A 54,406-nucleotide genomic window follows, 5' to 3' on the forward strand; every position below is an offset into this window, starting at 1 on the left:
CCATCCTCAGACCAGACTGCACAGGGCAGGATGACTCTACTGTACTAGTCTCTCAAAATATGGTGTAGACCAGGACATTTCCTTAAAAGATTTGCATTAAAGAAATATCAGAGTGAGATAGATAAATCCACAAGTCCTATTCATGGCAATTTATTCAACATCAACATTATAATCATAAAGTTTTCTTAACACAGCAATTTTACAGAAAGAATACCAAGGACAATATACTAACATAGCTACGTAAGAAAATATTTCCTAGCTGCACATGGTGGCCCAAGCCTGTAGTTTCAGATATGTAGGAAGCTGAGGCAGGAAAACTGCTTGAGCCCAGAAGTGCAAGGCCAGTCTGGGCAACATACCTAAAACCTATTTCAAATAAATAAATAAATATTTCCTGGTCAGAATTTTTGTAAAGTACTACTCACTCAACAATGGACATTTAAAAACAACAATGAAATATCAAATCAAAAGCTTCATGCCAGAAAGAACCTTTCAGATGACAGATGAGATCATCCTTCTCTAGGAGTTACAGTAACAAAAGTAAGATGATTGCACTGTTGTTCCATCAAGAGTAGTAGGACCTATGTGGATATGAAATTGCCTAAAGTAATCTTTGATCATTCACCAAAGAAATTCCCAGAAGTCAATTCTCAATGGGTGGTTCCAACTCTGTAGGAAAGAGCAGGCTGAGAGATTCCCCAGCTGATACTAACAGACATATTCCCCAATGATAATTGAAGACAGACTGACATAATATTGACAAGACAGATACAAATCTTAAAAATCAAAGTGATTCAAAACATCAAACCTGATAAATAGCCAGGCACAGTGGCTCAGGAGGCTGACGCAGGAGGATTTAGAGTTCAAAGCCTGCCTCAGCAACTTAGCAAGGCCCTAAGCAACTCAGTGAGACCTGTCTCTAAATAAAATATTTTAAAAGGGCTGAGGATGTGGCTCAGTGGTTAAGCACCCTTGGGTTCAATCCCTGGTACCAAAAAATAGAAAACGAATACACTCTAACAAGCACAAAAGAATAATTAAAAACAAGGAAACAATGTGGTATCAGACTATACAATACACAAAGACTGAGCAAGATTTGCCACAAGGAATCAAGCATGGCTGAACATTAGAGAATATATTAACAGACACAATTAAGAAAATCAATTATTCCACTTAATTCTGATTCTTAGTTAAAAATTAAAATACTCAAGGAAGAACAAGTGGCCCCTAATGAACTGGCTGGCTTTGGATAAGCCAAAGTCCTAGAACTTCATGGGCTTCTTCACTGAGGCCACTGAGACCCACACCCATCTAAAGGTAAACAGGGCAAAACAGCTTTGTGAGGGTCACTCTACTCCAAATGTCCCTCCTCCGGGCAAGTAGCCATCAGCATTCTTGAGAATCTGCCAAGGGTAATACGAGCTCTACCTACCATTCTCAGTCACAGCCAGGGTTTGAGCATCCCCACTCCCACATGCAACATCAATGACCTTCAGTCCTTTAAGTCCAGCTACCAGCATTGGAATGGCCTCGTCTTCACTGGAACCTTCAAACAGATGTAAATGTGTTACTTATGTCGTCTCAGATGAGGCAACCTTCTACCACTTGCTCATGTTCTCACAAAGGAAACATACCATGGCCCAGCCGGCCGTAGTTCCCACGACCCCAGGTGTACAACTCCCCCTCAGCAGTGATGGCCGCACTGTAAGTACTTCCACAAGCGATATGCACCACATGTTTCCCAGCCTGCTTTCCAGAGAAAGCAGAGATCACCTTAGGCTCCTCCAGAGGCCTGTGGGGAGGAACAGAACAAATATGAATTCCCTTCTAAGCACTTTTTAGTGTTAGCAAAGGAAGTTCACTATCAAGAACAGACTAGGGGCCAGGTTTGTGGCTCAGTGGTAGAGCGCTCGCCTAGCATGCGTGAGGCACTGGGTTCGATCCCTGGCACAACATAAAAATAAAAACAAATAAAATAAAGGTTTAAAAAAATAAAAAAAAAGAATAGACTATTGGCCAAAATGTTGAAGTATAAGTGTTCAGAAATTCTGCTGACCCCATGCAGAAGACAATGACTCAATAATAAATCTACTACTCCTGGACAAATAAGTGAATATATATATATATATATTTTTTTTTTAAAGAGAGAGGGAGAGGGAGAGAGAGACAGAGAGAGAATTTTAATATTTTATTTTTTAGTTATCGGCAGACACAACATCTTTGTTTGTATGTGGTGCTGAGGATCGAACCCGGGCCGCACGCATGCCAGGCGAGCGCGCTACCGCTGAGCCACATCTCCAGCCCAAATATATTTAATTTTAAAATAAACTTAAATTTTTTATATTTCTAAGAAAAGAATAGACTATCAGGTGGGTTTGCAGCTCAGGGGTAGAGCACTTGCCTAGCATGTCTGAGGCACTGAGTTCAATTCTCAACACCACACATTAATAAATACAATAAAGGTCCATCGCCAGCTAAAAATACTAAAAAAAAAAGAAGAAAGAAAAAAAAAATAGAACAGATTATCAAGCTAGGAACAGTAGCGCACATTTATGAGCCCATAATCCCAGTAGCTCAAGTGACTGAGGCAGAAGGATCTTGAGTTTAAAGCCAGCCTCAGCAAAAGTAAGGTGCTAAGCAACTCAGCGAGAACCTGTCTCTAAATAAAATACAAAATAAGACTGGGAATGTGGCTCAGTGGTCAAGAGCTTGAGTTCAATCCCTGGTATGCCATGCCCCGCAAAAAAAAAAAAAAAAAAAAAGACTATCTCAAAAATTTAAAAATTTTAAACTTTTTTTAAAAAAAGAATAGACTATCACAGATCTTACAAATAACTAAGTAGAGAGAATTCAAACATTACATTGCCAACACTCTTACTAAACTGGAACACAACACAAACTAAGGTATCCAGTAGAATATCAAAAACAGTGTCTATTAGTCTTTTACAGCTAGGTGCAGTGGGACACTTATAATCCCAGCTACTCAGGAGGCGGAGGCAGCAGGATCACAAGTTTGAAGACAGCCTCAGCAACTGAGCAAGACTCCGTCTCAAAATAAAATAAAAAGGGCTGAGGATGTACCTCAGTGGTAGAACACTTGCCTAGCATGTATGAAGTGCTAAATTCAATCCCCAGTACCACAGAATAAATAAATAGATAAGGCTTGTACAATAAAATCCATGGAAGCTTTATTTACAACGTCTCAAACCATTGCTGTTGTTCATCAGCAACAGATCAAAATCAAAACAATACACCCAAGAACATGGCTGGATTTTAAAACGTTGTGCTAAACTGGGCATGGTGGTGCACACCTCTAATCCCAGTAGCTTGGGAGGTTGAGGCAAGAGTTCAAAGTCAGGCTCAGCAAAAGTGAGGCGCTAATCAACTCAGTGAGACCCTGTCTCTAAATAAAATACAAAATAGGTCTCAGAATATGGCTCAATGGTCGAATGTCCCTGAGTTCAATCCCTAGTATCCCCCCTCCTGCCCCTCAAAAATAAAAACACTATGCTAACTTAAAGAAGCCAAAATCAGGGGCTGGGATGTAGCTCAGTTGGTAGAGTGCTTGCCTCATACGCACAAGGCCCTGGGTTCACTCCTCAGCACCACTAAAAAAAGCAGCAGCCAAAATCAAAATCTTACATACTGTTAATACTTGAAGAAACAAAATAATAATAACAAAGGGAAAATCAGAGGTTGCCAGGAGCTGGAGATGAGGAGCAAGGATCTGCAAAGAGTACAAAGAAAGCCTCAGAACCAACAAAAACACACTGTATTTTGACTCTGGTGGTTCCCCAACTGCTTGCATTGGACAACCCATTCAATCATATCTTTCAAACTGATTCATCTGATTGTATGTAAACCTCAAAAAGGTGGCTGAGATTTATATATATTTGTTAAATACATGTAGACAGAATGAAGCCAGCAGGGTTCACTCCACACTACAATCTATATCAGAAAGTACAAAAAAGTAAGAATCAGCAAAGAAAAGTCTTACTAATTAAAGAAATCTTGACACTTTCAAAATGTCCTATGCTTACAATCCAGAATATTTCCTATTTTATTGAAAATCTATACCAACCCACTTTAGCCTCTCAAAAGACATGGTTTACTTGCTTTATGACCCAATAGAGACACTGGGTCAGAGAGGGACAGCCATGACTCTGCTGGATATAACCTCTCCCTTCTTGTTTAGCTTAGTTTAACTCCTCCCAAAAATTTCTAACTCCTGCAATCTGTACTGATCTTTTTCCTTCCCTAAACTCCTAGAACAAGAGACAAGTTACTCATTCTAGCACTTAATATCAGTTAAGAATGATTTTCTTAAGAAATATTTTGTACTTAGTAAACTGTAAGAGTACCATAAAGTAAAACAATGAACAAATCACCCATACTTCCCATCCTCTACCTCAGAGCCTCTTTAGTCTCATGTGCCCATGCCAATCCCACCTTCTCCAGTCTGACAATAAGAATTCTGTTACTTTGGTTTTCATTATAGTTTTGCCACATTTGTTTGAGTCCTTTACAGTACTATCACATTTGGGATATTTTTTAACTCTGCATGAATAATGTACTACATGTATCCTACTTTTCTTAAGGATTGAGATTCTTCCCAGAAGACTTTATGAGCAATGGTCCCACATCCCCACCCTGCAATGTGAACAGGTTATATGCCCTCTGGTCTCTTCAGTCAGGATTACATTGTTCCCAATGGTGCACTTGCCCACTTCCTACTCATGGCTCTAACCACATGAAGTGTGCTTGATCACATCAACACACTTATGTAGCTTCAATTTCGCCTAATGCCAAAGTCTTTCCTGCCAGGATCCACTTACAACAGCAAAGTATGAGTGTCTATCACTCCATGGAAACTGGCAGGCCTCTCCATTTTTATAAATAGACATTTATAACAAGGACTCTGTTTTATTTCTATTCTCTCACAGTAATCAAAAGCTTCCATCAAAAAGGTAATAACAAGAAACTGTTGATATTTGTATCTATGAAAACAATGCTATGGTTCAAGGGAAAGGGAGGGCCTTACTGGCTGGTGACAGATAAAATATTTTTGAATGAAGGGACAACACATGAGATTTGCTTCAGAAAATAAGGTACGGGTGCAACTGCTGGCCATTACTTCATCTGGGAGAGCAAGCAAAAGGGCTGATTCCATCATCCTCCACTCCTGGGCAAAGCTCCTAAAGGAGTCATTAAAGGAAGACATATCACAGCACTCTATCTGAGCCCTACATGTTGGGGCAGCTGGAACACACCCAGTCATATTCCATTTTTCCATCCTGTTTTGGATATAGCCACACAAGAGAACAGGTCAGTTTCAGGAATAAGCTGTACATACACAGTGTCCCCGTGGCCTAGCCGTCCACCATCCCCACAGCCCCAGGAGTACACCTCTCCAGTGGCAGCCAAAGCCAGGTAGTGGTGACCATCAGAATGAGCAGCAATTTTTACAATGTTTCTGGAAGCGAGACCCTGGACCAATTGTGGGGCCTAAAATGGTAAAAATAAGAATATTAGTATTAAGTTGAAAGATAATGAAAACAGAACGACTATCCCCAATCAAGTGTCTGCTGAACTAACGGGTTCTAATTGAAAGACTGTAAGACTCCAGAGATTGCAGTCTGGTTCTCAAGTCCCACCCAACCCACCATGAACCAAAAGAAGGCAGACAACTTCCAAGTGGTCCTTGGCATGACTAGTACTAGTGCCAGGTAGTACAGGTTGTCCCTGTGCAACAGGAACACACAGTTCAAGAGGGGAAGTACCTTCCTTTAAGGAGAATGCACATGTCCCCAAGATGCCACCATTCCCATAAAGCCCAAACTCCCTCTTCTGTTAACTTCCTGGCCTCAGAGTCAAATGGGCTTACATATAAAAATTTGGTTTATAAATAGGTATCTAACAGTGGGTTTCTCTGTAAGGAGTTCCTGATCTTAACAACTCAAATCCTTGACAATAAGGATTAATTCTGAGATTATTAAATATGATTAATAACATACAGAACAGATGCTTATCAATGATGTGGAAGAAAGCTAGAGCAGGTAGTGTCTGTAGCAGAGATCACGCCCACCTAGGAAAGCTTGCAACCACAGCATCCACAACACCCACCAGTGTGTCACTGTTGTAGGCTTGCGTGTAGACACGGCCATTGCGCGACAGGATCAGGAAGCGCTTCTCTGCACAAGCAATCTGCGTGACCCCCAAGTTGGCAAGACCTTCACACTGTATTGGACCAATCACATTGGCATAGTATTTCCATCCTATTAAACCCCAGCCTATGACCTCCTGTAATGATCCCTGTAAGATAAAAGAGTAAATAAACATTTCCTTTATAGCAAAAAAAAAAAAAAAAAAAAAAATTGTCAAGGAATAACACTGATATTTTACAAGCTAAAAACAAAGCAAGTGAAAGAAAGAAAGGAAGCTGATTCAAAACATCAAAATAACTCAGAATATTCCACATTACCTAAATTAACTGGTAAGATAAAACAAATAAACAGGTTATTTTTCCCATAATGTTTCATTTTAACAAAGCCCATTAAAAAGTAGTATCAGCTGGGTTGAGGCTGTAGCTCAGTGGCAGAATGCTTGCCTAGCATGTGTGAGGCACTGGGTTCGATCTTAGCACCGCATAAAAGTAAAATAAAGGTATGCTGCCATACACAACTACCAAAAAAATATTTTAAAAATAAAAAGTAGTATTAGCAGCCCTTCAAAGTAGTTTAAAATGCTCAAACCACATTAGATTACCATTTTGCGCAATAACAGGAAAAAACTCAAAAGCCCAAACACAAGGCTGGGAGGTAACCAACCTTATAGGTGAGGCTGAAAGAGACCAAACTGTATGGGAGCAATCTAGAGATGCCGAGCACACAACAAGTCATCCCACTGGCAGACATGGACGGGTGCACACGTGTGCACAGATGGAGAAACACATGTACTAGGCAGGTTACTGCAACAGTATTTGGGTAGCAAAATTTTAGCAATAACCCAAGAATACACCAACAGGAGATTACATTAAAAAGGAAGAGAGATGGATACATCCATACATGACATACTAAGCTAGTTTTAAAAAATTAAAAAAGAAGCTCTTTTTATTAATACAGAACACTCTCTAACATATATATTTAGTGAGAAAAATAGACACAGAATAACTATAGCATGCTACCATTAATAGGGTCATTCCAGAGAACAACAAAAGGCTACAGAGGAAATTAGAAAAGTGAAAACAACCAGGAGGGACACTGGGTAAACAGAGGGCAATAAAGTAAGTAACAGTATATATCTCTTTGCATATAATTTTGACTTTTGGACCATGTGATTACTTATTTTTTAAATATAACTGTAAAATAAAATAACTCTTATTCATATTAAAAATAAAAGTCTAGAGAAATCTGGATTCAAAAATAAGATCACTATGTGACCCTGACAATATTCATTTCCATTCCAAACATTGGTTTTCTAATGGATACCATGGGGGAAGACTGTTTCAATCTTTTATGATTGTATGTGTGAGGTCCCTGGTGGGCTGGCATTCCCCAGGTACTCTCCACACAGGCAGATCACTACTACCACTATCACTATTACATATATCATATATAAAATATAACTACATCATCACATCATCATTGTACAATAACCATCACTGCATACTAAGATAAAAGCCCATGTTCAGAGTATACAAAAAAGGCTCTAAGCTAGAAATATAGCCCAGTGGTAGAATGCATACTTAGCATACGCAATGTCCTATGTTCAATTCTCACCACCACAAAAAAAGACTAACTTTCGGCAGAAATTCCTTCACCAAGCAGGAAGGCCTGTGGCCATGTGGATAAAAGGTGAGCTCTTGGGACCCTCGTTTGGGTTCAGAAGCCTCGTGCACCTCAGTTTGTGCATCAATCACTATGGTATCAGTGACAATACTTGAACTGTAAAAACATTTAAAAACTATAAGCCAGCTCTTATTGCCAATACCAGAAAAAGTAAGCCTTACACATGCAAAGAATGAGAATATGAGAGTGCTACTAATATTGCTCCAGAGGGTGAGGGTATAGCTCTGTGGCAGAATGTCTGCCTAGCATATTCAAGGCCCTGGGTTCAATCCCCAACATTGTAAAAAATAAGTAAATATTGCTCCAGCACATACCTTATGAGATGTAGGAGAGCTGCACAGAGGAGGCATACAGGGTGTAGCCAGGCGGTCTAAATGAGCCATGACAACAACTGCTGTTTGTCGTAAATCAATAGCAAGCTCATTATCTTGAGGAAGAGTGAGATACCTCAGGAAACTTTCATTGGGGCTCAGAGGGCCAGATAAAAGCTAGATAACAAAAAGTAAACAAACATTCAGAAATGGTGGAAAAAAGTAAAGTAACACAATTAGCCTCCAGTCACTGTTTTTATGTTGGTGCTTACAATTATGCATTATCTATAAAATCTGCTCATTTTAGCCATTAAATGATGATGATAGTTATACTATATATCTATTCATTTATTGCTATATAAATGCACACAACACTGACTATGCATCTATATATTTATTGCATCAAATGTAGTTGAAGCCTATGTGCAGACTCCACATGGATAACTATGGCCAAACTATCCTACAGGCATGCTTGCCCCCAGGGTCCCTGGAACAACACAGAACAAGTTCCATGGGAATAACACAGTACTTCAACCAGGTGTTGAAAATTAAAAACAAAATCCCTTATTAAACCAAATGAAAATTTAAAACCCCTTAATCTAAATGTTGCCCACTCTGAGGAAAAACCTAATTTTATTTCCAAATTAAGTCATAGTTCTAATTCTTCCAAAAGCAGAAAAGCTGTAGTATCATGTAAGAGTGCTAAATGATAGATAAAGCAAGCCAAAACATAAAAATGGAATAGTCAACTCTTTCCAAAAAAGAAGCAAAATCCAGCATAGACTTGTAAAGAACAGCAGTTCTAGGGTTCCAGAACAGACCCAGCACCTACTCCCCCACTATCTCAGCCTCTTTACTGGTGAAGTGTAGAGATGGGACTAAACACAGGAACAACTCAGATGACGTGCCTTGCATGGTGCCTGACACACAGGAAGGGCCAACAAAATGAACCACTATTTCCACTGTACTTTTCTGATATTTATTTGCAAGTTTGTGTTTTATACTTGGTTTTGCATTGACAATGAAGTCTGTGCTTGCTGATTCAAGTCTTTTCCATAAACAGCACAATGGATGTGATAGAGGATGAAGGGTCACCTAGGTCTCCTGGGCAGGAATTAACATGGACAATTAAGATGATTGCATGTGTGGATTTCTTTGATGTGGACAAAGTGAGATTTTTCTATTTTGAACAACCTCCCTTTTTAAAAAAAAAAAAAAAAAGAAATATATATAATAATTATATATATTATATATATATTATATATATATTATATATTATATATTATATATTATATTATATTATATATTATATATTTTTACTTGTAGGTGGACACAATACCTTTATTTTGTTTTTATGTGGTGTTGTGGATCAAACCCAGTGCCTCATGCATGCTAAACAAGTACTCTACCTCTGATCCACAACCCCAACCCTAAACCACCTCCTTTTAATAGGATTTGTGGCTCCTCTCCACACTGACCTTAGCCCTGACCTTCAGCAAACCTCCCTGCATCATTGATGTAAGAGCTGATAATGACTTATTGCTCAGGCTTTGCTTTTGAAATAGTGTCAGGATTTATACCACTCCTCTTTCCTCTACTAACCCACTCCTCCTTCCTGGACGTGAACAAGTCTTCATTGCATCTTCTATCATTTCTGCTATGTTTTGGATACGGTTTGATTCAGTCTCCTAAGGGTTCATGTGTTAAAACTTAATTACCATTGTGAGACATTAAGAAGGTAGAAACAATCTGAGAACAATGTTTAGAGGTGGCATCTTTGGGAGGTGATTACTCATAACTGAGTACTTGTGGCTTTATCAGAAGAGAAAGTGCCATGTTGACTGAGCAGATTTCTCTGTGCTGAGCCAGAACCACTGAGTCCTTGGAGTATGTGAGTTAATGCCTGATTGTGCGAAGCAGCTGCTGTGCTATGCTTGACTATGAAGGAAAGTGAATTTTAAATACTGTATTAGTCTATTTTGCTGTATTGGTCTACTTCAAAAAGAAAAGAGGTTCATTTTGGCTCATGGCTCTAGAGCTATTAAGTTGAGGGCTATCTGGTGATGGTCTTCTTGCTGTTAGAATTTCCAGATGGCACAGAGCATCACATGGCAAGAGGAAGGTCTCTCTAAAAGTACATTAGATCCATGTCATGACATATTCCTCCTACGAAATACAAACAATCTAAAAATGAGAATACAGAGTCCAAGACCTGTAGCTCAGAGGTGGCTCTGGCCACTCACTGCCATATGGATGAATCCCAACAGCTTTTGTGATGTTCTACCTTGTCAAGGTAACACACACTTGGCCTCCCATGCCTGTCCCATCTGACTCACTACTGTCATTATCAAGGACACACATACCGAGAGACATTATTGCCATGGATATGCACTCTGGCCTTGCTTATAAAAGTCTACGTCTTTAATATAACTAGAATGAAGAGTACACCTAAACACAAAGTTTCCTGTGATACTTACATGTGTGTCCCCCTCTGTGTGTGGCATGTCTTTGCTGCAGATGATGCTCTGGAACCTCTGCAGCAAAGGCAGAAGTGGAGCACTGGTGCCCTGGGCAGATCGCTCATTATCAGTTTCCTGTGCCCCGCTGTCCCACAATTGAAGCAACAACAGGATGGCAGACAACATCTGGCTGAGGGAGGAAAGATATTTATTCTCAGGCAAAAACAGGTTAACTTGTTTTGTCATGACCCATTAAAAATAAAAGCCAGCAACTAAATAAATAAAGGCAAAGAAAGGCTTTAAATATTAAAGGAAATTCAAACAATGCCATGGAAACAATTCTTGGCAATAAAATCACTGAATCAATGCCAAGATTTTAATGCAAGACATCCACCTTCTGTTGATCAGAAATAAAAAACCAGTTACAACATTCACAAAGTACTTCCTACAGGAAATTTCTAGAATCTTAAGTTAATGGAATAAAAATAATTTAAGAAAAACTAAGGGGGCTGGGGATGTGGCTCAAGTGGTAGTGCGCTCGCCTAGCATGCATGAGGCACTCGGTTCGATTCTCAGCACCACATATAGAAATAAAATAAAGATATTGTGTCTACCTAAAACTAGAAAATTTAAAAAAAAGGAAAGAAAAACTAAGGAAAAATAATAATTCCTAGATGACTAAACAACTAAGTATAAAAAAAAAAAAGGAAGAAAACATATATTAGAAGAAAGGACTTAGATTTAGAAGGAAGACAGGACCCTGGGACACAAGTCTACATTTACTACAGGAACAATGCAATGAAATGCCACACAATGAAAGAAATGTGTGGAGACTCAGGCAACTCCTAAGATATCTCAGGCCTGTCACCACTCACCTCAGTGTGCCTCTCTGCACAGCCAGCTCCAGCAGGATGGCCAGGGCCAAGTGCTGATCCTGCAGGGGAACACCTCCTGGCCCTTTGGTCCCTGGAGTTCCATGAACATCTCTGAAATGACAGCAACAGTGGCAGGACAAGAAAATCAGAGAGGGCTGGGGATGTGGCTCAAGCAGTAGCGTGCTCGCCTGGCATGCCTGCGGCCCGGGTTCGATCCTCAGCACCACATACCAACAAAGATGTTGTGTCTGCCGAAAACTAAAAAATACATACTAAAATATTCTCTCTCCCTCTCGCTCTCTCTTTCTCTCCCTCTCTCTCTAAAAAAAAAAGAAAATCAGAGAAAGCAGCACAACATAAAATCATACCAACATGTTAATTAAATTCTCTCTCCAGTAGAAGATATATTTTTGATATTTAGAATCAGGATTCTGACATTTGTTACACAAATTTAATCAGAGATCTTAAAATGTATGATTAACTTGTAGAGAGAGAGAGGTAGGAAAGATGAGTGTTTGTTTTGTTTTTGCAGTGCCAGGGACAGAACCCAGGGCCTCTCACATGCTAGGAAAGTGCTCTACCACTGAGCCAAATCCCTGGCCTCTAAAGATAATATTTTATTAGAAGCATTAATACAAATTTTTTATGCTTATTTTTATATCTGATCAAAAGAAATATTTGTAATATATAACAAATTCCTAAACCCAAGAGTGGGGAAGAAGGATCTTACGATATCAACATTACAGTGGAGTTTTTGAAATTAATTCCAAGCCTATCATTAGGGCCCTCAGCCTTAAATTTCTGTGACAACACCTTCACCAGCAAGAAACAGATTCATAGCCTGAAGGCGTAGACCCCACAGAGGAGACTGCAAAGAGAACTCATTTTTCCTCTACTCATCTTTGCAACTGAATTCTGTATTGAGTATATGCATTTTCTTTCTTTCTTTCTTTCTTTCTTTCTTTCTTTCTTTCTTTCTTTCTTTCTTTTTCTTTAGTTGTAGTTGGACACAATATCTTTATTTATTTGTTTTTAAGTGGTGCCGAGGATCGAACCCAGTGGCTCATGCGTGGGAAGCAAACACTCTACCACTGAGCCACAACCCCAGCCCTGCATTTGCTTTATTTAGAAACCATTACAAAACACATAGCATCCAAGACCACAGTTCATGGTCTTCCCTACAGACAATGATTCACATTCAAACAACTCAAGAGTAGCTATGCAGTACCGTTTGGATCTGAGATGATCTCCCAAAGGCTCACTTGTGAAAGCTTGGTCTCAGGCCCAAGGCCCTACTGGAAAGTGGTGGAAACTTTAGGAGGTGGGGCTATGTGAAAGTAGGTTAGGTCATTGGGGGCACACCCTTTATGATATCAGGATCCTAGCCCCATCCCCTTTCTGCTTCCCAGCTACAATGAGGTAAACAGGTCTCTTCAACCACGGGCTCCACTGCCATATATACTGCATTGCTACACACTCAAAGCAACAGTCAACTGATGGCTGAAACCTCTTAAACAAAACCTTCCTTCCTTTTAAGTTGATTACTTCAAATATTTTGCCACAGTAACAAGTGGTGACAGAAAGTTAACATACTATAGGTTTAAACGTTTTGTTTTGTTGTTTATTTTTCTAGGTCAAACCCAGGGCCCCCCACATGCTAGACAAGTGCTCTACCACTGAGCTACATCTCTAGACCCAGTTTAAATATTTTGATCCTGAGTAGCTCTTTATTACCATGTTACCTACCAAGTACCACACAACCCTCAGAACAGTGGCTCCTTCCTATTTATGACCAAGAGACACACAAGAAGTGCTCACTTTATAAATGATGAATCAACAAATCATCAAATGCCTTAAAAATAGTAAAATACAAAAGTATCCACCCCATTCAATATGACAACTTCCTGGGTCAAACCAGAGTATCATAAATCATGCCATCTGAACATCTGAGAGCCAAGACCTGGAATCAGAGCTAAGGGTGTGCTGAAATAACAGGTAAGAAACCAACCTATAGGTTGGTTAGCTATAAAGAAACGATTATCAAGCATGCTGGAACTGTTCCCACAGGAAGGTATGAAAAGAGAGAACTTACCCCGTCACGACAGACCTGAGGAACCTGGTTGCTCTCTCTACCACCTCCAACCACACGGAGGACACTGTGCTCTCATCAAACAGTGAAGCCTCAGGAAGAGCTCTCAGGGCATCCAGGGACTCTTGCAATAGCTCACTGCAGAGGTCTGCATCTTCACCTGGGCACACATGTACACACACACACACACACACACACACACACACACACAAGTCAGAAAGGCTGACCACCACTCAGGCAACACTGACAAAGAGAGCTCCTTCACTTTCCAGCTAAGTCTCCCAACCCTCAGGTGAGAAGATGCCCACTGTCACCTACTAAGACCCTCATTTGATGGACCAAAATCTAACACAGTTGTCTCAAAATCATTTGTATATTTGGGGGCTATCAAGGAGGCAAAACAGATTGTATATCCCTTATTTGAAATTCCTGGAATCAGAAGTGTTGTACCGTTCAAATTTTTTCCAGATTTTGGAATATCTGCATACACGTAATGAGACATCTTGGAGATGGGACCCAAGTCTTAAAACAAATTTCATTTATATTTTATATATGCCTTATACATGTAACCTAAAGGCAATATGTTTAGTGCAAATGTATCTTGACTGTGACCCACCACATTCCATTTGTGGCACCATGTCAAATAGTCAAAAAGTTTCAGATTTTGGAGCGTTTCGGATTTTAGATTTTCTGATTAGGAGTATTCAACCTGTACTAAGTTCTTAGCCTTCTAGAAATAAATCAGTACTGAGGTATCCCGTGGTGATGGTTCAGTTAGGGGGCAGGGTATACATGAAAACTTTTTTTTTTTTTTTTTTTTTTTTTGGCCACTGAGGGTTGAACCCAGGGCATTCTATCACTGAGCTATATTCTCAGTTCTTTTATTTTTTATTTTGAGACTGGGTTTTGCTCAATTGCCAAAGCTGTCCTTGAACTTGAGATCCACCTTCCTCAGCCTCCTAAGTAAGTAATATTAGTGTGTGCCACAATACTCAGTCCTTTTTATTTTTTTAAGCATAGGCTTAAAATGTCAAATAGACTCAAAAGTCTCTCGTTTTAAAAGACTCTGAAGCACAGAGAACATACGAAATCAGCTCAAGGATACATGGGACAGAACTGGTCACAGAACCCAAATCTCCTCATATACCAAGAAAACAGAACATGCTGAGCACACATACCTGACCGCCAAGCCCTGCGTAAGAATGCAAAGGCAAAGGAGAGTGCTGCTCGGGATCCAACTCTGGCAAGCCCTTCCACCCCTCTGCCTGTGGGTCGAGAACTGTGGATACACACATGGAGATGTAATAACTGGTCAGGAAAAGAAATGTGAAATACTGAAACAAAGAATATGGAAAGATTTGGACCAGATGTGATCAATGATTTTCTTTAGATGGCCATATCATAGGTGACATTTAGCTTCATTTTTTAAAAAAACTCTTACCAAATGTCCTTTGTAAAGGAAATGTTTTCTCTGTTTTGGTCTGGGGATTGAACCCAGGAGCACTCAACCACTGAGCCACATTGCCAGCCTTTTAATATTTTATTTAGAGACAGGGTCTCGCTAAGATGCTTAGGGCCTTGCTAAATTGCTGAGGCTGACTTTGAACTCATGACCCTCCTGCCTCAGCCTCCCAAGCTGGGATTACAGGCGTGCACTACCATGCCAACTAAAATGTTTTCTTTTTAAGAAAACTAAAAGACATCTACCAAGTATTTTACATACTTGGGAAAATGCTCATGAAACAATCTCAGGGAGCAGTATTCTAACTGAGGGGAGGCCAATGATAAATAAATAATAAAGAGATAAATACAGCCAGCCACAGTGACGCACACTAGTAATCCCAGTGGCTCTGGAGACTGAGACGGGCAAATGGTGAGTTCAAAGCCAGCCTCAGCAATGGCAAGGCACTAGGGAACTCAGTGAGACTCTGTGTTTAAATAAAATACAAAATAGGGCTGGGGATATGGTTTAGTGGTTGAGTGCCCCTGAGTTCAATCCCCAATAACGCCCTCTCAAAAAAAGAGATAAATACATAAGTAGGAGAACAACAGATAGAGAACAACACAGGGAACACCCACAGCCTAGCCAGTCTCACTTTTGGTCATTTGTATTTTACACTTGTCCTACCCACTTCACCCCATCGTGCTGAGTTAGTTGTGCCTAATCATTCTCACATCTTTTTAAATTTTTATTACTTATAAATGTTCACTTAGGGGCTGGGACTGTGGCTCAGTGGTAGAGCACTTGCCTAGCACGTGTAAGGCCCTGGGTTTGATCCTCAGCACCACATAGAAATAAATAAATAAAATAAAGGTATTGTGCCCAACTATAACGAAAAAAATATTTTAAAATAAACAAACATGTTCACTTAGCAGGTCATAATTTCATTCTGTATATGGTAAAAAATTACATAAATGGTAGAACATAATACTCATTCTGAAAAAAAACTAGAATACAAAAATGCTTGTATAACATTAACTTAATGATGAACAGCAAATTCTATCTTTACTGTATAGTATTTCATACACAAACATAGGCTGTAGTATTCCTACTATAGACTGTATTCACAATCAGGAAAATATTCTCAAAACAAATAGTGATCTGATAAACACACAAGCGCACCTGGATAATCTCAGCATCTACTGCTCCTCACATGTGCAGAGACCTCTGATTAATGGCCATCATGGCAGGATGTCACTTTCCAATTAGGAAGGAAAGGAAGAATCACACTACTGACTGTTATCTGTCACTTGGCTTAGTTTATCTTAAGCTATACTCTAAATATGACATGCAATGTGATTTCAACTGGATTTAAAGTTTTTTTAAATCAAAGAAATATGCCTCGGTTAGCACTCTTATCTCTAGGGCAAGGTGAGCATGGGTTTTCCATGCTTCCTTCTGTCTCCTGTACTTTCCATGTGCTCTTGAGAGTAAAAGTCACTGATACAACCAAATAAAGTCGATTTCTAACCACATGAAATATAAGTCCCATCTGGCAACCTAGTCTTCTGAGAACAAGTCTGTTAAGCAACTATATTTAGGAAAAAACACAGTTTTACTAGAGCCTTATTTAAACCTCCTGGTTTAATACCTCCAAGGAAATCTGCTAATGTATTACCAGATAGCAACAAATCAAAAATCATATTCCTGAAAGCATCACTTGTAATAAGAGAATAAGAAAATCACATTAGGAAAGGGGGGAAAAATGAAGATTCTAAACTAGTTAGGCACTAACATCATGCTCTGACTATTCCCTATCTTTCTTACCAGAAGAAGGCAAAAAGACATAATTATAAAGCACCAATTTTAAAAATCTGGAGGAAAAAAAGCTAAACCAAAACTACAATATTGAGATCCCATTTTCAACCTTAGACTGGAGCTGATCTAAACTTTTATCTGGCTTCAACAATTACTGAAAGAAACAGGTCTTTGAAACAATGACACTAATATGCAAAAGGGTCTGTTAGTCCATGAGCAAATCAGCAAATCCATCTTCCAAAATATACCTAACACAGAGAAGGGAAAGCAAAGACAAAATTCCACACAGTTAGGAAAGAGACTATACCAAAACCCTAAACTAAACTTTCCTAAACAAAAGACCCTGAGTTGTATAGTGAGCAGTCACCACTTCACTTTATTATTACCTTTTTTTGTCCACAGGAGGTAAAGAAATGCTGCTGCTTTTCCACTTAACTTTGACATTCTCCTGAAAAACAGTTCTGTTCAAGGCAATGAAGTAGCGTTCCAGGATCACCAGCCTCTGCTTGAGTCTCTGGGCTGAGAGGGTGGTGGTGGCTGACTGGATAGCCAGGGCTTGCTGCTCTTTGACCAGCACAGAAAGACATTCCTTCAGTTCATTCACATCTAGAAAACATGGCAAGAAAAAACACGTCAACAACTTGTGCATCGATTGTTATTAATGCCGCAAAAATTGATTATGATGAAAAATGATACCCAAGTATACAATACATGCCAAAACAGTTTTAAACACTTTACAAGTATAAAATCTTAGCTCAAGCAATCTTCACACATAGTCTCAAGTGACCATTCCTAATCCACAAAATCCACCCATTTTGTGGATTAGGAAACTGAGACACGGAGTGGTTAAGTAACATGTGTAAGATCACACAGAAGAACACAATATATAGCACAGACCACTCTTAGCCTACATGGTATGCTGTAGCTCCATAAACATCATGTAAAAGTTACTAATACAAATCTAGAGTTAAACTCCTCAGCAGAATATTTCCTATACAGAGAAAAACTCTAGCCATCATTTTCTTGTTATGAAAGTAAATTCAAAATAAAAACAACATTTCCATAAAATTACCTATCATGCGTGACTCACAAAAGTTAATACATTTATGGAATTATTTAAGAAGAGGAAGAAATAACTAGTCAGAGTGTGTGATGAATAAGTGATATTTCATTAGACTATTCTCTGTACTTCAGTACATTTTGAAAAATCTTCATATTAAGGAGTGATTTTTAAGGAGCTAAAAAATGATCACCAGAATGAAAATAATTCAAAGGATTCTAGTCTTTCAATTAAGTCTAAGTCAAAGAATATAAATAATTATGGATGAACTGTAAATCTGGTTACTTCCCATCAACCCCCTATAGCAGCACTGCTCCCAGTGCTGGGATGAGAGTGGGGCTCTCATGTGCTTATACCTCTATGCTTATTAGGCATGAGGTCAACAATCATGGGCCTCAAAGCGTCAAAAATGACAACACCCCTACTAACTTCCCTTGGATGTAAGACATCAGTTTTCAGGTTGCTTACGGCCTGATTATGCTTTCTACATGAGAACAGAGGTTTTAGAAGGCATTAGAGATTCACATCTCACCACTCCCCAGGAATCTCAGGATGGTGCTTCATGGGGCATCAGAACAGCACCAGAGGTAGAATGCCAAGCCTAGAGCTTCTGCATCAAAAGCTCCAATAACTAAGAGCTGATACTTATGGAAAACCAAATGAAGAACACTCTAAATTTCACACTAAATTCAAGATGGACAAGCAGAAAGATGTATAAGTGAAGCAGCACCCCTGTGCTCACAGCACCCACATCAAGTCACCCTCCAGAATAGGAGCCTGATCCAGCACCAAGAGGCAGGCACCTCAGCCCTTGCTATGAACAGCACCTTCACAGAGACAGGCCTTTCAAGTACATGTCCCAAGAGGAATTCCTTCAAGAAATCATCTTCTCAATTTAGCCTTCCTGGAGCTTTAGCCTTCCTGAAGAATCACTATATTTTCCATTTTTATGAGGAGGAAGGAGCAATAGTGGGAATTTAACCCAGGGCACTTTACCACTAAGCTATATGCCTCACCCTTTCTATTTTTTATTTTGAGACAAGGTCTCACTAAGTTGCTGAAGGCCTTACATTAAATTGCCAAGGCTGGCCTCAAACTTGTGAGCCACTGGGATTACAAACATGGGCCACCACACCCAGGTAGGATTTGACTTTCTAACATGTTTCCAAGAGCACATCTCTTCTGTTCCACAGGCCCAGTCTATCGCACTGGGAGCTAGACATCAATAAAAAGTAAAAAGAAAAGAAAAGAACCTCCTCATCAGAAACCAGAACACTGGCTGGGTGTGTTGGTGCACCCTGTAACCCCAGCAACTCCAGAGGCTAAGGCAGGAAGACTCCAGGGCAAAGCCAGCCTAAACAATTTAGCAAGGCCCTAGGCAAGACCCTGTCACAAAAAAAAAGGGGGGGGGGTGGGGGCTAGGGATATGGCTCCATGGTTAAGTGCCCCTGGGTTTAATCCCTGATATTAAAAAAAAAAAAAAAGAAAGAAAAGAAAACACAACACTAAAAAAAAAAATACCAACTCAATTCAAAAAAACACAGTTAGATTTCCTCATCAATTTACTGTTCTCAGTAATTAGTTATTATTTTGGATTCTGAGGTCTTTCTGGAAAGTTTAACCCACCCCAAAACACTCCTGTCTCAGCTTCCCAAATCTGGGATTATAGGCATGCATCATAGTGCCCAGCTATTTTCCACTTTTAAGTGACTTTCAGGATTTTGTTTGTTTTGTTTCTAAGGCCATCTGTCTCCCCTCTGTTTGGCTGCCAAAATAATAATAATAATAATCCTAAAATGTATGTGCCCTATAACAAGAGTTTTAAAATACATGAAGCAAAGCCTATGAACTGAAAGAAATCCACAATTAACATTAGGAGAAAAAGAAGCTAAGAAGCTAGACTGCTATTCATTTCTTTCCCATCACAATGGAGACACACTAGAGAAAGGAGACAGGTGGCTGGGCCTAAACATAAATAAAAAGTATTTGAGAAGGGCCTCTAATCTTTGACATATTTTTAACATAACATGAGTAGTTTAGAACTACTTTTGGTAATATACCAAAAACCCACAGATTTATGGGTCATGGTTCTCTGAAATAGGTTACAGTCTATAACTCTCTGGCTACAAAATGGAAACAATGGATATCCTAAATTATCAGGGCTGTGTGAGGTGACTACTTGCCTCACTGATACCTCATCTCTCACACTGGGCCAGAGAGCAAAAGTCCAGGGCAAAACAGGACAGACCTGGAAGCTACAGATTGTCCCACATCTCTCCTGGCTCTGCCTATGTAACCTGATTATTTATATCCTTAAAACTAGCAAGTAACTAGGGACTGTGTTAAGTTATGTTAGTCTTATGTGATGACCCAATCACATGTTAGTTCAACTCCTCTCCCAGTTAGGTGAAAAACAAGTAGGCAGAAAAGTATTTCAAGCCAAGAACACTTAAACAACACTATCAACTAACTTGACCTTATTAAGATCCAGAGCAGCAAAGTACACACTGTTTTCAAGGACACAGAAAACATTAAACAGGATAGATTACATCCTGGGCTGTAATGCAATTCTCAACAAACTTAAAAGGAATGAAATCACAGAGAATATGTTTTATGACCTCAACAAATTTTTTGTAATCATTAACATGAGGTATTTGAAAATCCCCAAATAATATGTGGATCAAAGAAGAAATTATAAGTGGAGTTAGAAGAAAATGTTTTAAATAAATGTAAAATGAAAACAACTAGCTGAATCTACATTTCTATATCACCTGCTTTTGTTTCTTTAAACTATAACCACTTCTACAAGACCAGCAGAGAAGCAATCTCGCTGCTTCTCCCCAGCTTATCAAACTACATAGAACTATTTTTTCCTTTTTCCACCATTTTGCCTATTTCTTATGCAGGCAGGTGGTCAAATATGGCCAGCCACGATCCAGGCAGGCTCCCTGGTTTGGATGCTGGAAAAAATACAAGCTTCTACCTTAAGGAACTAGAGATAGAAAAGCAAACAGAATCTAAAGCAAAAAGAAATAAAGATTAAAGAATAGATTGAGAGCTGGGAATATAGTTCAGTTTGTAGAGTGCTTGCCTCCCATGTACAAGGCCATGGGTTCAATCTCCACTCCATTAAATAAATAAATTAACTAAAACATACAAAAATACTTAAAGAAGAAGAAGAACAGGAGGAGGAGGAAGAGGAGGGGGAGGAAGAGGAGGAGACTGATAGAAAACATGAGAAAAATAGAAAATTAAAAAAAAAATGAAACCAACATGCTAAGTGAAGTAAGCCAAAGACAAAGGAACAAATACTGTATATGACTCCATTTCCATTAGGTACCTAGAAAAGTCAAACGCATAGAGACAAAACTAGAATGCTTGAGGGTGAGCAGTCAGTATTAATGGAAGCTCTAGTTTTGTTAAAGAGTTCAGGGTGTGAATGGTGGTTACACTGTAGCACATCTGAATGTATTTAATGTCCCTGATGCATACTTTTAAAACACCTACTCATAGAGTAGGTAATGACTCAGTATGGTGGCACATGTCTGTAATCTCATATACTCAGCACACCGATGCAGCAGGATCACAAGTTCAAGTCTAGCCTGGGCAACTTAGTGAGACCCTGTCTCAAAACTGAAAAGTGGATGGGGATGTAGCTTAGTGGTAGAGCTCTTGCTTAGCATGCCCAGTAACAATCTCTGGTACCCCCCCCCCAAAAAAAAGGTAATAGTAAGTTTTATTTATATATATTTTTTATCACAATACAAAAAAAATTAAATCTTAGAAGATTCCATTAACAAACAAAAAGTTCATCTATGGTATTCAATAAAGGAGTATTAGATCAAGCTTTCCAAAGTACAAAACCTCAGAAGATTAGAATACCTGGTTGCTTGCCCCATACCCAGCTCTCCAGGATTGATTTGGCCCTAAATGCAGGTACAGGACATTCTTCTTCATCCTTTTTCTCTTTGTCATTCAGATCTTCTTTCTTGGTTCCACTTTGAATATCAACACCATCATCTGGAGAATTAAAATTTTTTTAATTTGTAATTATTTTTCAAAATGTTTTAGCCACTTATCAGTCTCTTTGTAATGTCCCCCCAGTAATGGAAAGTTATAACATATAACTGAATATTTGATATTAAAAAAAGAAAAATACACAAATTACAATTGTAACAGATTTAGTGTGATCTACTTAGTTATAAGTGAACATACTGGTTTCTTTACTGAGGGCCAAGATGAAGAAACCAATATATCACTCAAGTTCTGCAAAGTATGAGTCTTCCAAAATGATATTCCATCAATTTCCTACCACTTTTCACAACTAAGAACCTAGTCTTTAATATTTACTACTCGAATTTCACACTAGTTGCTTTAATCCAGGGATTCCCAACTGGCTGTGTGTGCATGGGAGAAGAGAGAATATGGAATGGGAAATTATTCAGGTTGTCCTGCCTGGACATACATACTTCTTTAACACTCTCCAAAGTCTGATTAGTACTGATTAAGTTATGTGTGTGCATTACAAGTTTTTTCCTAAAGTTTCTTTACAGTCATTGGAAGTTCACCATTTTATCTTTATAGAAAAGTGCTCTGAATATGCTATGTGATAAATACAGGTTTGTTGAACTTCACTAAAACTTTTAATTTTACTAAAAACAACTTAAAATCTTTTATGTAAAAAATTATTATAATATGATTGATGTATGTACATTCCATGTATGTATTATATATCAAAATGCATTCTACTGTCATGTATGACTAAAAAAATAAATAAAAATTTTTTTTAAAAATTATTATACAGTAAAATTTAGTCCCCATGGTTTAATAAATTTTAACATATGTATAAATCCATGTACCTCCCCCACCATAATCAGAACACAGAACAATTTTATCACCCCCAAAATCCCTTGTTATTCCTTTGTACACTCATTCCCGACTCCTAAATCCCTGGCAGCCACTGATCTACTCTTCATCAGCATAGTGTTCAGTGTACATGTTTCTTTCATTTATATAAACAGGATGTGTGGCTCTTTAGCCTGAGTCTATTCCCTCTGCCATTCAAAACTCATCTGAAATAATCTAGTCCTAGTGCATGAAGACCAGCCCTGAGGTGCCATGAGACTGAAGAGAGAAATACAGATTTAGAATTGCAACAATGAAATTTATTGGAAGACTTACTAACAGAAATGTGATCTAGAGCATCAACAGGACCAGTTGAATCCCCACAATTTGGGTTAGCAAAAGGGCCATATTAGTGAGTCAGGAAAAAAGTGACTTCAACCAGGCTGGGATGTACCTGATTTATCTTAAGATAATTAATGTCAGTCAACTGAGAAAACTGGGAGATTCTCTCCTGTCAAACTGGTAAACCAGGTTCCCAGGGCTGGGTCCAGGAGAGGACCAGGAAACACAACCCTAGGGAGAGAAGAGCAGGGTCTTATGATGCACAGATGAGCATCTATCCTGATCTGTGGAACTAAATACCAACTCAAGTTTAGGCCTCTTATTTTAACCTACCATGGAAAGTGTGAGAGCAAAGTACAATTGGGAAGTTTAATATGTGAGATACACTTAAGAGTAGGACATTAAATAGGAAGAGAGAGAGAGAGAGAGAGAAGCTAATGGAAACTGAAATAAACTAACATGTACTATGATAAGCATCTAGCCCAACCACTGTACATTTCTCATTTACATCTTTACAACTTTGTGAGGAGGCACTTTGTCATCTCCAATTTACCAACACAGAAATCAAAGCTCATAGAATAGGTAATGGCCAGGAAGAGAGCCCCCCAGGTGAGAACCCAGGGGCTGATTCTAACTGCTAGACTTTACATCACATGTGGATCCACCAACCACAGCCCAGTGGCCAAATCCAGCACACAGTAAGTATGGCTGGAAAGCAAATAAAGAACTTCATATTTTTAGTCAGGAACAGTGGTACATATCTATAATTCCAAGTACTCAGGAGGCTGAGGCAGAAGAACTGCAAGTTTGAGATCAGCTTCAGCAACTTAGTGAGACCCTGTCTCAAACTAAAAAACTCTTTTAAAAATGAAGGACTAGGGATGTAGCTCAGTGGTAAAGCACTCCTGAGATTACTTTCAAGAAGAAAGAAGAAGGAAAGAAAGGAAGGAAGGAAGGGGAAGGGAAGGAAGGAAAGAATTTTATACTTTTAAATGATGGAAAAAATCCAAAAAAGAAAAGGAAAAGTATTCCATGACATTTGAACATTATACAAACTTCACCTTCTGGTATACATAAGTAGTTTTATTGGTATGCAACCATACCAGTTATTTAATACTGTTGTAGTTGCTTTGGGACAGGGTCCCCATAGTTACTTCAGGGTCCCTTAGTTATGGCAAAGACCATATGATACACAAAACTTAAAATACAGTCATTTTAACATGATCCTAATTCCAAGATCTGCATCACCCCCATACTGTGTAGTCAGCTTTCCATCATTGTGACAAAATATCTGAGATAATCAAATATTACAAAAGGTTCTCTGTTTTAGCCTGGCATGGTGGCACACACCTGTAATGCCAGCAGTTTGGGAGGCTGAGGCAGGAGAATCGCAAGTTCAAAGCCAGCCTTAGCAATGGCGAGGTGCTAAGCAACTCAGTGAGACCCTGTCTCTAAATAAAATACAAAATAGAGCTGAGGATGTGGCTTAATGGTCAAGTGCCCCTGAGTTCAATCCCAGCGCCAAAAAAAAAAAAAAAAATAGGTTCCTCCTTTATATTTATTTTGGTTCAAGGCTTCACATTTTTCAATTCATGGTCACTTGACCCTGTTGCTTTGTGTCTATGGCAACCCAATTACCCATGGAGATATGTGGCAGAGGAGGGTTGTTCACCCAATGGCAGCGGGGAAGTAAAAAAAGAGAAAGGAGAGGGACCAGACTCAGTATCTCCTTCAAGGGCATATGCCCACATGACTTAACTTCCTTCCACTAGGCCTACTTCCTAAAGGTTCCACCATCTCCCAACAGCACCACGATAGAGAGCTAAGCCTTCAACACATGGACCTTAAGTACATCTTGACGATCCAAACTACAACAGATACCAAAACCTTAAACAACCTTAAACATCCAAATCCCTCCTATAAAATAGCATAGTATTTGTCTGTAACCTACACACATCTTCCTGGTTACTTTAAATCATCTCTAGATGTCTTATAATACCTAATAAAATGTAACTGCTATGTAAGTAGCTGTTACACTGTATTGTTCAGGGAATAGTGACAAGAAAAAAATTGGTGTATGTTCAGCATAGACACTAATTGTTTTTCAAATATTTTCAATCTGCAATTAGTTGAATCCATGAATGTAGAACTCCAGATACGAGGGCCAACTGTATTTACTATCTGGCCCTTTACAGGAAGTCTGCCACCCTGCTCTACTCCATGCTATAAATTTTACAAAAAAAAAAAAAAATATATATATATATATATATATATATATTTATTCTTAATTTTAAAATCAGTGCACTGGAACATTGGTCATATATAATCTCTTCTTCAGGATGAAAATCTTCAGCATTCACAAGGAAGCTGAAAAGAAGCATCACTAAACACATCTGAGTTTTACTCTCAGGAGCATAAATTAGAACTCTAGCATAAATTAGAACATCCAGCAAAATCTGGATGAAGTCCCTGGAGGTCATGAAAACAACAACCAGAATAATCGGCACCAGCAGCTCAAAGACAGGATACACCTTAGCTTCAGTGTCTGCCTGATCTCCTTTTCACCTCTTCAGGGCTCAAACTTCACAGACAGGAAACAGAACACAAACTGCCCAGATATATAGCAAAATTAAGAAATGCTGGAGAGGAGTTGTGAGCACTCATGAGGACCTGGATTCAACTTCCAGCAGCAACAACAGAATACTCTGGGGAGAAGGGAAAGTCAGAGGGGATGTCCCTCCTAAAGCTTTAGGTAGTATCCTGAGGAGCCATTGTGGGCTGAAGCAGGGAAGCAGATTCTAGGTACTCTGCCACCTGGTCTGAGGACAGAACTAGGACTGGATGACCTCAGGACTTTAAGACATTCCAGTCCAGTTATGGTGGGAAGTTTGTACAAACCACCTAACGTAGTTTCTGTTCAAATCACTGTTTAGAACCTAAGAGGAAGAGGAGCACCAAGAACTCAACTGAGGAGGGCCCAGGAGGGGCAAATTTACTCATTTCAAAGAAGAAAAGATAAAGTCAAGCCAGAAACTAAGGATTACAATCTAAATGTTGCATTGTTTTACTTTTTGAATAACTCTTCTAAATTTAGTGTACCCCATATCCTAAAATGCTTATTTTTATGTATAAATTATTTCATATATGGAAAGATACTAAAACTAGTAATAACATCTCTAAGAAGGAAAAAAAAGCAGGTACCTGGCGAACTGGATTGGGATGAAACTTATTATTCACTGAAAACTCTTTAAAAACTTTTAACATTTTAACCTTGAAATACAATGTAAGTATTTTGTAGTAAGTTCAAATTGTAAAAAGATCTAACAATGTTAATTAAAAATAGATTATGTGAGCAAACCATGGTGGTGCACACCTATAATTCCAGCAACTCTGGAGGCTGAGGAAGAGTCCTAAGCAAGACTTACAACTTGGCAAGATCCTGTCTCAAAAAACACAAAAAGGGCTGGGGATGTAGCTCAGTGGTAGAGCATCCTGGGTTCAATCCCAGTACCAAAAAAAAAAAAAGATTGTGTGAATCAGGCACAACAGAGAACCCCTATATATAGTCCCAGTTACATGGGAGGCTGAGGTAGAAGACTCACTTGAGCCTAGCAGTTCCATGACAGCCTGAGCAACATAGCAAGGTCCTACCTCATTAAAAAACTAAGGTAATATACAAGATTTGAAATCATTCCTGTTATTACTCTCTAGTCAAAAATAGGACTTCCAGGCTCTCTGGCTGGCATGTCCATTCACAGGCCAATTCACTATGAGAGCACAGCCATCATCACTCCAGGGTCTGAGCACTGCTTATGTGTCAAGTACTGTGCTCAGCACAGGTGACTTATAGAGTGGCCAAGAGAACTCACAAATGGATAAGATACTAAATTTCCTGTCTTCAGTTAAACAGCCACATGATAAATCACAAAATTGTAAGCAACACAGACTGGGGGTAGGCACCATGCCACATGCATCACAGATTTTAATCAACTCATTCATCAACCCAATAACCCTATGAAGTCGGTGTTTGTTTCATTAATTTCAACATGGGTCTTTTAGACAAGTTTGACATATTAATCTGGGGTTAACAAATTCTGTTCACATACAGTCAGATTTGCAAGCAGTGCGTTCTCTCTTGGTGATAAATGAGAGTGCATTTTACTACTGAGTTTGCAGAACCACTCTGCTTACCTCCCCCACTCTGCACAGAGTCTGGGCCAGAAAGAGACCTACCCCACTGCCAGGGCTTGCATGTCTCCCCATTTCATAGCCAACTACAGGGTTAGACACCAAAAGGCTCACCCAATCTGTTTTGGGGTGGATATGACTGTGGTGAAACTTTGAAGAAGTTAAAGTTGAACAGCAACCCTATATAACAAGAAGACTTTTCATATCACATACCACCACTAGAAGCATTCTTCACTATGTATGTATATTTTTCTATTTTGGGAGGGGATTATTAAGGTTATGAAGTCTATTATATTTGGTGGCACTCCTACTCTGACTGGCTTAAAAAGACTAATAATGGCGTTTATACTCTTAAAAAAAATGGAATCAAGAATCCCCAAAAAAGAAATAAGCTTTGATACTATAAGTATTGGCCAACCTCTTCATTAAAAAGGGAGAAACAATTTAAACCACTAATTCAAAAGAGAGAAGGAACGAGTCCACTAATTCAGAAGCACCTTCTGATACAGAATACAAATTTGCATAATCCAGGTGAATCCTTGCAAAAATAGACTAGTCTGATAATTCTGGTTAAAGATGGTTTTACATCTGTTATCCCTGTGGTGATAACAGTGTTACATATAACACAAGCATATGCCTTATGTTTATTCTCTCAAGGACAGGAGAGTTAATATGAATTTTTAAAATTTCCTGCACTAGTGTACTCATTAGGCAAATTGACATGATTTCCATATAGTGTTTTAAACTGAAAAATCTGAGACTATAGACTCGTCCTAATTAAATTATAAATTCCGATGAACTATTTTTTATATCATCAGAAATCATGTGGTTCTGCAGTGTATCAGTACTCAAGGCCAGCCTCAGCAACTCAACAAGGCTCTAAGCAACTTAGTAAGACCCTGTCTCAAAAAAATAAAATAAAAACAGCTGGAGATATAGCTTAGTGAAAAAGCTTAATAGTCAGTGAAATCCACCCACCACCACCACTGCATCTAACTCCCAATGCAACAGACTGAGCCTACTGAACAAAAACCATGATGCACTCTTGGAAAAGTGTTAGAGAATCAAATCCCAGGCTTCACTCCAAACCTACCCACCCAGTCAGGGTCTCCAAAAGTGACGCCTTCCATAGTAATTAAAAGAAGCCCTCTAATGTATCCTGATGAGCCTGGAGTTTGAGAATCCTTAGGCTGAGAAATTAGAATTTAATACTTGGAGTTCCCACCATTAGGAGAAGGGAATCCTGGCCACTTTTTCTAATATTCATACCCCTCCATGAAAGTATTTTTAAACTCTGGTACATAAAGTATCATTCAGAGTGTTTGTCCAACTGTATCAGAAGGCACCCTTCCAAGGATGTGAGTACAAGTGGGCACTCCAAGAAATACATATCCCTTTGTTCTGGCCTAACCTCATTCTACTGATCCTGCTCACCATCCCCTGACCCCATCACTACTCTCCAACCACGGCCAGCTCTGACCCATGCATACTCCACTTGGAGTCTTAGTGTCTACCTCTAATACCACATGCCACTGTTCTTCAAGGCCAGGACCAGGCTGGCCTCCTAACCACAGAAAACACTCCTCCCTCAGAACTCCTCCAGCCTGTACTTGCTGTAACATTTACGGGGGCTGTGCTATCCTATTACACACATTATGCCTGAGTTTTGATTTTTGCCTTAATAATCATGAGTTATTTGAGGACATGGGTCACAGTTAGCGCCTTTTCTTTTTTAACAATTTCCAGAGAAAACTATAAAAACATTGGGAAGTTATCAGACAGTACAAAATATGACTCCACTAATCTTCACCCCAAAATCCAAAACTTGTCCTTGGACTTTTAAAACTGAAATATGTTAAATAAGAGTACTGACTACACACACACAAAAAAAAAAAAGCAAAATAATTGCCACAATAATGTATAATATTAAGTCAAGAAAAAAAATAAGATATATGAAACTATAAAAAGCAGGTCATGCTATCAATTTGTAGTGTTGTGGAAATAGCAATAAAATTTTTCAAGAGGCCTGACTTCAATTGCTAGATCTGCCCTTTATGATTTGGGTGAATCTCCATTAAAGAGACAAGGATTAAAAGAAATAATGAAGAAAATACTTTCAAGAAAATATAAAGCAGATAACAAAGTACTTATACTTCCACTATCTGCATAGACTGAAAGGTTTACTAGAAATAAAACAGTTCATGACACTGCAATTTTTCACAAAAGAGCAGCTTTAGTATCCCGTAACTTTGCTTTTTTTTTTTTAACATGGTGCTGGGGATTGAACCCAGGGTCTCACAAATGCTAGGCAAGCATACCATCACTGATCTTCACTGAGCTATAACCCCAGCTCCAACTTTCCTTTTTTCTTTTTTTTTGGGGGTGGGGTGGGGGGGGGGTGAGTGTTTAACACAGAGGCACATCACCACTGAGCTACATTTCCATTTTTATTTTTAATTTCAAGACAGGGTCTCACTAAGTTGCTTAGAGCCTCGATAAATTACAGAAACAGGCCTTAAACTTGTGATCCTCCTGCCTCAGCCTCCTGAACCTAACTTTCCTTTATTTAAATCCTATTCCTTCCTCTATGTCCCCTCAAACAACCTTAAATAAAGTATAAATAAGAAAAAAAAATCAACCAGGTATGGTGGCATACACTTGTAATCCTAGAAACTCAGAAGGCTCGAGAAGGAGGATCTCAAATTTGAGGCTAGCCTCAGCAACTTAGTAAGACCCTGTCTCGAAATTTAAAAAAAGGGGGGGTGGCCAGGGATGTATTCCAGTGGGAAAGTGTCCTGGGATTCAATCCTCAGTCCCAATAAATAAATAAGAATAAGAAACATCAGGGCTGGGGTTGTAGCACAGTGGTAGATCACTTGCCTAGCACGTATGAGGCATGGGGTTCCATCCTCAGCACCACATAAAAATAAATGAGGATAGTATGTCCATCTAAAAATAATAAAAAGAAACATCAACTTGAAAAAGTAAAACTATAATTAAGTCTCATTAGGGGCTACTTTGTGATTCAAAAGCTTATACCTGTAAGGGAGTTTTCATTCATTATCAGTGAGCCTAGGAAATTCAATTGCAAAAGAAAGGAAGAAAAATATATCCCAGAGGAAAGTGCCAATTATTACAAGCCACTATTTTTCCAAAACAAATTAAAGGAATCAAGAAGTTAGACAACAGTTAAGAACCCACCCCCACTTTCTTTGTGGGTGATAAAAAAAAAAAGTCATCAATCCCTTTGGGAATAGACATACAGCAAACTGAAAGAAAACTGCAAAGAAATGAAAAGGAATCTGTGGATTTAAGGAACTCCTATTCTGGGCTGGGGATGTGGCTCAAGCGGTATCTCGCTCGCCTGGCATGCGTGCGGCCCGGGTTCGATCCTCAGCAGCACCACATACCAACAAAGATGTTGTGTCCGCCAAGAACTAAAAAAAATAAATATTAAAAATTCTCTCTATCTCTCTCTCCTCTCTCACTCTCTCTTTAAAAAAAAAAAAAAAAAAAAAAAGATTTTAAAAAAAAAAAAAAAAAAAGGAACTCCTATTCTAAGCTGTGTTTTCCTCACAAATTAGCTACAACTGACTTAAAATACAGTCTTAAAATGAAATATAATATGTATCAACCCATCTATAAATAAAGTATTCTCTAATAATAAAAAGTACACATCATGCCCCACTAAAAATAGAAACTTTCACTGAATGCTAAAAAATATCCCCAAAAAACCCTTTTAGTTGGAATCTACATAAAGAACAATTATACTTTGCTTTCTAACCACATGATTTTTAAAAGAACAAAGAACAAAAATAAGTTCAACAAATATAATGAACAAAATATATATTCCAGACTTTTCCATGTGACTGCCTTTTCTTAGAGCACATTTAGAACTAGTGTTTCACAGAGAACACTTTGGGAAATACTATTTTAATTTATTAACAAATACTGGAGGGCTGGGAAGAGGCATAAAACTTAAAAATAAAACTACTGATGCATGCAAAAAAGGGAGTAAGGGGATGAAACTCAAAAACATTATGCAGAGAGAAAGAAGCCAGACACAAAAAAAACCATGACTGGATGATTCCATTTACACCAAGTTCTAGAACAAGGAAAACTAATCAATGCAGAGAAAGATCAGACCAGTGGTTGCCTCTGGGCAGCAGAGTTAGATATGAATTAGGAAGGCAAACAAGGGAACTTTCTTTTTTTTCTTTCTTTTTTTTTTTTTTTTTTTTTTTGAGAGAGAGAGAGAGAATTTTTTAATTTATTTTTTAGTTTTCAGTGGATACAACTTCTTTATTTTTTATTTTTATGTGGTGCTGAGGATCGAACCCAGTGCCCCACACAAGCCAGGCGAGCACGCTACTGCTTGAGCCACATCCCCAGCCCAACAAGGGAACTTTCTAAGCAGGAATAGTGTTGATAAAGGTTTAGGTCACAAGGTATCTTTGCCAACACTTGTAAACTTAAAAATACACTCATTTCAGCCAGGTATGGTGGTACATACCTGTAGTCCCAGCTAATCAGGATACAGGTGGGAGAATCATAGGAATTTGAGACCAGCCTGGGAAACACAGGGAGATCTAATCTCACTATATATGTATGCACTTCATTATGCATAGATTTTATGTGGAAGACAAAAAAACTAAAACCCTACTCAAGTTGATGTGCATGAAGTATCTAAGGAAGCCAGGCAAGACACATCAATGGATAGACAAGGCTGTAAGGCCAGGAGCACTGTGATAAACATGTGGAGCCAAACAGTGGTCACAGGATCTGGGGTATGGATGTGTAGCCAATCTCTACATGCATTTTTAAGTTATTCTGTGTGTAAATAGAAATTTTCAAACAAACAAATTTCAGAAGAAACTGAGCTAACTTTGCCAGGTGTTACAAGTGAAAAATATGACAATACTTTTTCCATGTATTTTTTCTTTTCTTTTTTATTTATTTTTTTCTGTGTTATTGGGGATTGAACCCAGAGTCTCACACAAGCTAGGCAAGTACTCTAACACTGAGCTACATCCCCAGCTCTTTTGTTTTTGTTTTTTGGTTTTTGTTTTTCATTTTGTCTTTTGAGATAAGTTCTCAATAAGTTGTCAAGGCTGACCATGAACTTGCAATTCTCCTGCCTTAACCTTCTAAGTAGTTGGGATTACAAGGATCACATCCAACTTATATCCTATATTTTCTTTTTTTTATAGTTTTAGATGAACAGCATGCCTTTATTTTATTTATTTTTCTACGTGGTGCTGAGGATCGAACCTAGTGCCTCATACATGCTAAGTAAGAACTCTGCCACTCAGCTACAGCCCCAGCCCACTTTTTGTATTTTCAAATAGACACTATCCTAATTCATTCTATGACAAGAAAAGGAAGTACTTCCTAAAGTAGCAGCTTTATCCGTCTTGATGACTTTCAAGTAGTAGAGCCAACAAATTTAGCGTTCAATCTTACAGTGATAATTTAATGTTAGCCAAGGAAAGATCTATTTTGGAACTTTGAAAGAGAAAATATTAACAATTTCTTATAAGCTGCAAACTAGACACAGGAAGACACCACTACAAATACAGGGAGGTGGTTTTACACTGACAGGTACAGTAGCAGATATCTATAATGCAGCTACTCTGGAGGGTAAGGCAGGAAGATCACAAATTCAAGGCCAGCCGGAGAACTCAACAAGACACTGTCTCAAAGTAAAGTTTAAAAAGGGATGGGGATGTAAGTCAATGATAGAGTGCTTGCCTATCACACATGAGAAAAAAAAGAATGCCTTCAAGTCATATAAACAACGAAATCCAAGCAGCTTAAAATATTAACTAATATCTTAGACATCAATCACCAAGTGAAAAACAAAACTTACAAGAGGTATGACCAAATGTTTGTGCCTATGTTACAAAAGTTCCACAAAATGCAATTTATGGTGGTTTTTACAAAATAAAAAAGGAGCTTACCTTTTCTAGGAGGGAGCTCTCCATTCTGTGTTAATTCCGTTCCAGTATAAACAATTTCCCCATCTTTAACCATTTCATTCCATAGGCCACAGAGCCCATCTCTTGAGAATGCAAGCTGGCAATGATGAACAAGAAAACTTTACAGTTTGCTCACACTCACACTGTACTTCTCAAAGAATTATATGAGGAGAAATCTCATTTCCTCTTATTATATTCAATTAGTCAGTAATAAATCAATAATTTATTTATTCAATAATTCACTCAAAAATAAATAACATTTAATGAAAATCATCCAACAAAGAGAGTGAGGTTAAAAAAAAAAATCAAGTCACAAAGCGGTGTATTTACTATGCTAACTTTTGTGTAAGATACAAGAATTTACTATGCTAACTTTTGTGTAAGATACAAAGCAGGAAGATCACAAGTTCCAGCCCAGCCATTGTCTCATGCTCTGAAAAGGTGAACCAAAAACAAGTTACAGTGATTACCTATGGGAAAACATTGAGGTGACATGGAGGAAGGCAGAAGAAACCAATGAAAGCAAGACTGTGAATAGACCTTAAGTAGTTTACTTTTGAAGCACACAATGTTTCCATCTTCAAAAATTAAAATTAAATCATAAAAAAGCAAAACTTACAAATGGTAACAAGCAAATTAACCTGTTAAATATCAGAAAGAAAAGTATTTCAAGGGACTTTTGAATTATAAATCATTCATACAGTATATTCTAAGGTAGGGAAAAAGCCCCCCTTCATTCACTGGTCTTACTGGTAATCATAACATTGATATACAACTTTAAAACTACCATTATATGTATGTTTTATGATAAAACACATTTATAATAAAGTTGATTAATATTACCAGAAACTAAGGTTTTAATTAGAAAAGAGATCAAATCCAAGAAGTTTTTTAAAACAATTTGGATTAGGAATCCCAGTATGTTTTTGTTATGTTTTGTTTTTGCATTTTTTGGTATTAGGGACTGAATACAGGGGCACTTAAGTCACAACACTGAGTCAAATCCATAGCCCTTTTTGTTTTTTATTTTGAGACAAGGTCCCTAAGTTGCTGAGGCTGGTCTCCAACTTGTGATCCTCTTGCTTCAGCTTTCCAAGCTGCAGGGATTACAGGCATGGGCAACCACACCCAGCTTTATTTAATATTATTTGCTTGTTCTGTCTTTGGACCTAGAATCAGAGGCATTCTAACAGATATGAATAAAATCAGAACCCAGATATTGTTCTTTAAGCACCATCTGACACCAAAAGAGAAAAGATTGACTCAAGGGCCTTAGCAGACAACATAAGCCTGGGGCAGGCAATGAGGCTGAAGCAGGAAGATCACAAGTTCCAGCCCAGCCATTGTCTCAACATAAAAAATAAAGAAGAGCTGGGAGTATGCCTCAGTGGTGGAATAACCCTGGGGTTCAATCCCAGTAATACATTAAAAAAAAAAAAAAAAAAAAGACTAACAGGACTTCTGGCCAAATTTAGAACAATTTTGAGCATCCAAATACACACCAAATATAATGCACAAAAATGAATTATACTACATAAGTTCATAGTGATATTCAAAGAAAAAACTAAAAACAAAAATAGCCTAGTTCATCAACATGTATGAATCAGAAAAGGCTTCCCAGAGCACGCAACCAGCACAAAGTAGGGAAAGAAACTTTTGGAACACCAAGAAAAGGTAACCCTTCTAAAGAAAACTGTAGGTGCAACTGAAGACATCTTCTATAACACATACAACATTTTAAATTGTGTCATCTGTTTACTCTTTCTTTCTTTCTTCTTCTTTTTTTTTTTTTTTTTTTTTTTGCAGTGCTGGAGATGGAACTGGAGCCTCACAAATGCCAAGCAAGTGCTCTTCAACTGAGCTATATATACCCTAACTAAGCCAGGCCTTTTCTTATGTACAAGTCTCCTAGCTAGTTCCCTGCCATTATTGTGGTGGATACTACCCTCCTGAAGCACCTACTATCTCCAGTTGCAGTTTCTTTTAAATGAAGCAAGGACTGAAGGACATTTTGCATACAATCTCAGTGCAGAAGTCTTCTAGAATTTTAAAGACTTTTTCTCCAATCCTTTACAGTTCTTTCCCACCTAATCTGTGTAAATCTTGTATTGTTTTAAGACAGTCTTGTTATGTTGCAAAGGCTGGCATGGAATACCTAACCTCTTGCCTCAGGCTCCCAGTATCTGAGATTACAGGCACTAACCACTGCACCAGGCTGTGCAAGTATCTTTGGCATTCCAATTTTATCCAAATTATCTATGGTAACCAAAAATGGCCCCCAAGATTCTAATCCCCCGGGGTATACACCCACCATCTATAACCCTTTTCCCCAAGTGTGTGTGAGGCCTCTAAATAGAATGGGATATAATACTTGTGACTACATGTTGTTCATTCTATGACAAAGGTGAGAGGATTCTGCATATGTAAATAAGGTTCCAATCAGACTACTTTCTAGTTAATCAAAAGTAAGATTATCCTGGGGCTATCCTTAAGACCCTGGAAAAAGCAAGTTGTGGGCTTGGACTGCCTATGGAGAGGGGAAGCCTCTAAGAGCCCAGAGCTTTAGTCCCATAAATTCAAAGAATCCAATTCTTCCAACCAGGACCCTGAGCCCCAGATAAGGGTGCAGCCCAGCTGACACCTTGGCTTCCGTCTAGTGACATCCAAAGCAGAGGACCAAGCTAAGCCATAGCCAGACTCCTGATCCATGAAAACTATCAGACTGTAAGTGTGCATTATTGTCAGTTGCTATATTTGTGGTTAGGGACTCGTTACATAGCAATGGAAAAACAGTTTGACATTCAGTTTAGTTTCTGTAGAAGCAACAACTTTCTCTCAGCATTCCTATTTTATCTGTTCACATCACTAACAAAATAACTTGGAACAAAACATATGACTCTTGAAAAAAGTATCAACAGGAAGGAGGAGAGGCAAATTCTTTTTAAAATGTGAACCATGGGCATTCAAGGCCTCTGAGGTTTAATTAGGGAATGGAATGCTAACAGCAGAGTAGCTAAGTGCTGCCACTCTAGTCTAGTTCCCACCATGGTGCACACAGGGGCCAAATCTCATAGCTCATATGCACCATGCTCCAGGAGTTACACACTACTATCTTCAGACACTCAAAGGAATCCATGACCTACTCCTTAACTAATAATGCAATGGAGACAAAAGAGGAAGAAATTAGAAACAAAGAAAATGAACTAGGAAACCACTACCAAGAGTCAAATGAGAAATGATGAGAACCTAAGCCAAGACAAAGAAAGTATTTACAATTATTTCAAATCAAGTGCATCAAATCAGATATGAAAAGGCAAGGAACAGAATACAAATGAGAATTAGTTCAGTTTTAACCACTACAATTTGCACTAATGTTATGATTTGATTAAGTATCCCCTCAAAACTCCATGTGTTAAAAGTTTGGTCCCCAGAGTGATACTATTTGGAAGAATGAAACTTTTAGGAGGTTGGAACTAGTGGGAGGTCGTTAAGTCATTGGAGATGGCCCTCAAAAGGTATTGTGGGACCCCAGTCTCTTTGTCTTCCCTTTTGCTTCCTAGATGATGAAGACGAGTGGTTTTGCTCCATCACATACTCTTAGCATGTACTGCCTCACCACAGATCCAAAAAATCAGAGCCAATCAATCATGACTGGAACTTAAATAATAGTAAGCCAAGATAAACCTATTCTTTTTTTTATATTTTTAGTTGTAGATGGACACAATATCTTTATTTTATTTATTTATTTTTTTAATGTGGTGCTGAGATCGAACCCAGTGCCTCACAGGTGCTAGGCAAGCACTCTACAACTGAGCTACAGCTACAGCCCAGAAACCTATGCTTTGTAAGATACAACTAACATAGTTAGTTAAACATGGAGTATGTAAATATAAATAAACATGGAGTATGTAAATATAAATCCAGTTCTTAGCAGAGTGTTCAGAGTTATACACTCAAATCTAGAAGTCAGAGCAGACAGTTTATAGATGGAGGCCTGAAGGAGATGCCAATACTCCAGGAAAAACAGTGGACTACCATTCTCAGCCTCAACTACACTCTGGGACTGCCCCATACTAGCTGGGCTCTACATATCAGTGTTCTGAGATGTAATCTAGGTTAAGAGACAAAGATGTTTAAAAGAGCCATTTAAACTGGGGGGAGGGGGGACGCGGAGCCAAAACATTTAAAAACTAAGCCAAGGAGGAAGCCCAGTTTACAAAGAAACAAGAAGTATTGCTACAGCCCATTCTTTCATTACCTGGATAGTGTCAGCAGGGAAGAAGGAAGAGCAAAAGCTGTGTGAGCAACAAGGGATCCTTTTTTGGAAGGTAGAAACTAAACATCTGGAAGGACACATACAATAGTGACCTCCTAGGAACTAATGACCCCAAAATGGAAAGGAGGTAAGAATCAAGTATGTGCCAATTCAAGTCCAACAGTTAGGATATCATGCTATGCATCAGATATAGTCCTAAGAAGGACACTATCTTAATACGAATAAATTAGCCCAAATAAAGGCTGTGTGGATCAGCCCTAATAAACCTTAGGATCAATGCTTTTCTTTGTTGTGTTGTTGTTGTTGTTTTTAAAATCAAGCTTTGAAAAGATCAAATTGATCTCAAGTAACACACATGCATGCCAGAACAAAAACAAAGCCACCGCTAGAGCACCCTGGGTTCAATCCCCAGTGCCCCCCCCAAAAAAAGTCTAGCATTCAATCAAATATTAGCAGGCACACAACCACATCCCATAATGAGAGAAACTGATCAATAGAAATGATAGGATCAATCAGCAACAGAAATTGGGCATGGTGGTACACACTTATAATTCCAACTACTCAGGAGGCTTGAAGCAGGAGGATTGTAAATTCAAGCTCAACTGAGCAAATTAGCAAGATCTTATCTCAAAATTTTAAAAATACAAAAAGGGCTGGGGGCGCGTAACTCAGTGATACAGCACTTGCCTAGCGTGCACAAAATGCTGGGTTCAATCCCTGGTACCACAAAAAAATGTAAAATTAAGAAAACACAGCAGAAATAAATCCAGAGGTGATAGAATTAACATTTAATGTTCTTACAGTGAAGTGGGACATTAAAAAGGACCCAACTGGAGCCTCCACAAGTGAAAAAATACTAATGAGAAAATTACAATGGATAGGATTAATAATAGACATTATGAAACAGTTACACCATAATCTACAATGTCTAAGCATATAGCTATTCCACTGTTCTCGCCCTTGGAACATTCATTATAGTCTAGGTTTTACCCAAAACTGTGGGTTTAATGACCAGCACCAGTCCTATGGGGATGTACAGCCATTAAATTGTCTGAAGAACGTATCAATTCCACAAAACTGGCTTATGAAAATATATTTCCTGCATTACTGCTAACTGATAAATCTGTGTTGTTTTTACCTGAAAAGTCAGTTTTGCTGGCACATAAAATCCTTGGTTCACATTTTCTTTTCTTGATTGCCTTAAACATGTTATCCACTTTTCTTCTACTGTCGTCCAAGTCTGATGATAAACTCATTTCTTTTCCTTTATAACTATTATTGGCCTTTTCCAAAAACCAAGCTAAAAGTTAGTTTTCTCTTAAAAAAAAAAAAAAAAAAAGGCCAAACTGGGAGCAGTGGCATATGCCAGTAATCCCGGATAATCCAGAGGCTGAGGCAAGTTCAAAGATAGTCTCAGCAACTTCACGAGACCCTGTCTCCAAATAAAAATGAGTTGGGGACATAGCTCAGTAATAAAGTGCCTCTGAGAGGGAGGAAAGGAGGGAGGGAGAGAGGAAGGAAGGAAGGAAGGAAGGAAAGAAGGAAGGCAGGCAGGCAGGCAGGCAGGCAGGCAGGCTGGCTAACAACATTTACAAAATCCTGACAAAATTGACCCAAAATATAGGGAAGATAAAAATAACCACAATCGATACAACATTCTGCTGCCACTGCTGCCATGACCAGAACTGCACACCAGCAGCCCCCTACCAGCAGCCCCCTGTCAACAGCTCCATCACCATGGAGGACATGAACCAGTACAGCCACACAGAGGAATCAAGATCAACGCAAGCAAGAATCGGCAGAATGGCAGTAAAATGTTTATGGGAGGTTTGACCTAGGATACAAGCAAGAAAGATCTGACTGAATATCTGTCTTGATTTGGGAACCTGAAGACTAAACAGTTAAAACAGATCCAGTCACTGAAAGAGCAAGAGGATTTGGATTTGTACTTTTTCAAAAATGCTACTAGTGTTGACAAGGTTTTAGAACAGAAAGAACACAAACTGGATGGCAAATTGATAGACCCCAAAAGGGCCAAAGCTTTAAAAGGGAAAGAACCCCCTAAAAAACGTTTTTGTGAGGGCTGGGGTTGTGGCTCAGTGGTAGAGTGCTCACCTAGCACATGCGAGGCCCTGGGTTTGACCCTCAGCACCACATAAAAATAAATAAACAAAATAAAGGTATTGTGTACAACTAAAAAATAAATATTAAAAAAAAAGTTTTTGTGGGTTGGGGATGTGGCTCAAGCGGTAACGCACTCACCTAGCATGCACGGGGCACTGGGTTTGATCCTCAGCACCACATAAAAATAAAAGATGTTGTATCCACCGAAAACTAAAAAATAAGTATTAAAAAATTCTCTCTTTTAAAAAAAAAAAAAAAAGTTTTTGTGTGCGGACTGAGCCCAGACACTTCTGAAGAACAAATTCAAGAGTACTCTGGAGCCTTTGGAGAGATTGAAAATATTGAACTTCACATGAATGCAAAAATAAATGAAAGATGAAGAGCCAGTAAAGAAATTGTTGAAAGCAGATATCATCAGGGGCTGGGGCTGTAGCTCAGTGGCAGAGTGCTTGCCTAGCATGCGTGAGGCACTGGGTTCAATCCTCAGCTCCACATAAAAATAAAGGCATTCTGGGGCTGGGATTGTGGCTCAGCAGTAGAGCACTTGTCTAGCATGTGTGAGGCCCTAGGTTTGATCCTCAGCATCACATAAAAATAAATAAAGGTATTGTGCCCAACTAATTATAAAAAATAAATGTTAAATAAATAAAGGCATTTTGTCCATCTACGACTACAAAAAAAAAGAAAGAAAGCAGATATCATCAAATTGGTTCTGTGAAGTGTGAAATCACAGCTGCACAACCCAAAGAGGTATAATAGGCAGTAAAAACAACAAAAAGAAGGAAGAGGTGCTGAAGTTGGTGGAGAGATTGAAAATATGGAAAGAGGGTTTGGTATTCCTGTATGAGGTACCAGGGGTCATGGCTGAGGTCAGGGACAAAACTAGAACCAAGGATTTAAAAAGTATTATGATCAAGGATATGGAAATTACAAATAATTCCTATGGTAATGTTCAGAACTATAGTGGCTACAGTGGATATGCTTATACTATGGGAACTATGCATAGGGATATGCAAACTATAGTGGTCAACAGAGCACTTATGGCAAGGCATCTTGAGAGGGTGGCAATCACCAAAATAATTACCAGCCATACTAAAAGACGGCATTGGAGAAAACAGGAGACGCTAAAGAAACTCATGTTGCAGAACAACACTGAAGATTGGTCTTCTGTTGATCTAAGATGATTATTTTGTAAAAGACTTTCTAGTGTACAAGACACAACTGTGTCCAACTGTATATAGCTGCCAATTAGGTTTCTTTGTTTTTACTTTGTCCTTTGCTATCTGTGTTATGACTCAATGTGGATTTGTGTTTATAAAAATTTGAGGGGCTGGGGTTGTGGCTCAAGTGGTACAGTGCTCACCTAGCATGTGTGAAGCACTGGGTTCAATCCTTAGCACCACATAAAAATGAAATAAAAATATTCCTAAAAAACTTTTTTTAAAAATTTATTTGTATGACTTCATGTTAAACCTCAAATAAATGCTTCCTTACATGATGGGGAAAAAAGTACCACAATCATGAACAAAAGTAAATAATGCTATCTATCCTACAGAGATAAAAGTTATCCTAAGAAGTCATTATAAACTTTTTACCTTAATATGAAAATTAATGTGTTTAATTCCTGACATACCGTGATATTCTAATACTCCTGACCCTACTTATATAAAATGACAGATATAACTACAATTAGCATTCTACAAAACAATCTATTTACTCCCACTTTAAGAAATAAAACAGAGATGATACATGCATGCTTACCAAAAATACACTTAAAACTAATTAAAGCACAAAGATGGAAACTGGAAAGGAAAAGTGTGTCTGTGTGTATACACACACACACACACACACACACACACACACAGATTGTTTGCTGGAGAACTATTAGCCATTAGAGAACACCTGAAAACTACTAAAATTATATAATCCTAAATTGGAAAACATCAAGTTTTTCTATTCTTCTAATTAACTCTGTGATTAAGGTTATACAAAACTATATAATGCTTTTCTCTTATCCCTATTTTATTTTTCTACCAAAGCAAACTTTGGTGCTAAAAATGGTTCCAGTTGGATACACACAAGAATTACAGGAAAAAGCCAGGCGCAGTGGCACGCTCCTATAATCTCAGTGGCTCAGGAGGCTGAGACATGAGAATTTGAGTTCAAAGCCAGTCTCAGCAAAAAGCAAGGTGCTAAGCAACTCAGTGAGACCCTGTCTCTAAATAAAATACAAAAGAGGGCTTGGGATGTGGCTCAGTGGTCGAGTGCTCCTAAGTTCAATCCCCTCCCCCACCCTCCAAAAAAAGAATTACTGGAAAGCACAGTAAGGCATTCTGTCTTTTAGTTTGTTTCTAAAATTGAAACAGCAGAGTCAAGCTTCCATTTGAAGATTTTTTTCAATATCAGTAAAAGGATATCAAAATCAACAATGATACATAATTATTTGCATTAACCTAATACAATGTCATACCTCATACAGGAATACCAAACCCTCTTTCCATCTTTTTGTAAACAAAAATTTTTCCATACAGACAGATATACTTGGATATGAGAGGTAAAGAGCACTTTTTAAAATCTAATCCTAAGAAGGTAAAATAAGCTACCTACATTTATCACATTCTTTTATTTCTCTATGTCATTAACCGATTAGTTAAAACCCTAAGAACAAAATTTATTATAATGTTCATACTTATACTTTTTGTTTGTTTGTTTGTTTGGTGCTGGGGATTGAACCCAGGGCCTTGTGCATGTGAGATAAGCACTCTACCAACTGAGCTATATCCCCAGTCCCATATTTATACTTTTTAATCTACTGATATTTCTAAGCATAAAGTAACAAATGTACATTCAATAAATCTGTATAGTTTTTAAAGTTTACTTTTATGCTTAATCCTTTTAAATTAATGACTAGAAAGAAAGAAAGAAAAATAAATGATGCCAAGTTTAACTCTGACGTTCTCTACAACTTTGATGGACCTAAAGGAAATTATGCTGAGTGAACAAAGCTAATCTCAAAAGGCTACATGCCATACAATCTTGAAATAACAAAAATTATAGAGACAGAAAACAGATCAGTAGTTACCAGGGCTTAAACTGTAGTAGATGGAGGGTGGGTGTGACTAAAGAGATCATTTTGGTGATCAAACAGTTTGTATCGAACTCTACTGGTGATTAAATGACTAGACACATGAGACAGAATGGCACATGAGACAGAACTATGCATCTGAGTTGTACCAATGTCAATATACTGGTTTTGATACTGTACCACAGCTATAAGATGGAGCCACTCAGGGAGTCTGGGTAAAGGGTACACAATGACCTTTCTATTTTCTTTGCAACCTCCTTTGAGTATATTATTATTTCAAAATAAAAAGTTTTTAAAAATTGCTTCATACATATCTAATTTCATGTGCCACTTCAAAGAACCCAAAAATAGAAACTGTAGGAAATTCATCTGAGTGCAGCTTATGCAAGAAAGAGCAGGATAACTCTTATTCTTGACCCATGCTCAAAGACACACCCTTAGACTTACATCAAGATTGGCAAATAAATATTCCAATGTTTTAAGAATAAAAAAGCTTTTAAAGCATCATGTACTAGTTTTGATAGTTCCTTTGTTGAACTGATATTTGGCTCACTGAAAAACTACCAATCACATCAGATAAAAGCCTTTTATTGTATGAATAAAATAGTGATGTAGCTACATCTCTTAGCTGTGTAATTTATTGCCTTTTCAAGAGAATAGTGAAAGAAAACAGTGATTCGAATGACTTGACACAACAATCTGAAAAAAAAGTGTTGAAAAATAAGCAGCATTATATTTATATAAAAATCAGATACCTGTCTGGCATATAACAGGCACTCCATTAAAACCTGCTAGTTACAGAGTCCCAGGCCTGATTCATCTTAATACCTATGATCAAGAAGTTGAAGAACAGTGTACTTTATAATACGTATGTATTAAAAGTATTCATACTCCAAAACCTTTCCATCCTAAAAGTCACTAAAACTTTCAAGCATATCAAACAAAAATAGCTTGTAGAAAACAGATTTACTAAATCCTACGAAACATCTTTCTACATATATATGTCTCTCACATATTAATCCTTAACTAGGTGTCAATTCTGCTTCCAATACAAAATCTCTAAGTAAGAAATTGAATGCTTCACTCTCCAGGTGGGAGAGCCATCCCAATAAGATAAAGGTAAAATCTGTCAGCACAAGATCTGCATCCACAATGTGTATCTGCAAGGATCCTAGGGTAAGACAACAGCATTGATTCCTCACATTTAATAAACAATGCTGAAGCTAGGCACAGTGGGGCACACCTGGAATCCCAGCTACTTAGGAGGTTGAGGCTCCTGCTAAAACAGGAGGATCACAAGTTTGAGGCCAGCCTGGGAAACTTTGTGAGACTCTGTTCAAACTAAATAAAAGGGACTGGAATGTAGCTCAGTGGTAGAGGACCACTGGGTTCATCCCTACTACCCAAAAAAATAAATAAGCAATGTTGGAGAAACTGTATAAATAGGGCAGCAATCATTTTTTTCATGGCATTTAAATACCTGAAATACCCACAATACATTTTCTTCTATTCAAAATCTAATCTCTTCACTTTTCCTAGGAGGCATTTTGGAGGACCTCTTTTGTTGAGCAGTGGAGGAGATATGATGGTATTGGGGATTGAACCCAGGGCCTCAAGTTCCAGAGTCAAACTTGTGATCCTGTTTCAGCCTGGGGTTACAGGTGTGTGCTACCACAGCCAGTTTGGAAGATTTCTGAATAATACTCAAAATGTCTAGGAAAGGCCAAAAACAATGTATCACACTGAACAGAAATCAAAAGAAAAATAACAAGCACTCTAAGACATAAATGGTGCCTCATTTTATGTATATTTGCCTGACTTGTCACAGGCTCTTAATTATTTATTATACTGGTTTTACATCAAGATGCTAAAACTCATATTTAGTAGTTACTAAATTTTTTTTCTACAATTTTTATTACTAAGAAAATAAAACTTCATTAGGTATGGTTCTTTACTTCAACAAGTTTATCAAAATACATAACTACAAATATAAAAAAAAATTCTTAAAGAGTTTGTGTGAACCTGAAGAGTTCAGTAATAAATTATCTTCACCTCTTCCATCTACTTAAAAAGAGACTAATAAATAAAAGGAAATGTTTAAACAAAAACAAAATCAAAAGAATAACAACTACTACACCAATTCTTGACCCAATTATCTAACATTATACCATTAATAACAATCCCATCATCCACAATGCTTAGCTTTATATCCACTGGTGCTCAACACCTGATTAAGGGGGGAAAATCAAGTAAAGGCAATAACACTTCAATACGAATATCTATGAGCAACTAACTACTGCTTACAACTCCCAGCGAAAGGTCACATACTATGTAAGACTATTCTAATAAATAGATTACTGAATATTTTAAATGGTTAACCTCAGGGAGGGGAAAAAAAACCATGTATATACCACAAAATATTCCAGACACTTTTTTGCTGGTAAAATGGAGTTCCAAAAGTAGTTCTTCCTAACCATTCACAAACAAGATTAGCTTAGGGGTAAAGAATCATTCACAGAAATATTACTGTTATTACCTGATAATTTCCTGACAAGTTTATAATTACTTTATTAAATCAAACATTAGACTCTAAAACCAACATTATTTCCTTAGGTTTCTGAAGTGAAAATCTGCCCACTCCTCTTAATAAGACCAGTCATAAATATAAAACAAATAATTCAAATTAACTAACTCTTATCTCTCCAGAAACACAAACACAAGTTCCCATAAAATGTGAGGGTTTCTGCAAGCCACAATAAGTTACTACATGTCCTTTCATTGTTCCCCCACATAATGAACAGAACATCTCAAAACTATCAGTAACAAAGAATGGTCACCAAGACTTTGTGGTGTGATGCAGACTTAGTGAATAGGAAAAATTTTTGCGTAACTAGATCTCAAAGTTTATTGCACTTACAAAGAACTATAATTAAATTACAGCCACTCACTTTCTACAAACCAGCAGTAAACGCTGTTACATCTTAAGTTACAGAAAATAAACCATTTCTCTAATATGGCAAGAACTGACATCCTCTTACATATCCTAAAACAAACCCTTAAGAGAAACTAAAATACAGAGGCAGAAACACACCAAGAAAAAGTAATGTCAAACCTCACCTGTATATCTGTTTTCAGCCATTTGGAGTCAAGACGAGCCTGGGCAGCCAAACAGAAAGACTCAGAGGGCATCTTTCCTCCAGCTGCCTCCCAGTTATCAGACCTACAAGTAAAACAGAAACGTTGAAGACCTAAAGCTTTTTAAAATTTCACAAAGACCCTCAAGCAAGGTTTAATGCTGTGGAGAGAAAAATGGCAAGAAGGGAGAGAAGAATTGGGGGAGGGGAGTGAGGATGGGAGATAAGAGGGAACGATGGAGAGAAGGAGGGAGGAGAAAGGAAAAGCCTACTTCCAATATAGGTAGGATTCTCCAGGTTTTTGTAATACGTTGGCGAGTCCTTGAGAATGGACGGTCATAAGAGACCAAAGCACAATGTCATCCCCCTTCCTTTAATCCAAAAGATATACAAACAAACACAACAGAAGCCCCTCATTTCAACGACAAATGACACTAGCATGCATCTGTCGCTTTAACACCAGACCAGTGCGTGGTGCGTGAAACAAACTAAACAAAAGTCACATCTGCAGAAAAATCCACAACATCACTTAGAAATGAAAAGACAGCCGAGACCGCACCGCAGGCGGTTCCCGCAGGCCCAGGTCCCAGCTGCCGCGCCAACGCCCGCCACCCGGGCTCGGCCGCCCTTCCGCCCCAGGCCGGCCCCGCCCCGCCGCCGGCCATCCTCGCGCCCCGGACACCAGGACCTGACTCGCTGCGGCCAGGCAGCCTCGCCCCGCCGGCGTGCGGGAACAGCCTTCAAGCCGCAGCTGGCCCCGGCCGGCGCTCGCTATCCCGGCGCCTCTCGCGGCCCGAGGGGCAGGCTGACGCGCGACTGCCGCCCCCAGCACCCAGCCAATCGCAGGAAATCAACCCCGCCAATACAGCCAATAGGGAAGAGGAACCCCTTCGCTGCTCCTCCCAACTCTCCGGCTTCCAGCAATCCTGCTCCTCTTCCTTCTAGGGTCTCACAGGCTGCGGCCAGGGCCAACCGCAGGTGCCGGGAGGCGGGATTTCCGCCCCACGCACGCACACGATCCCGTCCCGGACTTCGCTTAGTGTTGGAGAGCTCCTGGGACTCTAGTAGACTTTGGACTGACCTACGGCTGAGCGTGACCGAGGCGAGATCTACACTTCTGAGGATACCCTTGGTGAGAGCAGCTCTACCCTTCAATAGCTTCCTCCTGGTCTTGAACCACTAACAACTGAAACCTAATGCCAGTGACTGAGAACGCTGAGACGGAAGGATCTCAAATTGGAGGTCAACCTCAGCAATGTAGCAAGAACCCGTCTCAAAATATAAAGGACTGAGGATGTATGGTAGAGCATCCCTGGGCTCGATCCCAATACATAAAAAGAAAGAAAAATGAAATCACACTAAATATGTTCTCTGATCATAATGGAAGTAAGCAATCAACATGATGACAGGACAGCCTCTAAACATTTGGAAATTAAGCGCTACATATCTAAATAATCCATGGATTAAAGAAGAAAACGCAAAGGAGAAAATATTTTAATTGAAAAAGAGTTAAAGTACGCGGTCTGTGGGCCTAACAGTAGTAGAGCTGCTTGCTTAGCAGGTGCCAAAATAAAGAATACAGTATCAAAATGTGTACTAATGTTGTAAAGTGAAATTTATGGCACTCACTGCTTCTGTTTAAAAAAAAAAAAAAAAGGAAAGGTCTAAGATCAGCAATCTAAGTTTCCGTTTTAAAACACTAGAAAAAGAAGCAAAAAAATTGACCCTTACATCCAAAACAAACAGGAGGAAATAACAGAGGAACAAAAATTGAAAGAAATTGAAAACAAAACTACAAGAAAATAATACTAAGAGCTGAACCTTTGAAAAGACCCAAAAAGTCCATGAATGTATAACAAACAAGGTTGAAAAACACACACACACACACACACAAATTACTTCTATAAAAATGCAAAAAAAAAAGATATCACTAAAGACCCCACCAACTTTAAAAATATCGTGAGGCAATACGAGGAACAATTAATTCTATGTACATAAATTTGACAATTTATATGAAATGGACTAATTACTTAAAAGCACATCCTACCAAAATTCACTCAAAAAGAAATACATAAGCTGAATTAGCGTATGTTGAATTTCCCATTAAAAACCTTCCAAACAAGGATAGGGGTGTAATTCAGTGATAGAGCACTTGCCTAGCATGTGCAAGGTCCTAGGTTTGATATTCCCTACCACAAAAGAGGAAAAAAAAATTACAAAAAAATAAATCTCCAGGCTCATATTGTATTGTTGGTCAATTCTGGCTCTACCAAATATGTAATAAAGAAATAATAATTCTACAAAAACTCTTTCAGAAAATTGAAGAGAACTAAACATTTTCATTCTATAAGCTTATTATTACCCCAGTAGCAAAACCATAAAAAGACATTACAACAATATTTTATACCCTTCTTATCCTCATGAACTTAGGTGCGAACTTGCTAGCCAACTTTGAGCAAATGAACTCTAACAACCTACAAAAAGGATAAGTTATCACAACTGGGGTTTATCCCAAGAATTTCAAAGTGGGTTTACCATTCAAAATTAAGCATAACTCACCATCTCAATAGATGAAAAAATGCTTTTAATAAATGCCAATATCTATTCATTATAAAGCTCCCAGCAATTGAGGGAAAAATAGGAAGAAAAGGAAACTCCTCAGCCTGATAATGCACATCTATGAAAACCTCCATCCAAGCCAAACAGTATTGATAAAGAAGAACAAAGTCAGAGGAGTCATACTTCCTGATATTAAAGCCTACCACACAATGACAGGAAACAAAATAGTGTAGCACGTTTATAGGATAGTTTTTATAGCCAGTGGAATAGGATAGAGAATCTGGACCATAACTGGAATCAACCGGTCAGTTGATTTTTTACAAGGGTGCCAAGATCATTCAATGAGGAAAAAACAAGTCTTTTCAACAGACAGTGCGGGTGAACTGAAAATCCACATGCAAAAGAATGAAGCTGGACTTCTACCATTGGACTCCAAAATTGGTCAAAGATATAAACAGAAGAGCTGAAAGTATAAAACTTAGAAGGAAACATGGAAAGAAAGCTTCATGATATTGGATTTGGCAATTTTAATATGACACCAAAAGCACAAGCAACAAAAGAAAAAATTGAATAAAGTTTTGTATATCCCTAAAGCAATTTGGGTCCCTGCTTCGCACTGATTTACACACATCTCGGAACTCTCTGTGACTTACAGACTTTCATCAGCAACATCTTTAATATTTTTTCCATTACTGGGAATTGAACCAGGAACACTCTACCAACGAATGACATGCCCAGCCCTATTCTATCTTTTATTTTAAGATGTATTGTTGCTAAATTGTCAAGGCTTGCAATCCTCCTGCCTTAGCATCCAAAGTAGCTGGAATTACAGTTTTGTGCTTTCCAATATTCTCATCATATTATTGTTCTGATGAAAAATCTGTTGTCCTTTGTGGAATACTGTGGCTTTTTATTATTCCACATCCATATATGTTGGCATAAAGATCAGACAACTATCTTCCTGACACTTCTAGACCTTTTTTAGTCAACTTTTGCATTACTGTGACCAAAATACCTGACAAGAACAACTTAGGGGAGGAAAAGTTTATTTGGAGTTCATAGTTTCAGAGGTTTCAGTCCATAGATGGTTGACTGCATGGCTCTGGGCCCAAGGTAAGGCAGCATGTCATGGATTAAGGGCTCAGTGAAGGAAAGCTGCTCAACTAATGGCAGAGTGAGAAAGCAGAGAAGAGGAGAGAGGGGACCCGGGGCAGGTCCCCAGTGACCCACTTCCTCCAGCCATGCCCCACCTGCCTACAGTTACCACCCAGTCCATTCAAACTGGGATGGTCTAATTAGGCTTCAGCTCTCACAATTCCATCATTTTACCTCTGAACATTCATGCATTTACAGGAGTTTTTGAGGGATACCTCATATACAAACCATAACAAGATCATTATTCCACCTGCTTCCTATTAAATAAAGCAAAAGACAATTTATTTGAAATGCTTACTATCCGATTATACCACCCGCTGCTCCTGATTACAATAATCCACAGTCTTTCCATCACTTCCCCACATTTGCTAAAGATTTAGCACTTGACTCATGACCTTTTCCCCATAGCTATTACATACATTATCAAGGACTTTCATTTCAAGGAAATCACCAGCCAGTTCCATCAGCTTTTAGTCCTTTGCTGCCAAACTTTCAACCATCTTGTTTACCACCGAACCTGAGCCACTCACCACCAGGATCAGTCCTATTCACCAAATCACCTTGAAGATCATGATTGTGAGTCTCCCACTCTTCAATCACCACATCTCATCTTTATAATTCATGTCCTCTGGTAAGTATTCCACTGATCTTTGACTCCTCTAGGGGAACATTGACTTGCATCCTCACTTCCCTTTTGTCAGTTTAGATTTTAAATTTTGCAGCCTGGCATGTCCCTTGCCTACACTCTCTGATCACCTTTTCCTCTCTGCCTCCATCATACTTGCCTGGCACACCTCAAGGCCAGATGAATCCACTCCACTCAATTTGAATGTGGCACAACTGCTGAGGCTATTGAATACCTATACAATACCCTCCTGGGGCTGCACAGCAATTTGGTGCCCAAAATACAACAGGCCTGAGATAGCAAAATAGAGAGATGGAAGAACACCCCAGAAGATGGATTAGCCCAGTGTGGGGCCCATCTGCCTCCAGACTCTCAGGTTAGAAGTACTTAAACAACCTGCTATTGTTATTTACAGACAAAAGTACTCCAACTGATAAAACTGTTTTCACCATGAAAATTACTACTATAATGTATCTATAGTTTCTTCCTTCCCTTCTATTACTGAAAATAAAGCATCTGGCTTTTAGAGGTAGGCAATCACTCTACTAGTGTATTTTGACTATCTCCACACCTGTCAGTGACTCTGCTTGGGTATTAGTCCCTGCCTGGCCTATTATGCTGTATCAGTTCAATCATCTTGTAAACATGCTATGAAGAATCTCCATTAAACTGGACTGGAGGTGTAGCTCAGTGGTAGAGCACTTACCCAGAATATATGAGGTCCTGGGTTCCAACCCCCAGTACCACAAAAAAAAAAAAATCCCTTGAATCCTGCATTCCCCTCCAGAAGATACCCCTTTTCTCTGTTTTTATATAGCAAAATTCCTTTTCAAATGGTCTCTTCTTTCTACCTTCCCTTACCACACAGGCTTTGTTCCTGCCACTTCACCAGAACACTTTTGCCAAACTAATGACTTGGTCCAATCTCATAGCAGTTGTCAGTCCTCACTATGTTTGAGCACCCAGTAGTAATGTTCACCTTTGCTCATACCTTGTTTTCAGAACCCTTTCTTCACATTTTCCCAGGATTCTTCCCATGTAACTGAATGTTCCTCATCAGTCTCCTTATTTCCTGACCTTGCCTATTGGAGCCACTCAAGCTTATTCTTCAGTTCTTCCCTTATCAACACCCCAGGTGGCCTCATCTAATCCTATGGCCTTCAATAAGTCCAAGTTTAACATATTTCATTAAATCTAAGATGCACAGATGCCATCGTTTTCTTGATCTTACAAAAAGATGTCAAAAGACTACACCAAACTCGACTTGGTAATACATGCCTATAATCAGCAATTTGAGAGGGTGAGGCAGGAGGAATGTAGGAACTTAACAAGAAGCCTCAGGAATTTAGCAAGACCCTAAGCAACTTAGGTATACCCTGTCTCTAAATAAATAAATAAATAAATAAATAGAAAGGACTGGGGATGTAGCTCAGTGGTATAGATCCCTGGGTTTAATCCCCAGTATCAAAAACTAAGGAATATGCTATAATAGTGTCAATAGGCAACAGCCATTGATAATAGAGTGCAACCTGATTTCAGGAGTTTTAAAATATGGAAAATGTGTACCTCATAATTGAGGAAATAAAGTTTGTAGATCTCTACTTCTAACTTCCATAGTCCTATATCTAATGACAATTCTGCTTCCTTTTCAGACAGATAAAAAGAGTGTATTTCCCCTTAAAGTGAGTCAGTGCTATTTCAGTAGGTCATATGACACTTCTGGACTAGAGAACTGAGCTGCTGTTATGAAAATTATCTGAATCAGCTTTCCATTGTTTTGACAAAATAACTGAAATAACCAAAGTATAAGGAAAAAGGTTTGTTTTAGCTCACAGTTCAAAGGTTTCAGGCCATGGTCAGTTGGATCTGTCATTGTTGGGCCTGTGGTAAGGCAGAACATCATGGTATGAGTGCGTGGTGGGGCAAAGCTGCACACCTCATAATAGCTAGGAAGCAGGAAAGGAAGGGGTCAGGGTCCTAATATCCTCTTTAAGTGTGTGCCCCCAGTGGGCACTTATTCCAACTAGGTCCCACCTCCTAAAGGTTCTACCAACTCCAGATAGCACCACAGATTGGGAGCCAAGTCTTTAGCATGTGGGCATTTGAGGTGCATCTAAAGTAGCAAATTAAGACGATTATTATAACTCCTAAGGTATCTACTGTGAAAATAACTCAAAATTATATTGTAAAAGAAACGATGTGCTGGGGATATAGGTCAGTTGACAGGGTGCTTGCCTTGCATGCACAAGGCCCTGGGTTCAATCCCCAGCACCACAAAAAAAAAAAAGAAGAAGAAGAAGAAGAAAAGAAAAGAAATGACAAGGAAATTAAAATGGTACAATATCAAATTTATGTAAAATGTCAGAAATTGTGAGACTAAAAGAAAATCAGACATGTTGAAAGACAGCAAAATGACAGACATAAGTTCTACATTATCAGTAATTACATTAAATATAAATGGATTAAACTTTCCAAAAGAAAAGCAGAGACTTACTTCAAGGATGTTTTTTTAATTTTATTTTGTTTTATTACATTATAGATATACAAAATATTGAGGTTTGTTTTGACACAATTATACAAGCATTCAGTCCCCAGTGCTTTCCCTTTTCCCTCCCACCTCTCTCACTGTTTCCCAATTCTTTTTATAAATATGTATTTTTTTTAGTTGTTGGTGGACACAATAACTTTATTTTTATGTGGTGCTGAGGATTGAACCTAGTGCTTCAGGTGTGCCAGGCAAGCTCTCTACCACTGAGCTCAAGCCCCAGCTCTCCAGTTACCAATTCTACTGATCTTTCTTCTGTTCATAGTTTTTAAAATTAGTGCATTATGGGTTTACATAAAGGTAAAATTCACTGTGATATATATATATATATGAAAGTTTGATCAGATTCATTTACCATTTTTCCCATTTCCCATTCTCCTCCCTCCCCCTCAATTCCCTTCCTTTATTCCACTGCTCTTCTATTTTCATAGGAACACAGAGTTTTTTTTTTAAAGAAAACAAAACATAACCCAACAATGTGTTATCTATAAGAGATGTGTTTTAGATTCCAACATGCAAATAGATTGGAAGTAAAGGGATTTTAAAAATACCTTTCAAACACTAACCAAAGAGCTCTACTGCCTCACAACATACCCAAAGTAACAGGGCAAATGGATAATGGACTGGAACCTCTCAAATCATGAGCCAAAATAAACCTTTTCCCTTTATAAGTTGATTATCTCAGGTAGTTACAATAATAGAAAGCTGACTAATATACTTTCCAATTCATGCTGTGAGGTCATTATTACCCTGATATCAAAATTAGTCAGAAATAAACTATAGGAAAATACAAAGCAATATCACCAGTGAATGTGAATACAAAAGTTCTCAAAAAATGCTAACAGAATCTGGCTGCATATGAAAAGTATTAAATGCCATGACTAAGTAGGATTTATTACAGGTACGTAAAGTGGTTTCAACATACAAAGATCAAACTACATGTAGTGTATTAACGTAATACACTATATTTTTAGCAAAGAGAAAAGAAATGTGATCATCTTAACAGATGCAAAAGAAAAGCATTTGACAAAATCTAAAATTCATTATTAAAAAAAAAAACTCTTGGACTGGGTTTGCAGCTACCAGTTAGAGCACTTACCTAGCATGTGTGAGGCACTGGGTTTGATCTTCAGCACCACATAAAAAATAAATAAACAAAATAAAAGTATTGTGTCCATCTACAACTAAAAAGGCCTAAAAAAAAAAGAAACCCTCTAAAAAACTGTGAATAAAAGGGAACTTCTTCATCCTGACAGAGGGCATCTGCAAGAGTCACACACCCAACATCATAATTAATGTCAAAAGACCAAAAGCTGTGCTGGAGCTATAGCTCAGTGGCAGAGCGCTTGCCTAGCATGTGTGAGGCTCCAGGTTTTTATCCTTAGCACCGCATAAAAAAACTAAACAAATAAAGGTATGCTGTCCATCTGAAACTATTTTAAAAAAAAGAAATTAAAGAAAAATGGTAGAGCGCTTGCCTCACATGTGTGAGGCACTGGGTTCAATCCTCAGCACCATATAAAAATTAAAAAATGAAAAAATAAAAATATTGCGTTCATCTGCAACTAAAAATACTTAAAAAACCCTAAATCTTGTTTCCCACTAAGATCAGGAACAAGACAAAGATATCTGTTCTTGCCACATTAAGTC

The 54,406-nt window shown here is 38.4% G+C and overlaps 1 protein-coding gene and 1 pseudogene across 1 annotated transcript; one reads left to right on the top strand and one right to left on the bottom strand.

Moving 5' to 3' along the window:
* Positions 1–1,432: 1,432 nt before the first annotated feature.
* Positions 1,433–46,646, bottom strand: LOC144251635 (E3 ubiquitin-protein ligase HERC2-like; the record flags this gene model as incomplete). Its single annotated transcript, XM_077794451.1, has 14 exons — positions 46,561–46,646; positions 45,856–45,958; positions 33,236–33,350; positions 21,783–21,920; positions 17,227–17,446; positions 14,760–14,860; positions 13,585–13,741; positions 11,493–11,603; positions 10,636–10,807; positions 8,162–8,335; positions 6,124–6,312; positions 5,354–5,505; positions 1,635–1,792; positions 1,433–1,546 (listed from the first exon to the last, which is right to left on the bottom strand). Coding segments are annotated over exons 2-14 (1,873 nt in total), but the record flags the coding sequence as incomplete, so codon positions are not given.
* On the top strand, positions 39,181–40,749 carry LOC113190949 (heterogeneous nuclear ribonucleoprotein D-like; annotated as a pseudogene).
* Positions 46,647–54,406: the final 7,760 nt, after the last annotated feature.

Source organism: Urocitellus parryii, unplaced genomic scaffold, assembly GCF_045843805.1.
Source record: "Urocitellus parryii isolate mUroPar1 unplaced genomic scaffold, mUroPar1.hap1 Scaffold_1396, whole genome shotgun sequence".
NCBI classification, from domain to species: Eukaryota; Metazoa; Chordata; class Mammalia; order Rodentia; family Sciuridae; genus Urocitellus; species Urocitellus parryii.